The sequence below is a fragment of the Xyrauchen texanus genome, chromosome 41 (genome assembly GCF_025860055.1).
Source record: "Xyrauchen texanus isolate HMW12.3.18 chromosome 41, RBS_HiC_50CHRs, whole genome shotgun sequence".
NCBI classification, from domain to species: Eukaryota; Metazoa; Chordata; class Actinopteri; order Cypriniformes; family Catostomidae; genus Xyrauchen; species Xyrauchen texanus.
This window is the reverse complement of record NC_068316.1, coordinates 6,108,954-6,181,042: the sequence shown is the minus strand read 5'-3', so window position 1 is coordinate 6,181,042 and position 72,089 is coordinate 6,108,954. Positions and strand designations below refer to the sequence as shown.

At 35.4% G+C, this 72,089-nt stretch overlaps 4 protein-coding genes and 1 long non-coding RNA gene across 7 annotated transcripts in view; 1 reads left to right on the top strand and 4 right to left on the bottom strand.

Moving 5' to 3' along the window:
- The window catches only part of rmc1 (regulator of MON1-CCZ1), a 13,869-nt gene extending 11,722 nt beyond the window's left edge, over positions 1 to 2,147 (bottom strand). Inside the window, exons 1-8 of the mRNA XM_052113314.1 lie at positions 1,910 to 2,147; positions 1,174 to 1,250; positions 999 to 1,083; positions 835 to 891; positions 668 to 754; positions 416 to 556; positions 173 to 276; positions 1 to 63 (exon numbers count right to left, since the gene is read on the bottom strand). The exon at positions 1 to 63 is cut by the window's left edge and continues 27 nt beyond it. Of these exons, the coding sequence (XP_051969274.1) occupies positions 1 to 63; positions 173 to 276; positions 416 to 556; positions 668 to 754; positions 835 to 891; positions 999 to 1,083; positions 1,174 to 1,250; positions 1,910 to 2,008 (713 nt within the window). The 5' untranslated portion in view covers positions 2,009 to 2,147. The remainder of the gene's footprint in view (positions 64 to 172; positions 277 to 415; positions 557 to 667; positions 755 to 834; positions 892 to 998; positions 1,084 to 1,173; positions 1,251 to 1,909) is intronic.
- Positions 2,148 to 10,896: 8,749 nt separating this feature from the next.
- Positions 10,897 to 15,407, bottom strand: LOC127634556 (receptor-type tyrosine-protein phosphatase eta-like). The gene is made up of 6 exons (XM_052114164.1): positions 15,283 to 15,407; positions 14,634 to 14,889; positions 14,269 to 14,532; positions 13,806 to 13,832; positions 13,504 to 13,600; positions 10,897 to 13,232 (listed from the first exon to the last, which is right to left on the bottom strand). Exons 1-6 carry the CDS (start codon positions 15,328 to 15,330, stop codon positions 13,019 to 13,021), a joined length of 906 nt encoding a protein of 301 aa, XP_051970124.1. The 5' UTR covers positions 15,331 to 15,407; the 3' UTR covers positions 10,897 to 13,018.
- A 1,810-nt stretch (positions 15,408 to 17,217) lies between these two features.
- On the bottom strand, positions 17,218 to 21,558 carry LOC127634577 (uncharacterized). 3 transcript variants are annotated; one of them, XR_007969356.1, is made up of 6 exons: positions 21,475 to 21,558; positions 21,321 to 21,339; positions 20,786 to 20,950; positions 19,636 to 20,473; positions 18,377 to 19,481; positions 17,218 to 18,124 (listed from the first exon to the last, which is right to left on the bottom strand). It is a non-coding gene; the product is annotated as an uncharacterized LOC127634577 (long non-coding RNA). The 3 variants fall into 3 exon arrangements; XR_007969354.1 differs by lacking the exons at positions 21,321 to 21,339; positions 21,475 to 21,558 and having other exon boundaries at positions 20,786 to 21,080; XR_007969355.1 differs by lacking the exons at positions 21,321 to 21,339; positions 21,475 to 21,558 and having other exon boundaries at positions 20,290 to 20,473; positions 20,786 to 21,080.
- A 17,206-nt stretch (positions 21,559 to 38,764) lies between these two features.
- cdk5 (cyclin-dependent kinase 5) lies at positions 38,765 to 46,153 on the bottom strand. Its single transcript, XM_052113806.1, has 12 exons — positions 45,970 to 46,153; positions 44,584 to 44,672; positions 44,431 to 44,498; positions 43,961 to 44,021; positions 43,741 to 43,797; positions 43,515 to 43,610; positions 43,156 to 43,230; positions 42,980 to 43,076; positions 42,826 to 42,895; positions 41,064 to 41,124; positions 40,358 to 40,438; positions 38,765 to 40,148 (listed from the first exon to the last, which is right to left on the bottom strand). Exons 1-12 carry the CDS (start codon positions 46,004 to 46,006, stop codon positions 40,062 to 40,064), a joined length of 879 nt encoding a protein of 292 aa, XP_051969766.1. The 5' UTR covers positions 46,007 to 46,153; the 3' UTR covers positions 38,765 to 40,061.
- Positions 46,154 to 51,063: 4,910 nt separating this feature from the next.
- Positions 51,064 to 71,888, top strand: LOC127634554 (autophagy-related protein 9A-like). The gene is made up of 15 exons (XM_052114161.1): positions 51,064 to 51,131; positions 51,540 to 51,690; positions 51,930 to 51,975; positions 52,902 to 52,964; positions 53,087 to 53,239; positions 55,558 to 55,699; positions 57,010 to 57,758; positions 58,064 to 58,217; positions 63,304 to 63,483; positions 63,793 to 64,038; positions 66,599 to 66,837; positions 67,987 to 68,089; positions 68,224 to 68,302; positions 68,427 to 68,597; positions 69,702 to 71,888. The coding sequence occupies exons 2-14, from the start codon at positions 51,582 to 51,584 to the stop codon at positions 68,576 to 68,578; spliced, it is 2,415 nt and encodes an 804-aa protein (XP_051970121.1). The 5' UTR covers positions 51,064 to 51,131; positions 51,540 to 51,581; the 3' UTR covers positions 68,579 to 68,597; positions 69,702 to 71,888.
- Positions 71,889 to 72,089: the final 201 nt, after the last annotated feature.

Below are 72,089 nucleotides of genomic sequence, written 5' to 3'. Positions count from 1 at the left end.
GCTCCTGGGCTGTTAGTGGTTCTGGAATGATGCTTTAGATACATCACATACAGCTGATCATAGCTAAAAAAAAAAAAATAAACAAAAAGGGTAGAGAAGAGATTGAAATGGAATGGACATTTGCAGTACAATTAGGATACCTGTACACTCATGTGGTTCACAAATATCGTACATTGTTGCCACGGCGATGTCTCGTTCAGAAAGGCTAAGTTTGGCTGGTTTGGGCACCGCTGGCAGCTCAATCTCAAACTTGGACATCTTTGACATGGTTGCACTCTGTAGAAAATACATAAGGACAATTAGTATAGTAAGCAGACTCAGACATAATCTGCTTGCACAGAACTATAAAATGTCCACACGTTTTTATAATTTATGCATAAAAGTACCAGTACTCTCCCTCTCTGGATGAACACACCTTGAAAGCAAATGGCTGTAAAACATTGCCTTGTACAGTTGTGGAAAGGAGAAGCACAGCTGTCTCTGGGCAATACATGTACCAGTTCACGTTGATGTTCTGACTCTTTAAGAGCTTCACGGTCCGTTTATCAGGAAGTACCTTAATGGAGACGAAAAATGTATTAACATTGGTAATGAAAATGGCTTGTATTATTAAAAATAAATAAATCTGTTTATTAACAGATGTGATCATATAAAGGTGTAATCACACCTGATAGAATTCTATTCCCTGGTCGGTGATGAACACAATTTCATTCCAGTTGGTCCAACAAAACCCAAGAATACTGGCATTCTTCATCTGTGTTTTGTAAATTAAAAATGACAATTTAAAACGCTGATGTAAAGGGCATTGATGTTTATATTGGTTTGGGGACATACCTTGCACTCATGGGAGAATTCTATGTGCGGATAGTCAGGAATAAAGTTTATGAAATCCTGAAAAACAAAACAAAACAAATGTTTATTTTTTATTTTTTAAAAAGAACCTTTGTGCAATTGTTGCTACTGCGTCTATTGCAACAGCAATCACCAATGACACTTACAACTGATTTTAAAGTGCGCTGCACAGCTAAAATTTTGTTCCTCAAGGAGAATTTTATACACTTCACTTCACCTTTGTCATCCATTCTGTAAAGCAAAGCAGAATCACATTTGAGAATATTTGCATATGTCTGGATTCATAATAGAATATAAACACAAGAATACTAGTTGATTTACCTGAAAGCCACAGAGCTTTTGTCATCTGGTCCTTTAACCACAACGCCTGTGGCCCCACCAGATCGCACAGCAAACACCTTACATCAGAAAATAGGATTTATTCAATTAATATCATGACAGATGACAAGCATACAAAAAGGAGGGGATAATGTGAGTAATTCACAAAACAGATAAAGAGTGATATGTATTGCCCGAACAAAAAGTACCAAAATGTACCATGTTTTTTGGACATGTTCCATGGTAGTACCATGGTAAGTCCTTCCTGTACCATATAAATACCACTGCAAATTAACTTAACAATCATTCAGCATATAACAGAATTTAATTACAAATAACTAAGACATATGATAGATAATTAATGCACATAGTTAACATTAATGGATCTAGTTCTATGATTCAAGTTAATCTGTATGCACTTAATGAAACCATTGTTGACTGTAACACTAATGCAACAGTAATCATCTGTTGACGAGTTTTTTTTTTTGGGGGGGGGGGGGTATATTAATTCATATAATGACATTAAATATTCTACACCAGCGACATTGATTATGTAAAAAAAAAAAAATTCCTGTGAGCTGCCTAACTAGACAACATTTTCTGGTATCATATGCGTGAAAGGGATTCTATGATGCCCCAAAATGTTGTCTGGGTAGTGCAGATCACTTAGTTGAGAGGCAAGGTCCTCACATACATTTATATTATCATATCACAGTTCATGTTTCAAATGTGTCCTCACCTGCTTGTTCGCCTCGTCGAAAAACACATTATTAACACTCGACGCGTTCTCAAACTGAACGGGGTTATCGCTTAGCTCGAGATAATATTCGTCACTCATTTCGTTTCGTAAATAAATAAGAACTTTTATTTCGCAACTATTTTGTTTTTATTATAGATGGCGTTGCTACTTCCGTATCCGTCAACGTGAGACAGTCATGTGATACTCATTCGGTCGCGTGTTCTGACGTCATGCGACGCAATGATTTGAGCCAGATAAGACGGAAAATGAGGCTCCCAAGATGGCAGCGTTGTAGGAGGACGTGTGCTTGTCGCTTTGCGAGCAATTTCGAAGGGTTTATGATATTACTGCCATTTTTTTTTAAAATAATTTGATGGCAGAACCTTAAGAAGAAAAAAAAAAAAAAAAGACGTAGTAATTGTAGGCTACCACGAATGCCCAAGTCTAAAAAGGAAAAGAGGAACTCTGAAAGGTTAACGATTTCTCAACACGTGTCGCTAAACATGGAAGATAACCAGTCTCAAGAGTCGGTAGCCCAGAATCCTTTGAGTGGGGACGAAATGCGCTGGGATGAAGCCACCCCAGAGCCTTTGTCAGACACCGATTCATTTCCCATTTTGGCGGTGGAGACACCAGAGAAGCCTGCCAAGAAAAGGATTCGTGAATCTCAATCAGGTGGGCGAAGCTGGGAGACGGCTAATGCTGAACTCATGGAGGCGATACGAGCCATGACCAGCAAGCAGGATGAAACACTCCGGAGAGTCTCTGCTATAGGCATAACTACTGAAGCTACTTCCAAACGGGTTGAGGAGCTGACAACAACTGTCAAACAGCTGTCACTGGATGTTCAACAACACAAGCAAACACTGGAGAAAATGAAAGTTGCCAATACAAAGCTCCAAGAAGAAAATAAGCACTTGAGAGAAGCTGTTGCTGAGTGTCAACGCTACAGCAGAAGGTGGTCGCTTAAGATGCACGGCGTAAGGGAGTCAAGAGATGAAGACATCAGAGGCAAGATAATCGACATCCTTGGGAAAATGGCACCAAAGCTTCGTGAAGACTTGAAACAAGGCATTGACATCGTCCATCGCGTGGGGAAACTGAGAGATGACGGCGCTGCGAGATCAACTATAGTTTTGTTTGCCTTGCGTCGCCTTCGTGATGCCGTCTGGAAAGAAGCTAAAAACTCTCAGTATTTGCAAGAGAATCGTCTCAGGATTACCGAAGCTCTTTCTCCGGAGGACAGAGCGGCTCGGGAGAAGCTCTGGCCTTTGATCAAGAAGGCGCGTGATGAAGGGAAAAAGGCTTCATTCCGTGGTGCTTTGGCTGTCATCAATGGAAAAGTTATTAACTGTCCGGAATAGCCTCGTTGGCTGAGCTTTTTCTTTTACCAAAGGTATTAAAGTACACAAGCCCACTGTTCATGTGGCATTTTTGGAAAATAACTTAAATGGTCTATTTTGTTTTGGAGATTTAATACAATGTATGTAGCCAGGCTACCATGTCGTTTAGACTTGGATTAATCTTCCTTTTTGTTGTAGCCATAGGCAGGCATGAACACTTTGCCTGCGCTCATTACAGGTTGAGATGGTTGAGCACTTAATACTAATGCTACCGTAACAGATTTTACTTTGTTTATTTATTTTTTCATACAAATATATATGATCTCCTTGTTGGACTTTAAATGAGATCATGTTAGTTTCATTTACTATAAGTGCAGCCGTCTCGAACGTTCTTGATTCTAAGTTGACGGCTATGTGTAGGCTACAACAAGGTTCTTGCTATTTTAAGGCAGGTTATCATCACCTTCTTAGGTCCTTGCATACTTTTTGCGTTCAATAGCACTTTCAGGTAATTTCTGTTCTATATCCCTGTTCCTTTATGGACTTTTTGTTTAAACGTCTTAACGTCTTGTCTTTAAATGTGAGAGGTATTCGGGACTTAACAAAGAGGAAAGCATTATTTTTATTCTGTAAAAGGTCTGAAGCTGACTTGATTTTATTACAGGAAACGCACTCTTGTGACTCTGATACAGGGTTCTGGAAAGCTCAATGGGGTAATGTTGCTCACTTTAGTCATGGTTCTAACCATTCTGCTGGTGTCTCAATCCTTGTGCATGGTTTCAAGGGGATATTTTGGAAGTTGTGCCCTCTAGTGACGGAAGATGGATAACAATAATAGTCAAGCAGGACAATACAGTTTTCATAGTTTGCAATGTATATGGATTTAATTCACACTTTGACAACAAAAACTTATTTAATTCCATTACTGTCAAGCTAAGGGATTTAAAGGGAAAATACGTTAATGCCTTTATAATTCTTTCGGGGGATTTCAATGAATGTCCTGACGAAATAGAGGATAGATACCCACCTAGAGCGGCTCGCTCCTCCCAGGGAAGCGATTTAATCTCTTCTCTGTGCTCAGACCTATCCTTGACTGATGCTTGGCGGTTTTTTAACCCAGACATCCAAGATTTCACCTGGAGTAATAGAAGTCTGACTTTGAAGTCAAGAATTGATTTATTTTTAGTTTCTTCTTCTTCTCTTCAATTTATTAATGAGGTTAAACATGTTTATGCACCCTTTCGGACCACAAATTAATTATTTTGAAACTAGGCTCCATTGACCCGCAATCGGGCTTGAGAGGTTATTGGAAGTTTAACAATACTCTTTTGAGTGACGACTCCTTTAATGATTCTGTTAAGCTTCTAGCGAAAGAGATCTTCGAGATTGACATTAATAATGGACATAAGAAAACGTGGGAGTACTTCAAGTATAAAATTAGACAATTGGCTATAAAAAGATCTAAGGAAATAAAGAAAGAAAAATATAATTCAGAACATGTCTTGATGAATAAATTAACTCAATTAATGTCAAAAGGAAACATTAACCCTGAAGAAGAAATTGAGATAAAAGCCATCCAAATTCAAATAGACCAAATATATACAGAAATGGCAAAGGGGGCATTTATTAGATCAAGGGCTAAGTGGCTGGAAGAGGGCGAAAAGAACACCAATTATTTTTTTGCTTTAGAAAAAGGAATGCTAAAAGAAATTCTGTAACTGAACTTTACATTGATGGCACCCTTTCTAAGGATCTTACTCGCATTTCTAAATTTGTCAGCTCGTTTTATGGTAATTTATATCAGTCTAATTTTAACAGAGAAGAAAGTGTAAGTTTTTTTGAAATAATTCAGCACAGTATCCCTATTATTAGTGAAGATTATAAAGCTTCTTGTGACGCTGATCTCTCTTTAAATGAGGTTAAAAATGCTTTGTTTGCTATGAAGAAAGGAAAATCTCCGGGATAGATGGGCTAGGAGCGGAGTTCTATATTCATTTCTGGGAGCTTATTCAACTCCCTTTAATGCACATGTATAGGGAGTGTATTGATCAAGGGAAATGACCACAACAATGAAGCAAGGCATTATTTCCTTGATCCCGAAACCTGGTAAAGACCCTCACCTAATTGATAATTGGCGTCCAATCACATTATTAACTATAGATTATAAAATTCTGGCCTCTGTATATGCAAATAGATTAAAATCTGATTTAAATTCAATAATTGTAGAAACTCAAACGGGTTTCATGAAAAACCGCCACATTAGCAATAACATAAGACTCGTTTTAGACTTGCTTGACTATGCTGACAATATTGATTCTGACGCCTTCGTTTTGTTTCTTGATTTTTACAAAGCGTTCGACACAATCGAACACCCTTTTTTAATACAAGCCATCAAGGCATTTGGTTTTGGAAGCCCCTTCGTCGACACTGTCAGCATGTTCTACAAAGATATAAACAGTTCTGTTATAATTAATCAAAATACTTCTCCACGATTTCAGATTAATAGGGGGTCAGGCAGGGGTGCAACATTTCTCCCTTTTTATTTATCTTAGTAACCGAACTACTAGCTATACACTTAGTAAAGGAAGTACATTTTGGAGGAATAAAGATTTTTGGAAAAGAAATAAAGATCTCACAGCTGGCGGACGACACCACCATTTTTTTGAACAACAAGGAGCAGTTGAGCATTGTCTTTGAACTGGTGGAGAAATTCTCTTCTGCGTCTGGTTTAAGGCTTAATCGATCCAAGTGTGAGCTGTTGCCACTTCATTGTTGTAATGACTCTGCTATTGATAACATTCCAGTTAAACAGAATGTAAAATATTTAGGTATACATGTATGTAAAAATATTATAGTCAGACAGAACTTAAATTTTTCGAATAGGATACAGAAAACCAAATCAATATTCAATTGCTGGCTACAAAGAGACTTGTCCGTTTTAGGTAGAGTATTACTCTCCAAGGCAGAAGGCCTTTCTCGCTTTGTTTACCCTTCCTTGTCTCTTTTTGTAAAGGACTCAATAGCTAATCAAGTCAACAAGACTTTTTAGATTTCATTTGGAAGAACAAGTCTCATAGACTTAAAAAGAATGTTCTCTCTAACCCTAAAGAAAAGGGAGGTCTAGAGATTTTGGATTTTATAGATGTGGTCAACACATTCAAAATTAATTGGTTAAAAAGGTGCATTCAAAATCCTGATTCTATTTTTTTCTTTATTCCAAACTTTATTTTTAATAAACTGGGTGGGCTCTCGTTTCTTCTAAAGTGTAATTTTCTACCAAATAAATTACCTATCAAATTGTCCAACTTCCACCAACAGTCCCTCTTGGCCTGGAAATTATCCTTCAATCACAACTTCTCACCACACAAATCTCTCCTTTGGAGCAACAGCGACATTCTTATTAGGAATAAATCAGTATTCTTCCCTAAGTGGTTCGATAGAGGAATTAATCACGTACTCTGCTTATTTGATGATTCTGGCACCATGCTCTCTTATGAACAGTTTATGGTTGTTCATGATTTCCCAATACCTTTTAAAGAGTTTAAATCTATCACTGATGCCATCCCTATCGGAATCAGACAATTAATTAAAAGTCATCTGAGCTATGGAAACAAAGATATCAGACAGCTTTCACTTATGTTGGATGGTGTAGAACTGTCTGATAAAAAATGTAATAATAAGCATATTCACCGACATTTGCAAAAGAGTAACTCCATTGCTCCAAGGGGATGTTTTATTGGAATTCCCTAATAAGTGAAATAAATTGGAAAAAAACATGGTTGATTCCTCACAAATACTGTATCTCTAATAAAGCTAAAGAGGTCCACTTTAAACTTTTACATAACATTTACCCTACAAATTGGTTTGTTGCTAAGTTTCTAGATATTGACACATGCTGTAGCTTTTGTAAACAGGACACTGAAACCATTCCTCATTTATTTTTTAATTGTCCAGTTACCAAAAGGTTTTGGGAAGATTTGGGTACTCACTTTCTCCAATCTCAAAATATAACTCACTCATTCTCCCTGAAAGATATTATCTGTTACTTTTGTTTCCCACAAGATGGCACCCTGGAGTTTGTATTAAACTTTATAATCTTATATGCTAAGTTCTTTATACACAAGCAGAAATGTAATAAGTCTTCCTTATGTTTTAAACATTATATTTTGGAACTTAATATGCTTCTTAAATCACACAAGCTTGTAAAGAACAAGAAGAATGGAAAACTTTTGTGTCAATACTATGACCTATTCCCCAATTCCTCTTAATATTCTTATTTTTCCACCTTTATGTAGTATATATGTTTTTATTTTATGTTATTTATTTATTTATTTATTATTATTTTTATTTATTTGTATATTGATGGTTTTGCACGTTTGTACCCAATGTTGCCTTCAATAAAAAAAAAAAAAAAAAAAAAAAAAAAAAAGATAAGACGGAAAATTAAGGGATATTGTCTCCAGACCTGCTGTTATATCATTTTGGAATGGTTGTGCTGATAATCTGATATGGAATAAAATCTGGAAACTTCCTCATAAATATTTAGTCACAAACAAAATCAAAGAAATTTCCCTTAAACTAATTCATAAATATTACCCATGTAATCATTATGTTGTGAACAGATTTAATTGTGATATTGATACATCTTGTACATTTTGTGATTTACATTATGAAACATCTTATCATTTATTTTGGAGTTGTCCTCATTCAGTTTGTTTTTGGTCAGATTTCTGCTCCTTTATTAAGGCTCATATCATGCCCAGCTTTCAACTCTGCTTTAAAAATGTGTTATTTGGTTTTTTCCTTTATGACCAATCTTGTCATAAGGAATACTACTTAATTAATCTGCTTCTTCTGTTAGCTAAATTTAGTATTCATAAATGTAAATGTGGAGGAAACAAGCCTTTGTTTTTAATTTTGAGAGCAGAAATTCAACAATACCTAAAAACAATACTGGGTTTGAAAAATAAGAAAGCTGCAAAGTGCGTATCTATATGTAAGCATTTTCACATTTTTGTTTAACTTTTAAGTTTATCACTGCTTTGTTTGTCTTTTTATGTTTGTTTATTTAGTTTATTCATTGTACCCCTGACTGAAATTGTAATTCTTAAAAGTCAATAAAAAAAAAAAATTAAAAAAAAAAATAAGACGGAAAATTCTTATTGTGGTGAAAAAGAACCAGTAGAACATGTAATATATGATGAAGAAGGGAATTCATATTATGTATAAAAATATGTATATAAAGAAAATATATAGATTTGGGGTATTTATTGGGATGAGAGTTTAAAAGAGATCCAATAGGGTACATGATTCTTTAACAATATATAGTACAAGTTTGGATGTAATAATTTATATATAGATTGATAATGTTCTTCTCGTTCTGCTGGACCTTGGGGGGTCTGAATGATTGTTGTTTCAGGAGCTGAAAACACAGCGCCAGCTGACCCTGGTTGGGGCAGTGTCAGTTAGTTGAGTAGAGATGAATGTAGAAAAAAGGAGGAATCAAGTTAACGAAAATAACCTAAATAAACCATGATTGCACAACAGCCCAGTTGGTGGTGATATGCACATATAATGCAAAATATCTGTGTGAAACAGTGTGTAAGCCATCCGCCTTAAAAGAACGGAGTGGTGGTAGTGGCTAAAGCACATAACTGGTAATCAGAAGGTCGCTGGTTCGATCACCATGGCCACCACCATTGTGTCATTGAGCAAGGCACTTAACTCCAGGTTACTCCGGGGGGATTGTCCCTGAAATAAGTGCACTGTAAGTCGCTTTGGATAAAAGCGTCTGCCAAATGCATAAATGTAAATGTAAAATAATACTTGGCTGCACACCACCCTTTATATGAGAAATACACTTGCACCCGAAAGTTTAAAATAATGAACATGGAATAATTGAAAGAAAATGATTCTTCAAACTGAGATTTTTTGAAGAACAATTCAAAAAATCCTTACAATACAGTGAATGGTGGATAACACATTAAACCATAATGACAACAGAGTGTCATAATTCTAGTATAAATCTAGGCACTGCTTCTGTGTATGCAGTTGAAAAAAACTGCCTATGAAAAAACATACAAAATGTCTAATTTGATCAAAATGCCTAAATTATATTAAAAAAAAAACTAAAGTCAAAAGAATTTTAGTAATGTATGTAATTATCTAAAATAATTCTCTTTAAATAACTTTCATTACATTATTTTGTAAAATAATATAAATATATATATATATATATATATATATGTATATAAATATTTATTTCTCAAAAAGCACATAATTTGATACTGTACATTTTATGACTCTAATGAATCATAGTAGTAGTGCACCACAGCAACCCACATTGTTCAGTCTTGAAGATTAGCATCTTGGGATTTTGTTACAGGACCCATATTTTGCATTGGATATCAAGTGACTACCTAACATGGTGTCATACTGTTGTTTCATATTGTTTTTTGGTTTGTTGTTTTTTTCCCTGAACTAAGGGCTTCCTCTAGTTTTTGTATGTGAGCCTGTTTTACAAAATGAATGAGGAAGAAATTAATTACATATATGAATACACATCACAATGCTAGCTGTACTTTTGTCCTTAGTTTTTTTTTTGTAGTAATAAAAAGTGAAAACAAACGTCATTTGTAACTGAAGATAATGCATATTCACGTCTTGCCAGAAACATCATGCCATTCTAATAGGGACTGATAGACATGTATACACTGCTGACTGGTGGTTAGTAAGTGAAGGTGTATTCAGTTCCAGGAGAGAGAGATGAAACCGTGTGTGTCACCACGGTAGTTTGATTTCTGCTGAAATCATACAGTGACATCAAGCATGTGACATCAAATTAACATAGGGCAGAAGTAATACAAAAGCAATCAAATTAGATTTAAATACTTAATCCAAGAGATTATGTTACTGACAACAAATGTAGTAATGTAATTTTTAATCAGTACCAGATTACAATGCAGAAGTAATGTACCCAGTACTGTATATAACAAATATTATTATTATTAATTCAGATAATTCAAATACATTGCATCATAAACATATAAATATTATCGAAGCTGACAAGTAAATAATTTAGACAGAGTATTTTCACATTTAAGCCACTTTTTGTTTTGTTTTATTTACATAATCATTAAACATAACACTATTTATGGGTTCGCCAGCACATATAGTCCTGGAGTGAGCTAAGGTACTGTCCAAAGTGGAGGGGTAGGGGTGAAGGAAACAGCTGCTTATATATACTTGGGATATGATTGGTAGGACTAGATGAACAAGCTCCTCCCAAACTTACGTTTAGGACTTCATTTATTGCCAATTGAGGCATTAAAGTGACTCACCACTGCAGGAATCATAAATAAAAACAGTGTCTGCTGAAGTCTCCCCATTAATGTGTTGGTCTAACAAAATCTTTTCTTAACTATGTGCAAAAAAAATAAAAAAATGCAATTTTCTGAATCAAAGCAATTTTGGGGGAGAGTTAAAATGTCTGTGCAAACTTTCAAATATTTAATTTAAAACATACAGTGGTCTTGTTTAAAAAAATAAAATAAAAGCACGGAAAAATTTATAAAGTGTAGTATTATGTGGTATTGAATTGATCTGCAGGTAGACAAAGAAACAAAGAAGATATGTAGTTGACAAGTGAATTTGCTGTCTCACAAATTTTTATTTGTATTCTTTGGTAAAGACATTTGTATACATTTGCATAGACACCGAAACGTACAACGTATTAACAGCATCTAAAACTAATTTTACTTGTTCACAACTTTAGAGACATACACATGTTGTTTAGGTAACCTTTAGAATCCACGAATATTGCCTTAATTGAATTCATAGGTTGACTATAGAACTTTGAGCTTTTATTTTTAAATACAATGCAGGTGACAAGATCACAAGACCCTCAGATCACACTGCAAAAGAAAGAATAAAAACAATAAACCAAGAACTTCCAACACAGAGCTTGAGAGATGGCGAAATCGTACTATTTTATACATTTGACAAACCAATCACATATGCTTCCCTCAGTGTTTCCTGTTTTCCATGTTAGACAAAATGTGTAAACCTCAACTTAACAATAAAGGGTTACACCTTACCCAGACATTCAGTATCCACCATTGTAATTCATAAAGCTCTGTTTTGTATCATGGAAGAAAGAGAAACATCTGGGTTTCAAGTACTCCTTTCTATTTCAATGGAGAAAGACCGAAATCTCCAAATGGTTGGTCAAGATTCTGATCAAATCTCATGAAAAGTTGTTTGTATTCGTACGAGTTCACTAAATTGTATAAAATTAGTTGTTTTTTATGAATTTAACTTAATTCATGTATGAATTTAACTTGATTGAACATGCTTAAAAATGGTATACCCTCTAACTTTAGCCCAAACACTTTATCTAAGCCTAAACATAGAGTAGAGTCCCTAGGAATGAATTGAAGTGACAGTATGTTGTGTACAATGGAAGAAAGTAATTATCATGTTTTCGAAGGAGACAAGGGAAAGTCACCTGATTGGCTGATGTAAAAGTCGAACAAATTAGTCCTACCCAATTTGTATGATTACATAAAAATTTGCCAAATCATACAAATTCATTCGACTTCTCCATGAGAGCATGTTGATTTACATTTACATTTATGCATTTGGCAGACACTTTTATCCAAAGCGACTTACAGTGCTCTTATTACAGGGACAATCCCCCCAGAGCAACCTGGAGTTAAGTGTCTTGCTCAAGGACACAATGGTGGTGGCCGTGGGGATCAAACCAGCGACCTTCTGATTTACAGTTATGTGATATTACAGTTATGTGCTTTAGCCCACTACCACCACACCTGATTTCAAATCTGCAGTAAAATCAGACCTTAGCCCAGATCATGCCAAAAAATGCTCTCTCCTTTTTTGGGCTAGATGAGCAAAAGATTGATCTCACAGTGACTGGAAAGAGTTGAGTTTTCTTCAGCTAAAATCGGTCTGTGCTTACAGAAATTTAAAACACTGCCCCAGTGGCCAAAAGCGGTTATTGTTGTTGGGCATATGGGCGCATGTGAGCTATATTTTCTGGGCGAAAAGTCCACGGAGGTGTGCCAGAAACGAGTTGTGGACAACATTGAGGCGTAAAAAATTTACTACTATGAAGAGGATTGCAAAAATTGTATTCAGTTCACCCATCACTGCTTTTGCGGATATGATTACTTCCTGGTTTCAACAGGCGATGATGACCCGGGATCCAATTTCTCCAATTAATTTGAATACATATGCTCCATCCAGGGATAAATAGTCTGCCCCTAACCATAACAGTAAAGTATAAAAATGTAACCCAGACCCTAAACATAACCCTGATAGGATTGTTTTATAGCACGGAAAAAGGCATAATTAATATAATTTATTGTGCTTGATATCAATGATGTGCTTGTTAGTTTAAAAAAAAAAGTATTTGATACTTTTTTAGTATTTGATAATGTAGTTAATGTGTGTGTTTTATGATCTTTTTTTTTTTGTTATTGTATTAATATACAATGTTTTGTTATTTAGGGTGACTTTTTAACATTCTGCCATGGGTCTACAGATGAAAAATAGCCATTTGGCTAATTCTGGCAAATTTACAGTCATGTTCATTAATGTGCATTGCCCCTGTAAATCAATACAAATAAAATAAAATAAAAAATTACTGTAGATGATTTGATTTGCTCAACAGTGTTACTTGGCCTGGAAAGCTTGAGAATCACTGATTTAAACAATCATATTCTCATAAATATCCTCTATGGAAGTCCTAAACTAAGGACTGACTTAAACTCATATCAGCAGTGTTTACAGGCATTATTGGGATCTCATATTGATGGTTCTCCAAGTTATTTGTCTCTATTTCTTTACATTCTGATTGAAGACTTGAATTGTTACTTCCTTGTGTGTTGTGACTGCATGCATTCACATAGATCACCGTTGGCTGGTCATTACTTACTTTCCTCGGTTCTTCTGAAAAACTTCTGTAAAAAAAACAATACCAATTAAATAGCCCTCCAAAAATTGCAAGCTTCTTCTCTAAGCTACTATAAACCTTGTCATAAATGGCAATATTCTCTTTTATTACATAACCTGTCCCAAAACATTTATTTTCAGCAGAAAAAACTAAATACACCACCACCACCACCATAAAAAACAAAAAAAACTAAAATAACAACAGTACATTTCAATTAGACACTTATTTCTGTTGGACACTGGCAGTATTTTTAGAAAAAAAAGTCATACTAAACTAACCTTCTGAGGCCAAGTTTCATGAAATGGCAGAAAAAACCAAGACAAACAGACAGAAAGATTATAAACAGAGCACCCAACACGGATATTGCAATGACACCTGAGGAAAAAAGACAAGAAAAGGCTGATTTGCCGAGATTAGCTTTATAGAAAATCAACAGTGTACTTGAAGTTATTGTAATATCCATCCCTATATTATTCTTCTTGTCCAAGAGGCCTAACATTAAAACATCACTAGAATTGCTTGTATGTCAATTCTTTGATATGGGATATTTTACTTTAAATTGTGTGTGAAAAATACTTACAGTAAAGCCCAAATACACTTGATAGAGCTGGAAAAAAAAGTATATGCGCATAAATTGTTTGAATTTTATTCCTGAAATCTTAAATATTTTGGTTATTATGTGCTTTAGGAAAATACTTTATCATTGAAACTATTACAATAAACATTTTAAATTATTCTAGATTGTTATTGGAAATAATATATGTTTATAAAAAGAAAGAAATGCCATAACTCTAAATATATAATTTAGATAAAAAAAGTTTTTTTTTATCAATGTGAAGTGGCATTTGCAGCCCATTTTACTTCCAAATTTAACTTATTTCAGAGTGAAACAATAAGAAAATATTTAGGATGAAATGTATTTTTATACATTGGGAATTGATTTGATTGTTGGTAGAATGTGTAGACTCCTTTGTGTCGTTTTGAAATAAAACAAATATGTATAAAGTATTTTTTAAAGTTGTGACACATTTTTGAAGACTTACTTGTGGCTGAGAAATGGTATCCACTGCTTCTCACGTCTTCAAACACAGTGTAGAGAGTGAAGGTGTATGTCATTTCAGGGAAGAGTGATGAAACTGTATATATCAATAAAGGCCGTTGCTCATAATATCCACTGATGAAAGTCTCAATGTCTCCATATCGTAGAATATAATCATATTTTGGGTCATTATTTACATGGAACCAAAACAGAGCTATGCTTGTATCATCTCGATGTGATACAATTACTCTATCAACATTCAATGGAGCTGCAAAAAAAATAAAAAAAACATTGATGAAGAAATTACCACATGAAGCACATAGGTTTAAAGCTAAAAGAATTTAAAACATACAAAGAAAAGAACCTCACTGGTAACCGCAGAGAAACTGTATCCACTGCTCCTTACGTCTTCAAACACACTGTAGAGAGTGAAAGTGTATTTAGTTCCAGGAGAGAGAGATGAAACTGTGTGCCTAACAAGACCCTGATATGGATCAGAGATGTTGTTTTCTCTTCCATAACTGTCTCTCAGGATATAGAGATTACTGGATTTAGAAAACCATTGCAATGTTAACTCGGTCTCTGATCGTTCCACAACATCAACATTATGTACTTCTGTCAAATTCTGAAAAGAAAAGAAAAGAAAAGAGCGATAATTAGAGCAAGAACAATACGAGAATCATCTCCCCTTCTTGACTGAAAATAGATTCTGAAAATGAGACCAGGGGCTGGGTTCATGAAAATCTAGACAAAAATGTAAGAAAGTTCTTATAATTGAATAGAATATTCATAAGAATTCTTTTCAATAATACAAAATATACTTAACTTTATTTAAATTAGAAATTAAGAAGAAAATACTACTGAAGAAGGATTTTATTCCTAAAACTGTTTTGTGAAAACAGCCTCAGATTATAAATGCAAAGGTTAGCATGTCATGCTAATTGAGCAATTGATGTCTCAAATTGTATTGGCATTCATTTAGAAGTTACACTATTCATAAAGCATTACAGTAACTCACCCATATAGGAACCACAAATGCAAAAAGTATAAGCAGAACTCTCCACATGATCAGATCTAATGTGTTAACTACCTTCTGCTTTTATGAAGTACTGAGCAGAGGTCTGCATACACCTTCCACTTATATTACACCTGCTAAGTTTAACACACACAAACACACACACACAAACACACGCACGCACACATACGCACACACACACACACGCACGCACACTCACACACATGCAAGCACACCCTCACACACACACACACACACACACATGCACGCACACACACACACACACACACACACATGCACGCACACACACACTCACACACACACACACACACATGCACGCACACACACACACACATGAATAATTGCCTGGGAATTTCCTCTTACTATTTAATTTGACCAGCGGCAAGATATGTCAATAAAATGTAGCACTGATTTACAGTTTTACCATATTTTCAGGTTGTTTTGTAATACTTAAATGTACACACCCCAGGAAATAGTGAAATATTAACAGTCACAAGATTATACACCAAATCTTTTTTTTTTTTTTTAAATGAAGCAGAGCTATAATTTATGCATGCAGAAAACTGTTAAATGCAAGTAGTATCCATTGTATTAGAGTATAAGCAAATATATCAGAGATAAGAGATATCACATTATCAGGATTGTTTTGTAAATAGCGTATCCGCATTTATCGCATAAGATGGGACAAAATGAGACAAACTAGAAAGATTATTCTCATAAATGCTTGCTTATTGTACTCTATTTAACTGTGGTCAAACTACTAGATTGAAAATCAATCAGTTCATCACCATCACTACATTTGGGTAGATAAACTTAAAGTATGTAAAACTAAATAGATAAAAAAATAAATTAATAAAAATCCACAATTTAGTCTTTTTTTGTTAACAATTACAAATTTTACAAGTTTTCAGAACTAAAGCCATTTTTGCGGGGGTCACAAGTTACAATGTCTCTGGCAAATTTTGGATTGTTTCAATTTAAACCAATTAATTACTTCATAATTTTAATCTTAGTCTTATTTTTTTTAAAGTGTTGAATAATTTAATATCATATAATGTTGAAATTAATAGCTCAGAGTATTCCGTTGACACAGAAATGCATAAGAAGTATTCTGGGTTTCCCCTTCATATTTCAGTTATTGTATGAACAGTCTAGTTTCCTAGTTGGATTACCCTGACTGAGGTCAGATTATCATTACCAAGAGTTAACATGAACACTATTTCTTTTCATTTATTTAATCATTACAATTACATATTTATATAGACTTTATATGAACAGGATTAAATCCCAAGGATGTAATAAATAATATTAATAGCTACAGACAACTATATTACTGCAGCGCCTATACCTATGTCATGTATAAATGCCACACTTGAGAAAAAAACAGCATAATAGGATCTCTATTGAAGGCTATCGGCAGGTACCCTTGAAGGAAGTAAATTGCTTTCAGAACATCGCAGGGCTTCGTGATGTTTGCATTTCCAACAAAAATGGGCAAGGTCAAATTCCAGTACCTGAAACAGGCCCACAATAAAATCTGTGTAGCTACATTTAGCATAAACCTACAAATGTTTGACCAGGCAAGACATGAGACTTGTTACCTTGTTTGCCAGCTGACGAGGGAAATTTGTTTTAACAAGATATTCCACAGCTTTTATTAAACATATTCAATATTTTTAATGCAATCTCATATCAAACTCATAATAATTTGAGTTAACCCTTTAACAAAATTGTAAGATATGATATTGTTGTGTTGCACAAAACATAGAATTTTATGTACCTAATTGAATTTAATGTAAAAATATTCAAATACAATATAAAGTTTCGGGAGAGAGATGGAACTTAATTTCATACCATAATGAAACAGCAGAATTGTATTCTTTTTTTTAATAAATCTAAGCACATTGTTGTTATACAAGTACAGTTTTGGACCCATTTACAAAAGCAGTTGAACAAAGATACAAAAAACATATTTGACATTGCAGAAAAATCTCTATCGTTGAAAAATTATTCTAAGAAACCAAAGAGGAATTTTTAGTACTGTGTGTTTCACATTGTTTCATTGTTGCTGTATTTTTATGCTTAATGAACACATTGTTCAGTGTCAAAAATTAGCATAGTTTTAAATGATGTGATACGAACAGAGATTAATAAAAACATGTAATGTAAAGTAAATTATTATAAGAATATATAACAGAAATATTTCAATGAACATGCAAAATTCATTATATTTTGAAAAGTTAACTCTACTTAAAATATTAGGGAGTAGGCCCCTACTTAATAAATAAATAAGTACAAAATTATAAGTAATAATCCCTGTTTGCTTTAAACCATAAAAGTATTATATTATTGTTATAAAGAGCATTTTACATAAAAAGGAAATTAATATTTTCTGGTGGGGATGGGAACAACACACTGTCATCTTAAATTAGCTGGTTACATAGAAAAACATGAATAGCACATACAAAAATGAAATGTTTTTTTTTCCACATGATTAGTGAAATTAAAACATTCATTTGTAAATGTAAAACATTCAAGTGAGTCATTAGTGAATGTACTGCAATTACTACCCATTAATCGAAGAAATTACAGTCGAAACATTATGTATATTTTTGCTTAATTGCGGACTCAATAGGGACTAACTGAGAACTAAATGTTAACACGTGTTGTCATATCTGGGACCTCATAAGTATTGTTTTCCTCACATTTTACATCTTTAAACTGTGATTCAAGACATTCCAAATTCAGATTTTCTTGCATCTTGAGAGCAGAAGTGTTTACATAAGCCTGGTCCATTTCCTGGTTATCAGCATTCCCCAGTTTTCTGTGAAAACAATATGAAAACAATGGCCCTCCAATTAAAAAATGCACTTGATGCACTTGAATGCATAGTTTAAACCCATCAACACCATCTTGCTACTTCCACTATACATGTCCATAAATATGTATACATGAAGAAAACAAACGTATATACAAAATACAACTGGTTCCACCCGCAGAACTGACCAGTGAATTATCAGTGAAAACATTTCCTGTTGGCCACCTAAGAAAAAAAAAAAGAATAAACAAAACTTACCTCCTGTGACAAGATATTCTGCACTTCCACACAACTCCAATACACACAGATAGAAGCATTACACAAACAATGGCCAACACAGATTCTGTAATGAAACCTAGGGGAAAAAAAAAAATATATATATACATATTTTTATTAACCCATCGATAGCTGACAGTATTGTAAATAATTTTTAGCATTAATAGTATTGCAATTGCTGTGACATTTGATTATTTTTGATTCTGATGCCAAACCTTAGCACATCACTGGTATTTCTTGTGTAAGTTGCTTGTAGTGCCATAATTGCAATGTGATATTTTATTATTGTCAAGTCACTTTAACGATAATGTCCCTGTCATAGAAATGTATTTCTAATTAAGTCTTTTAATTTTAAGTGTTATTTAATCAGTACAACATGTTGTTGTGTAGCTACTTATACTTTAAAATACATTTACATTACATTTACATTACATTTATGCATTTGGCAGACGCTTTTATCCAAAGTGACTTACAGTGCACTTATTACAGGGACAATCCCCCCGGAGCAACCTGGAGTTAAGTGCCTTGCTCAAGAACACAATGGTGTTGGCTGTGGGGCTCGAACCAGCATCCTTCTGATTACCAGATTACCAGTTATGTGCTTAGACCACTATGCCATCACCACTCCATAATCTCAAAAGTAGTTCCCCAACATGTAACATGGTGTCACCTACAGTAACTGTAACTATCATGGTCCAGGCAGTCAGTGCATTGATGCAGGTGAATAAAACTGTGCTTTTTTAATAAATAATCATTTTAAGATTGTGTGGTTGGACCTCAATTTTGTAAAACAGTGATAATTGATGGAACTCTATTGATTCAGTCTTACCGATGAGGTTGGCTGTACACCTGGTTGAGACTGGGTTACTTCTCATGTCTCCAAAGAGTGATGTAATAGTGATGTCATACTGCTCAATTGATGGCAGATAATCAAGCTGAAGCCTTGATTTATTTATGTATTTCTGAATTTCTCCATTTACCTGCACCTCATATTCAAATTGCATACCATATGAAGAATCCCAAACCACACCCAGAGCCCTGCCCGACCATGAATTCACACAACGAAGACCAGTGACAATGGATGGAGCTGTAAAATAATAATAACAATATATATATGCTGTGTAAGTTTATATATATATATATATATATATATATATATATATATATATATATATATATATATATATATATATATATATATATATATATATATATACATAGTGTGTACTTGTAACGGTTACCCTGTCTTGTCTCACTGTTGCCCTTTGTTTGTGATTTTGTCACTTTTGGTATTCCTTAGTTTTCACTTTTGTCACGCTTGTACCTCCATAGTCTTGTGTTCACTGTTCATTGTTTTCACCTGCTCTTGTTAATTTGCCTTTGGTTTCTGTTAATCACCTTGTTATCTTGTTTGAGTTCTGTTCTTTCATTGGCCCCTTTTCCCATGTTTGTGTATTTATACCCTGTGTCTTTGTTCAGTCTTCGTTGATCGTTGTTTTGATGTTGTCCTGGCGTGTGCGTCTCTCCCTAGTGCCATGTTCGTGTCTACCTTGGTCAGCTTACTCAGTTTATGTTTCTTTTCCCCATCGTGGGTTGTTCATTTTGTGTTTTGTTGTTCAATAAAATTCAAAACTGCGTTTGGATCCGAATCTCCTCGTCTGCCTCATTAATCATTCATGACAGTACTGTGCAACGTTTTTAGACACTTGTAAAAAATGTGCATTCTTCAAAATAATGCCATAAAACGTTTTCATTTCTCAATTAACGTCATACTAAATCCAATAAACTCAAAGAAGCTAAATCAAAGAATATCCTTTATGCGATTTTGAAATAGAAAAGTGAACACATACTCTATATATTAATTTATGAATATTGATACATATCTCAAGACTTACTGGTCTCAACTCAGAGAGAGTGATGAGACTGTGTGTGTCATCACTCCACCTGGATTTGAAATCTGATGCTGTAGTCCATTACTGACTGTCAGGATAAAGCTGTAGGTACTGTTGTCATTGTACCATTCCAGAGTCAATTCAGACTCTAAGCGTGCCACCACTGAAACATTCTGTACAGATGGCACTATGAGAGAATAAACAACACAAAAATATATGGAAGACAACTGCAAATCAGTAGCATAAAATTATGATGAATTATGCTGGTTACATGGTGTCAAACCACATATTTAACCCTATTTTTAAGATTTATGCATTTCAATTTCATAACAAATTTTCAACCAATTGATTTGTGTAATCTTCAACAAAATTAAATTAATAAAACATAAAATATTTATTGTATTTAAAATATTTTATAAATTTTTAGTTTTATTCATTTATTTTGTTGGTAACACTTTGTTGAAATTGGTTTATGAAACTAAGGCTCTGGGTTACTGACCGATAAGGTTGGAGGTTCAAGCCCCAGAACTGCCACAATACCACTGTTGGGCCCTTGAGCAAGGCCGTTGCCCCTATCTGCTCCAGGGGTGCTGTTTCATGGCTGACCCTGTGCTATGACCCCAGCTTAGTTGGGATATGTGAAAACAACTGCATTTCATTGGTTCTGCACAATGACATTAAAGTTGAATCTTAATTTACAGCATGTATTAATCTGTTATTTATAATGTTATTTAATAAAAAAAAATAGTTCATTGTTATTTCATGTACATTCATAGTTTATTAACTAATGTTAACAAATACAACTTTAGATTTTAAAAATGTATTACTATTTGTTGAAATTAACAAGATTAATAAATGCTTTAACAATGTTAATGTTAACTACTATGGTTAACTAATGGAACCTTATTGTAAAGTGTTACCATTTCGTAAAAGATTACTCAATTCCATTTGATGGAAATTTATCTCAAAAGTCTTTTGAGTATTTTAGACCAAAAACAGTCAAGCAATTGTAATAAAGAAGCCTTTGATTTTACCTGCCATATTTGTTACATTCTAGATGTATAGAAAGAAAGAGTTGTTAGGCATTTATTAAAATGTAAAGATACAACTTTTGATTTTATAAATGAAATTAAATAAGCATTCATCCAGTTGTTGTGAACTAGAAACCAGAAGCATAGGGTGACTCACCCATGCAGGAACCACAAATAAAAACTCTCCCCATGATCGCATCAGCACAAACAGACCTAATGTATAAACAAACCTCTATCTGATGATGTACCTGTGCAGAATACTGCATACACCTCCCTTTTATAAATAATACTTAAGTACTCTCAGATGTGCCCCCACCCCTTCATTGCTGGCTAAAACATGTACAATATTCAACATATTCAAGCTAAATCTACACCCTTGTGCTCAACACCTTAAACCTTGATACATACATGTTACTAATTTATAATGATTCATTCATCCATTTGACTAATTTGTAATAATTTACAACTCAGTCAATGTTCTTTTACACATTCTACCCGTTTCTTCTAATTTGCAAGTAACTGATGTGGCTCTTTCATGATTTCCTCTTTCAAGACAGTAGTACATTGAATTAGCTTGTTTATTTATGACCTTTTTAAAAACCTATATTTGACCTGCAAGGGTGAAGTGATGAAGAAATACAAATACTCAATACTTCAGCAATCGAAAAAAGACTCTGGGTCTCTATGTTCATTATTAATGATCTAACACTTACGTTTTCCACTGTTCTAACAAAAAAACAATGTTTCTTGAATCCTCAATGCAAAAAACATTAGAATAATGAATTTTATTATGTGATTATGTGACACATTATTTTCAAATAGACTGAAGCATTGAATGCTGATAATGAGGCTGACATCACAAGTAAAATTTGAATTTTAAAATAAAGAAGAAAGAAAAGTTAATTTGTAATAATGATGTGCAGCTTTTCTCATTTTTGAACAATGTTCTAATTAAAACAAACACCAAAACTGGAGTACAGAAAACAGTAAATAAACTAGTATCAGTTTTATAAGAGTATAAATATACTAAATTGAGAGACCATATAATCAAAATAATTTGAATAATTTGCAAATAGCTCAGTATATAAATAATCCAGGCATGCTCTGTGGGCGTCATGGGCAGAGAGCACAACATTTCTATTCTTACAACTGGGAAAACAAATTCTGTTTCTGCGATAATATGTTACACATTTTGCATAAGATGTAGTAAAATGGAAAATAATAAAATAAATAGATTGACAGAGCACATGTTCACATGCTGATGTTAATTTTTCCTAATTTGTTGGTGATTGTTGAAAAGTTATTGTCATAAACTGGAACCATTGTTATTATTATTATTGCTTTATCACTCTTTCATCTTACAACCCCAATTCTGAAAAAGCTGGGACAGTATGCAAAATGTCAATAAAAACAAAAAGGAGTGATTTGTAAATTCTATTCACCCTGTGCTATATTGAAAGCACTACAACAACACATTATATGATGATTTACCTTGATAATTTCAAATCACATGACTGCAACACACTCAAAAAAGTTAGCACAGATAATCGAGTTCTTACCACTGTGTAGCATCACCATTTCATCTAATAACACTTAGTAAGTGTTTGGGCTCTGAAGACATAAGTTTTGTTATGTTTAGTAAGCAGGATTTTTGAAAACCATTAATTAATAATTAATTAAAACAAATGCTGATACAGCCAAAATACTGTCTAAAAAGTCATGATTGAGAACTCATTTATCATTAATGACCACCATTGAACTTTATAAAAGCTGTTTATTTCCAAAAACATTGCCTCATGAAAGAAAAAACTGTGGGATGCATAGATAAAAAAGAGAAATACAAAATATCACATGTAAATACTTATATCTACTCTTTTTTTTTTTATTGTTGTAATTAACACATGAATTTGCAGAAATAATGCAGTAATTAATCATGTATTAATGCATATTAGTGCACCCATATTGGGTAGAAGTTCAAATACATGGCTTCAGCTCATTGTGGTAATTAACACATTAATTAACATTATCAGTTCATATAATAAGTTGCTATGGAATTAATCCACGATTACAAATTATTTTACACATTACACATATAATTATTAGCAATTCATATATGACTTAATATATTAATCAAACAGACACTTTATTAGTTGCTGATGTGGTAATCATTAATTAATGGCTTAGTTAATCATGAGTCAGAGATTAACTCAATATTATCTGTGCATTAGTTAAGCATGAATTAATGCTTATTAATGCACCCGTATTGTGAAAATTAATTAATGCCCTGAAAAGGGGATTTGTGAAATTGTATCCACTGCTACTCATGTCTTCAAACACAATGTATAGAGTGAAGGTGTATTTAGTTCCAGAAGAGAGAGATGAAACTGTAATACTGATAAAAGAACTGTCCCATGATCCACTCATATTTGATGCTAAAGGTGTCCACCAGAAAGAATGTCAAAGTCATAATATTTATTGTTGAATCATTGTAAAGTGATCTCAGTTTTGGATCGAGCCATCACAGAAACATCAACAAATGCTGTTAAAATAATAAGGTTAATAATATTAATAATAACATTAAATTTAAAACCATCTTGAAATAGAAGAATGTAATTATTTTAGAATATACAACAGTTAGTTCGGTCCTCACTTTATACAGGTACGGTTTTTGGATTAATTTACACAGTCAAACGTACAGAAAACAGCCAATGTTTAAATGACAGTGCAGAATATTTGCAACAAGTTTATTTTAAACAAAACCACAAAAAGAAACAAAACAAAATATAGTTTCAATTGTGTCATGGAAAATATTCTTTGTGCCCTGCGAATCAGTCTGAACCTGATCAACCTATATTGATATGGTTTATATAATAATAATAATAATAATTCATCCTTGTCTATTACTTTTAACCTATTTACTTATCTGAAATAAATGACAGCCAGGCCTGGTTCTCTTTTCTCTTGTAAATTATTTTATTCTTCAATGCAGCAAGAGGAGTAACTCAGCAGAGTAAGCAGAAGAGCTCCAGAGTCATAACTTTGACAAATTGTATATCTCTCAGTTACCCACACCATCCTTTACAGCCCTATAAGATAGCAAATCCTTAAACTTTAATACATATTTGAATTTAATAAAAAGTACAAGAACAATGAGAGTGTGTGTTTTCTATCTCCACCATTCTTCCTGCCCCTTCTGTACCTGTTGGCGCTGCAGGGAGAACCTTGGATTTATCAGCACCAAGAAACACAGCTTGTGCACACTGTCCTGGCACTGACCCACACGTGCATCTCAGTCTTGAAGCAGAGTCAGCAGAGTGAGAAAACACACATTCCCATTCATGAGCATAAGCACAAAATTATATTTGCTCAAACATTTCTCCATTCTTATAAGCATATTAAAAAATAAAATGATACTATTGAATCTGAAAGTTAACATTCTTGTTATTCTACTCACTACAGTTGTACAGAGTGGTTATCTGAGTTACTGAAGCCTTTCTGTCAGCTTGAACCAGTCCGTCCATTCTCAGTTGACCTCTCTCATCAACAAGGCGTTTCTGTCCGCTGAACTGCCGCTCACTGGATGTTTTTTGGCACCATTCTGAGTAAACTCTAGAGACTGTTGTGCGTGAAAATCCCAGAGATCAGCAGTTACAGAAATACTCAAACCAGCCCGTCTGGCACTAACAATCATGCCACGGACAAAATCACTGAGATCACATTTTCTCCCCATTCTGATGGTTAATGTAAACATTAAGTGAAGCCTCTGACCCGTATCTGAATGATTTTATGCACTGCACTGCTGCAACATGAATGGCTGATTAAAGAATCGCATGAATAAGTAGGTGTATTAATAAAGTCTTCAGTGACTGTACAGTATATCAACACGTGTCTGTTAATGCAGGTGTTCCCAAATTTACTTGAAGTACCCCGATATAAGTAATCATCTGAAAATATTACAAATATTTTATATACAATTTTTTATGAGCAGTGTAATTTTTTTTACACAATCTAATGAACCTCCCTTTCGGAAACCTTGCATTAACATGTTGAAAAAATTATTTTAGTGCATGATGTCTCTTAATAAAAGCAAGAAAAATGAATAAGAAGGATCCTTATGAAAAGCAACATGACATTTTGGTGTAAGTCTAATTCACAGTCTCATAAATGTCCTCCCAGGACTCACCAGTCTCACTGACACCGTGAGACTGGTGAGATTCAGTATTTACACATGTTATGATATCTGGAGCCTCATAAAGATTGTCATCCTCAGTCTTGATGTCTTTAAGGCTTGAATTCTGATATTGTTGAATCTTGGGAGTAAAAGTGTTTGTGTAGGTCTGGCCATTTGACTGGTCTTCAGTGTCAAGCTCATTCCCAAGTTCTCCTGAAGAACTTTTGTGGAAAATGTTGCATGAGGAAAACAACATGGCATTAGAAAAATCAATTTGAAGTCGTAATATGAAAGTCATAGTTTGATATTTACTTTTGTTCCAGCAATGGAGTTACAAAGATACTGACTATATGAAATATCTGATTTGTGTCTAAAGTGATCCTTCATACAAAACAAACCTTGTTAAGCCAGACCTTCTGAGCTTGTAAACTCCAAGAGCAAAAAGGAAAATAATAAATAAGATGAACAGAGAGGCCATCACAGATCCTGCAATGACAATTGTTTTATCTTTGGAAAAACAAAGATAAAACAGACATTATTTGAATTAGCTTGAAATAAAAGTAGGAAAAGAGATGATTTGCTGAGATCGCCTTTACACATTAAGTCAATCACATGTGGAGATGTCTCAATAACTGATATATGTATTATTTAAACTTGTAAACCTTTGGACCAGGTAAAATGTAAAACTATTCAAATGGTCAAACTATTGATTTAGTCTTACCTGATTGGTTGGTCCACTTGATTGTGACTGGACCACTTCTCATGTTTCCAGAGATTGTTGTAACAATGATGTCGTAATGCTCAGCTGATGGGAGATCGTCAATCAGTCACCTTGTTTCGTTCATGTATTTATGAGTTTCTACATTCACCTGCACCTCAAATTCAGACCACAAACCAAATGGGGCATCCCAAAGTTGTTGGCCCAACACGAATACTCATAACATTGTCTAGTGACATTTGATGGAGCAGGAAAGAAAATGTGTGCTTAAAAATGTCTGATCTTTTCTTGAAAGTTGCATCCGTCTGATTATAATAAGTCTTCAAGTATGATCATAGGTAGCGCTAGTGTCGGATGGATGTGTATGTGTGTGTGTTTGTTTCGACGGTGGACAGGGGTCATCATGGGCACTCTGTCTGGTCTGCAGCTATGCAGTCCCATACGTAGCAGGGTGCAATGCACTGTGTGTTGTGACACATTCCACCTGTAACATCACAAAAACTTCTGTGACTTGTGCCACAATAGACATTCTGTTGGTTCGGACCAGACGGGATAGCCTTCGTTGCCCTCGCACATTGATGAGCCTTGTGCACCAACACCCTGTTGCCGTTTTGTGGTTTGTCCCTCCTCGGACCACTGCCAGTAGGTACTCACTAATGCTAACCGGAGCACACTACAAGCCTTGCCATTTGACCCAGTCATCTGGCCATACAAATTTGGCTATTGATTCTAACCCCTAATCCTAAACCTAACCCTCACAAAAAAACTTTCTATATTTTTAAATTTTTCATTTTTTATGCGATTTGAATTATGGGGACACAAGAAATGTCCTCATAAACCAAATTTATAGCATAATATCCTTGTAATCACCAGTTTGTAATCTAAAAAAAAATTCCTCATTAACCCAACACACCACACACACACACACACATAAGAAAACATAAGTGATAAAGGAAGCTTACCAGTGACTGTGGTGAAGTTGTATCCACTGCTCCTCACATCTTCAAACACAGTGTAAAGAGTGAAGGTGTATGTAGTGCCAGGAGAGAGAGATGAAACTGTATGTTTGACTACAGAATCTCTGTCAGATCCATTGATGGGATCCTCAGTGTTTCCATATTTCACAACATAATCATATTTGGAATCATTATTTACTTTGTACCACTGTAGTATGATGTTTGAATCTTCTCGATGTGTTACAATTACTGTGTCCACATTCAATGGAGCTGAAAAAAGAAAAATAGTAGTGTGGTGTAGATGACAATTCATAATTGAATAAAAAAGAAATACAAATGAGAAATTAGGACCAAGTCTGAATAAGATCCTTTTAATTAACTAAAAAGTTGCTTAATATTTTATTACACATATTAAGAGACATGAAGAGCAATAGCAAAATACATTAATAAACTGCCCATAAAAGGTTTCTTCACTTCTCTGATATACTGTAATAATGAGGCTCAGGTCAGGCAGAGCGAAGTTGTAGATCCAAAAGTGCTTTAGTTTGAAAAAAGAACTTTAAAAAATAAACAGGACACGAGGAGGACCAAGAACAATATTGTACATTCACTTTTAACTATTTAAAGACCATATCTATATCTATAAATATGCACATCGAAAAAGTTCTATAGAGTGAAGTTGTATTTAGTTCCAGGATAGAGAGATGAAACGTGTCGGTTACGGTCATAACCACCGTTCCCTGATGAAAGGAACGAGATGTTGTGTCGACGTAGTGACACTAGGGGTCGATCTTGAGAGCCCGATCACCTCTGGTCTTTGAGAAAAGGCCAATAAAAATTGGCAAGTGAAATTGCATGCCACCACCCCTTTTACTTGAAATAAAAGTAGGAAAAGAGATGATTTGCTGAGATCGCCTTTACACATTAAGTCAATCACATGTGGAAATGTCTCAATAACTGATATATTTATTATTTTAACTTGTAAACCTGTGGACCAGGTAAAATGTAAAACTATTCAAATGGTCAAACTATTGATTTAGTCTTACCTGATTGGTTGGTCCACTTGACTGTGACTGGACCACTTCTCATGTTTCCAGAGATTGTTGTAACAATGATGTCGTAATGCTCAGCTGATGGGAGATCGTCAATCAGTCACCTTGTTTTGTTCATGTATTTATGAGTTTCTACATTCACCTGCACCTCAAATTCAGACCACAAACCAAATGGGGCATCCCAAAGTTGTTGGCCCAACACGAATACTCATAACATTGTCTAGTGACATTTGATGGAGCAGGAAAAAAATGTGTGCTTAAAAATGTCTGATCTTTTCTTGAAAGTTGCATCCGTCTGATTATAATAAGTCTTCAAGTATGATCATAGGTAGCGCTAGTGTCGGATGGATGTGTATGTGTGTGTTTGTTTCGACGGTGGACAGGGGTCATCATGGGCACTCTGTCTGGTCTGCAGCTATGCAGTCCCATACGCAGCAGGGTGCAATGCACTGTGTGTTGTGACACATTCCACCTGTAACATCACAAAAACTTCTGTGACTTGTGCCACAATAGACATTCTGTTGGTTCGGACCAGACGGGATAGCCTTCGTTGCCCTCGCACATTGATGAGCCTTGTGCGCCAACACCCTGTTGCCGTTTTGTGGTTTGTCCCTCCTCGGACCACTGCCAGTAGGTACTCACTAATGCTAACCGGGAGCACACTACAAGCCTTGCCATTTGACCCAGTCATCTGGCCATACAAATTTGGCTATTGATTCTATCCCCTAATCCTAAACCTAACCCTCACAAAAAAACTTTCTATATTTTTAAATTTTTCATTTTTTTATGCGATTTGAATTATGGGGACACAAGAAATGTCCTCATAAACCAAATTTATAGCATAATATCCTTGTAATCACCAGTTTGTAATCTAAAAATAAAATCCTCATTAACCCAACACACCACACACACACACACACATAAGAAAACATAAGTGATAAAGGAAGCTTACCAGTGACTGTGGTGAAGTTGTATCCACTGCTCCTCACATCTTCAAACACAGTGTAAAGAGTGAAGGTGTATGTAGTGCCAGGAGAGAGAGATGAAACTGTATGTTTGACTACAGAATCTCTGTCAGATCCATTGATGGGATCCTCAGTGTTTCCATATTTCACAACATAATCATATTTGGAATCATTATTTACTTTGTACCACTGTAGTATGATGTTTGAATCTTCTCGATGTGTTACAATTACTGTGTCCACATTCAATGGAGCTGAAAAAGAAAAATAGTAGTGTGGTGTAGATGACAATTCATAATTGAATAAAAAGAAATACAAATGAGAAATTAGGACCAAGTCTGAATAAGATCCTTTTAATTAACTAAAAAGTTGCTTAATATTTTATTACACATATTAAGAGACATGAAGAGCAATAGCAAAATACATTAATAAACTGCCCATAAAAGGTTTCTTCACTTCTCTGATATACTGTAATAATGAGGCTCAGGTCAGGCAGAGCGAAGTTGTAGATCCAAAAGTGCTTTAGTTTGAAAAAAGAACTTTAAAAAATAAACAGGACACGAGGAGGACCAAGAACAATATTGTACATTCACTTTTAACTATTTAAAGACCATATCTATATCTATAAATATGCACATCGAAAAAGTTCTATAGAGTGAAGTTGTATTTAGTTTCAGGATAGAGAGATGAAACGTGTCGGTTACGGTCATAACCTCCGTTCCCTGATGAAAGGAACGAGATGTTGTGTCGACGTAGTGACACTAGGGGTCGATCTTGAGAGCCCGATCACCTCTGGTCTTTGAGAAAAGGCCAATAAAAATTGGCAAGTGAAATTGCATTACTTGAAATAAAAGTAGGAAAAGAGATGATTTGCTGAGATCGCCTTTACACATTAAGTCAATCACATGTGGAGATGTCTCAATAACTGATATATTTATTATTTTAACTTGTAAACCTGTGGACCCCCCCCCCCCGTGGTATGTCGCTCCGAAAGGGAGGGGGGCGGGTCTCTACAAACACAGAGACTGGGGGCAGAGAGAGCTCTGCCCATGGGAGACACGGGTCCGCTGACAGGGAGACCGTACCACGGAATATACATCACGATCCAGTGGGCAAGCCTCTGTTTGGAGACGGCGTTCCCTTTCCGCTGTCCACCAAAGCTGACAAAGAGCTGCTAATAGCGTCTAAAGCTCTGTGTGTGATCCAAGTAGGTGCACAAAGCATGCACCAAACACAGCAACAACAGGCCCCAGGTGGCCCCAGGTTGTGCGTCCTGTGGCCATATGTGCATCGCAACTGCCTGGAGTGGCTTTCCCCCCCTTTGAAGAAGGAAAGCAGAGACCGCAACTTTACCATGGTCATATTCTCGCAATGAGAACATGAGCCATCCACAAACGCTGCCTCAGTGTGATCACTTCCAGACACGTGAGGCACCTCCTGTGTCCGTCGGAAGCAGAGAGATAACGATCGCACCCATGAATCACTCAAGGACAGAGTATTCCAGCTACCTTTTATACCCGTATGTCCGGGGAGTGACATGCAATATCCACTCTGCAATTTTCATTGGCCTTTTCGCAAAGATCTGAGGTAATTGGGGCTCTCAAGATTGACACCTAGTGTCACTACATCGACACAACGTCGAGTGAGTGACAGAAGGGGAACTGTACATTTCACTCTAGAGTCTTTCTCATATCCACTGATGAAAGTCAAATTTTTTCCATATTTCAGAACATTATTTAATTTGCTCCACCACAGTATCAAAAATGCATGCTCTCGATTAACTGAAATCTCATTGTCAATATTCAAAAGTACAACTAAAATCAAGAAGATGACTAGATAATTTTTAAATCCTCTGTTTCCATTTTTTTAAACTGTTTCTTAGTGTAAGTGTGTGGCATGGGGGCGTGGTCATGTGTCGGTCTGCGGGAGAGAGAGAGCGGTAAGGCTTGTCACCTGGTTTGTAATTACCTCTAACACCTGTGTCTTGTTATAGTGATACGGAGAGAGACATTTAAGGGACGCCAAATGTCGAGAGCAAGAGAGAGAGTGTGTCCGTCAAGCGCGACAGCCAGAGTGGCAACCTGTGCCCTGTACGGGAAATATAAATAATTGTAACGACGGTTACCGTCGTGTGTGAAGTGTGAAAATGAAAAGTGCTAACCTTGAACCTGCCTCATTGTCTCCTGACTCCTCCATCACCCCAACCAAACCAGTCTACAAAGTGGTATTAGCTTAACATTCACTTTTTTCAAACTTAGCTTAACATAAGAAAAAACAATGGCACCTCCCAGTTGGCAATTGGAACCTAAGGGTCGTAGGCAAGGATGGATTAAAAACTGAGAGGCCCATGGGCCGGTACACTGTGGAGGCCCCTCATGACGTGTCACGTGACTACGTTCACCTTTATGCACTACAGGACACTTGCCAGATTTGGTTTGATTTTTCAAATTGATGGAAAAAAATATGGAGCAATGTCTTACAAGGCCAGTTATATGTACTTTTTAATTATGAACCAATACAGAATCATGCATTATTAATAGGAATGTGCATGGTATTCAAATACCAAAATCACTATTCAGTTATTCTGCATGTGTTTAGTGGTCCTCAACATGATCTGCATCCGACGGTACCTGACAGACCTACAGGTTTTGGACAATTTTAGGTCAGTTTTTCAAGTAGGCTATAGGGCGAGTTATAGAGTTATAAAGGCACTGGACAGGCGTCTTTGATTGTTGTACCACAACTCACTTTTTCCAGTTTACTGCGCAGGACCATTGTATTATTTTAGACACTGTTAAATTTAAAAGAACTTTAATATTTATAAAAGCATCTCAAGACACCTGCATTCTGTTTTACAATTCGTTGTGCAGGACCATTACATTTTTTTAGATGCTGTTAACTTAAAAAGAATTTCAATATTTATTAACGCATAAAGAGACACCTGTGTTCTGTTTCATCATTTGTTGCGCAGCATCAATGTTTTTTTTTAGCTCAGGTGTTACAAATCAACATTCTGATTAAGTTCAGGTTGCAAAGAGGACATATCTTTGTGTTTCGAAGTGTTTTGTAAATCAGATGCTGTTCTCTGTAGTCCTTCAAAAAAACACGCTGCACCTTTGAGACCTTTGAGATTTCACAAAAGGCTGACATTTATGTAGATTTATAATATATATCTCAATATAAACAAATAATTGATTTAGAGCTTGGGGCCCTTTGGGTTTAGAGGTCCCTGGGCAACGGCCCAATCGGCCCGGTGGTTAATCCATCCCTGGCCATAGGGCTTGTTGGTAGCACTAGCCCCAAAGCACGGCTATTTGTACCCAAACCAGATAAAACTTTGACAAAATGTCAGAGAGTTTACCTGGATGTACAAAAAAAGAAGAAACCTTACTAGTAACAGCAGAGAAGTTGTATCCACAGCTTCTCATATTAGATGCTGAAGTATATAGGGTGAAAATGTATTTTGTCCCAGGAGAGAGAAATGAGACTTTGTATGTCACCACAGCAGCTTGATTTGAATCAGGGATGTCTCTCTCATCTCCATTATTGATCACCAGATTATAATTGTATAAAGTGCCGTAGTTGAGCTTGTACAAGAAGCTGTTGTCATTTCTCCATTCAAAGGTTAATTCAGTCTCTGAGCGTGCCACGACTTCAACATTCTGTACGTTTGGCACTATGAGAGAATAAACAATACACACATGGAAGGCAAAACCAGACAACAAAGAAGCATAGATAAATTAAAAGTTCAAATTTTCCATATTTTGCCTTTTAAACATTTATGGAATTGTGAATTGGTAGATTTCTTCCTTTTACCTGATATAATCGAAATAGTCTAGAAGAAGAGAAAGAAATATAAGTAAGCACCTTTCCTGTCCATTCGATTGAAAATACTAGGTTACAAGTTACACATTTATCTACTTGTTACAGTTTTGGATTACAGTAACTCACCCATGCAGGAACCACAAACACAAACAGCATCTGCACAAATCTCGCCATGATGACAAACGTCTGCTTCGATCTTATAATGTACCTGTTCAGAATAATGCATACACTTTCCTCTAATATACTGCTTCCTCAGGTAAACACACACACACACGCACACACACACACACACACACACATAAAGAATGGCACGTATTTACAGTTTTACCATATTTACATGATGTAATGTTATAATTAATATTTTCCAAGAAATAGTCAAATTTTATGAGATATCATCTCCTCATTTATGGAAATAAAGCAGAATTATACAGTACTTTACATATGGAGGAAACAGAAGTTAAATAATTCAGTTTTATCTTAGTAAATGAATACAAGCAGAGACCACAAAATCAAGATTATTTTCCAAAATAGCTGTTAATAATCCAAGCATGTTGTGCTCAGCATGTGCTGAAAGACACAGCCATTCAATTCATTCAACAGGAAAAGTTCTGTTTCAGGTGTTCACCACATTTCAAAGATATCACATTTAACACTCAAGATGAGTAATCACATCCTCAGTGAGTAATATGAGTTCGATAGTTATGTGGCTTGAAGTATTGCATCATGATCAAATGAAATATTAATTCACTCTCAATGGAAATAACTAAACAATGTCAACATTAGAAAAGACTGGAAAGACTGGAGGAGATTTTGTTTAAATGTACGTTTTTTTATGTATATTAAATAATAAATCCATTTATGTTGGGAAATGTACAGAATGTACCTAAGAAATAATCCACACCATATTTTGTGTTATAACAACAACACACTCCTTTAAGTCTGCCTTTAGTTAGTCTTCATCTTCGTCTTGTTATTTTACATCATTTAATGTGGAAATAAATGTGTCCTGGTTCACAAAGAGTATGTAGTTACAAGGACACAAATAAGGAAAAGTCCAGGGTTTTCCCCTACACAAGTTATAAAGCAATATCTAGTTTTCTGGTTAGATCACCCTGACTTGATGGTCTTACTGTCAAACATAGACATGAACATGCTTTTCAGATATTTATTATTAAACAATATGTAGATAACTTTATTCCATTTTAGCAATATAATAATTTGTATCAGTAGTTAATACATAATAGTAAATTTGCTTTTACATTTGTGCTTAACCTAATAAAGGAGTAAGGGTAAAGATATAAAAGCATTGATGGTACCCACGGTGGCATGAAACTTGGAGGTGTGAAGGCAACATTGCCAGGTGTGCCAGAGTCATTTGAGTGACTAAAAGACAACCTTCAACTTTGCTGAAGTCTCAATCCTCTACGCCAGAGAACTACATTTCAGCAGCATACAGTAACATTCCCTTGAAACATCCTACCGGGTAGCCAGGGTTGGGGATGCATGTAATGGGATTACATATTTAAAATACAAAATATAAGTAACTGTATTCCACTAATTAGAAATCAGTTCATTCAAAAAGTATTTTGATTACTGAAGAGATTACTTTGCATTTTATTGTCATTTGTTTCATTTAATATTTAGTCCTTTCATAAGGAAAACATTTATACATATAAATGATGTGATCCAAAGTGCATTTGAACAGCGGTGAAACACTTTCTTATGATGTGTTACATTCATACGAACAGACAGAGAAGTACGTTTGAAGTAAGTTTGGAGCAGAAGAAATAGAAATAAACCTTGTGTAAATTGTCAGATTTGCACTAATATAAAATGCTATTTCTAGCCATTTTACATGCACATGTTACCAGACACTATCATATTGTTTTATCAAGAAAATTCACGTTGGATCATAATTTCTTTTTTCCTAGTAAGATCTTTGATATCAGGGGAAAAATCATATTCAGTGGAATACTCCACTGGCCACTTCCTGAAACTTGGACTTGAGATGGACTCCACTTGAAATTATTGTGAACTGTGATGCACCTCATTGACCTCTGCCTGCATTACCTTGATCCAGGGCTGGATTGGTAATCTGGCATACTGGACAATTTCCTGGTGAGCCGACGCACTTTGGGGATGATCAGGGGCAGATTGGCAATCGGGAGAAACGGGCGGGCTGGTGGGCCAGCCGCGAAATGGGCTGAATGGGCTGCGATTAGCTGAAATGAGCCACCACGTTATGCAGAACAGGCCACAATACGTTGCCACGATATTCCGAAGGGGGCAGCAATATGCAGAAAAGGAGAGTGGCTTAAAGCGCTTTAAACCATGACTTGTACTACACATAATTAACTAATTATGCCATTATATTCATGCTTCATTTGCTCACTGGGGGTCTAAATACAAATATAATTTATTTATTTGTTTGTTTTTTAGCATTTAAGTCCTTTTCTCCATTTTCAGATGTGAAAGTGAAAGTGGAGATTTAGAGTCGTGTGATGTGGTAGAGATTAAAAGGATAACACAGAAAAACGTTTATTACACTAAAACACCCATAAGTGCTGTTTTTGATTGAAAAAAAAAAAGTCTTCTTCTACTCTATCAAAAATAATACCTTAGAACTGCAAAGTAAAAAAAAAAGTGAAAGAAAAAAGAGGGAAGAGACAGAAATAGAAAGGGGGGAAATTATTTCAAATATTCTGTTACTTTTTGTTTTGCTTTATATTTTATATTTTCTTACAAACTTCTAACCTGTCCATAATATGGCATACACCTCCCTTTTATATTACCCCTGCTCAAGTACACACACCACACGCACGCACACATGCCAGGGAATTGCCACTTATACTGAAACACAAAATATGCAGATAAAGATAAAAACTGTATTAATTTACAGTTTTAACACATTAACATGATGACTTGGTATGAAATACTGTATATGCCACAGGAAATAATGTGATACAACATCAGATTCTCTTTTGAAAAATGTATTTTAGAATTTCTAGTTGGATTATCCAAAACAACATCATGCATATACATGAACACATGCACATCCACCTAGTTCGTTGCACAGATTTACTATTTGAAATGATATAGATAACTTTCTTCCATTTTAAGCAAGATATCTGTAATGAATGCAGGAGGAGGCAGACGAGGAGTGGGGATCTACACACGGGTTTATTAATCAAAAGTGAAAACAAGACAAACAGGAACAAAGGAAACAACCACAATGGGAAAACTGAAACAAAAACATCCAGAGAGCACGAACAGGGTAGAACATACTTTCTGACATCTACAAACATCAAAACAGTGGGAACAACGAACGACAATGGAATGGAAAACAAACAGGGTTTAAATACACAAGGTAATTTAACTAAAAGACAAACAGGTGAAAACAATGAGTGATTGCTGGCAGAGATGAGGGCAGGGAACCATGGGAAATGTAGTGCATAACAGGTGACAGGTGAAACACGGGGCAGACAACAAGGGAATCGTGACAATATCCATTACTGGTTAATCCATTAAAAGTTTGTTCATTTTAGTTGATAAATAATACGAAGCACAAACTTCAAACCTTGAAAACAAGTGTTATGTTCTAATGTATCATCCAAACTGGCTGGGTCAAGAACAAAAACTAAACCTACCACATCAATCTAATAAAGAAGTTATACAATCATTGATGGTATGCAAAGTGAAAGATGACAGTGATGTGGCGTGTAACTTGGACGTAAGGTGGCAACATGGCCAGGTGACCAGAGGTTGACCATCCAAATTCTCCAGTCATTTGTGATTACTGTCTGATTTAAGATTTCATTCACTTCCATGACTTTACCTGGATCGGAAATCAAATGTTTTAAATTCCCTGATATTACCACTGTGGAAACCCTGCCAAAATTATCCCAAAGAATGCAGGTTCCCAATGCATTTACATTTACTAATTTGGCAGACAATGTTATCCAAAGTGATTTACAAATGAAAATAGACCACGCCGACACAAATGATCTCAGAAAGAAATCAAGTAGTGCTACTAAGCAAATATCCAGAAGTACCAGAGTAGTACAATGCTAGAGTAGATGCCTTGTACACTGAATTAAATATCTTTAGATCCTAAAGTAACTTTAGTTTCATTTCGAAATACTTCTGCTTTGATCATCTGTAGTTACTACATCAGGTCATCCAGGGCCTCAATTAAATCTATGAAGCCAGCTATGCACTAAGACTACAAATATACATACAATATATAATAAGGTATACCTTGTTGGCAAGTTGGGACAGTGCAAAATCTAAGCTGGACAAGTGAAAGCAATCTAAATAGCCCAAGATCAAAAAGCAATCCAGACCTTTTTTTGGGACTAGTTGGGTTAGTTTGCATTTATTGTGCCCCATATCTCACCACCACGTACCAGCCTAAATTTCAGAATAGACAGATGCCAATGAAACAGACTTTGCAACCATGAAAACTAACCAGTGTTATTCCTCAGGGCAGTAGAGTCCTGATTTCAATTTATGGTTCCTGGTGCAAGTGGATGTCGACCCCTTTCCTGTTTATTTGAGCTGTTCATCAAGTGGTCTTTGAACAGCATCCAATCCTCTGTCATGAGCAAGTACCGATTAGAGTAATAGTCCTCCCAAAAATACATTGATGGGATAACCTGGTCATTCAGTACATTCAGGTTGTCAGCTGACTTAATTTTATTGCCGCATAATGTTACTGAGCCTAGATCTGACCAATTAAAGCAACCCCAGATCACAACACTGCCTCCAGATGCTTGTACAGTGGGCACTATACATGACGAGTGCATCGCTTCATGCACTTCCCTTACTCTGACGCACGCCATCGCTTTGGAATAGGGTAAATCTGGACTCATCAGACCACATGACCTTTTTCCATTGCTCCACAGTCCAATCTCTATGCTCCCTAGCAAATTGATGTTTTTTTTCCCGATCAGCCTCACTAACAAGTGACTTTCTTGTGGCCACACAGCTGTTTAGTCCCAATCCTGTAAGTGCTCGTTGCATTTTGCATGTGGAAATAATCATCCTTTCACTATTAAACATGGCCGTGAGTTCTTCTGTCGATTCTTTACGATGTGACTTCAGAAAGCGTTTTAATGATCTGTGATCATGATCATTCAAGATTTTTACGACCACATTTCTTTCAAAAAGCTGACGATTCACGACTATCCTTCCAGGTTTTAATAATGCATTGGACAGTTCTTAACCCAATTCCAGTGATTTCAGCAATCTCTTTAGTTGTTTACATGGCTTGATGTAGGCCAAAAATTTGCCCCTTCTGAAACACAGTAACATCTTTTCCACGACCACAGAATATGTCTTCAGACATGGGTAAGAAATGAGAAGCTACACACTGCATCAGTGAGGGTTAAAAGAATTGTTGCCGGCTGAAACATATTAATTACTGCAATAATGATCCAATCATAGACTCTTTGAAGTATCTGCTTATTTAAATCCAAACAGTGACTTTTGTTTGGCCAGTCAGTTTAATCAGTAATGCCTTGATTTATGGTTGCAAACAGAGTTTTACTACATTCATGGTAGCTTTCAATGATCCATAATAAGTAATAAGGTTGATTTCACAATCTGTTGCCAATTTGAATATGTTTTATGAACTGGCTAATCTGTTAACCATTTACCAACTTAAATGTGTCTATATGACAAACTAATTATGTTTATTTGTTCACATAAAAACAAATACAACATCTCAGTATTTAAACAGAACGTTAGATTTATTATGTCAGATTTTTCTAAATATGCCAGGAATGGTCACTTACCTAGCAAGTCAACATATGTACAGGAATATTGATAATAAATAAAAGTAATTTCAAACCGTGTAAAAGAAACTGAAAAATGCAGCCACTCACTCTCTCAAATGAAATGTAATAATTTTTCTAATAAATATAATACCTTTTCAAACCAATAATGGATTCAATCGCTATGAAAGGCTGGTATGATGTGAAATGGATTATCTTCTCTAAGAATGTTTATCTACTGAAGCTGAAGAGAAAAGCAAATCTATCAAGAGAGCAAATTTGTCTATTTAAGTCTTATCTCAAATTTGACAGAATTCAGGGCGATCTTAAATTATCCAATAGCATGACTCTTCAATAAGGTACACACGTGCAACATCACATACGATTGTTTATATACAATTACAATACTGGCATACATTTGTATGCAATCTCAATGGAATTTGAATGTTTCATATGATGCATTACAAGAACATTCTATTTACTAGTGTTCTTACAGCTATTGCTCTGATGGTTAAAGGCAATTCTCATGGTACACTATGCAAAACAAATCTTCTTAACACCTGAAACTATCAAAACAGTTTACGTAATAATAATAATAAAAGCTACATTAGATTCACTGATATTATAAAAAATTAACAAAATGATAGAATGGTTTAAAATGACTCAATAAACGCTACAATCTCATTCATAGAAAATGGCAAAAGGACAGTCGTACAGTAACGACAAAAGAATAACAATATTTTCCTTAGCCTTCTAGAACTTATACCAGATACACACTACACACACACACACAAATGGAAAATTAACTATTTTTAAATACTATGTATGTACGTAACCTAAATCATGTACTGTATGTGCACTGTACCTTATTAAATTATATTGTTCATTTGATCTTTGACAAAAAAACAAATACTGCCTTTAAGTCTTCATGGCAGTATTTTGTAAACCATTAAAGACCCATGAAGCACATTTGGCAATCAACTAAATTATTTGTGCAGGGCCAGGATATATGAAATTTGGCTGATGATCATTATCTTCTAAACTATCCCATAAATGCAAAAGTAACAATTTCTTGTTTATGGATTGTAATAGCACCACACTCTGCATTACAATATGTCACTATACAATCACAAATCAGTGCATGTGACTGACACAAACTAACTAATGAAGAAGTGTTGAAAGGTCCTTCTAGAAGAACTCTAGCTGAAAGCTGGAGGAATTGATGGAGTTGCACAAGGTAAGACTGGCCCATTATATTTCTAAATGATGCTTAGTGGATCTGAAATTTAGGGTGGGCAGAAATCAGCAAAGTAAGGGTGTTGTAGGGCTTCCTCTGCTGAAATTCGCTGTACTGGATTGCATTTCAGAAGATTCTGCGGAGAACCAAAGAAGAATAGTCTTAGATAAAAAAAACTGAAAATAACTTAAAAACAGTAAATGCATGCAGCTAATAGTAAAAAATACACCACAAACCAATGAAAGAAATGCATTAACATTTCTGCAATACATTGACAAACAGAAAAATTACTAAAAATGATTACATGGACATCAACAAACAACTATCACAATGAGAATATTGTACCTGTAGTAAGTCTCTGCCACTGCTACTGAGTTTCGGGACAACATTCACAAGTGATGTAGTAGCTGGGTACATTGGATACGGCTTTTAAAAAAAACATTGGGAAAGAATGAAATGCAATGCAACAGATTGTGGTATTTAAAAAAAATGTCACACCTTTGTTATAACAAGGTTTGTATTATTTTCTCATATATGGGTAACTTGATTCCTTTAAAGGGATTACTTCACCCAAAAATGAAAATTCGCTCTTTATTTACCCACCCTCATGCCATCCAGGAAGCGATTTTGTTGAACACAAATGAAGATTTTTAGTAGAATACAATGGTCCATACAATGCAAGCGAACATGTCTTCAGAAGTGATATGATGTGCATCATGCACCATGGTGTGGGTGACTTAAAGGACTTAAATATTGATCTGTTTCTCACCCACACCTATCATATTGCTTCAGAAGACACGTATTTAACCACTGGAGTGTCATGGATTACTTTTATGCTGCCTTTATGTGCTTTTTGGACCTTAAAAATTCTGGTCACAATTCACTTGCATTGTATGGACCGACAGAGCTGAGATGTTCTTCTAAAATATTTGTTTGTGTCCAGCAGGAGGAGGAAAGTCACCACTTCTGGGATTGCAAATGTAAATGATGAAAGAATTTGTATTTTTTGGGTGAACTATCACATTTAGAGCCAAAATTATAAATGGAGTACCTTATAATCTGGAAGTTTGTTCATAGTCTGCCACTGTTCTTCTGTTGGTGTCCCCAGCAATGTGCCAAAATGTTAAAGAATACCAACAGCTCCTCGGGTCAGTCCATCTCAAGTGGTCCAATAATTGTAAAGTTGGCTTCTTGACCATTTTTAATTTTCCTATTTTATTTTGAGTGTTTACCTCTATATATTGGTCCTGCAAAATCACCAGTTTTTCATTTTTATTTTATTTTCTTTAACAATGACAGCCATCTTTGTGTCATGGCACACGACAAATTTTGGTTATACAGCTGTTTATGGAAACCTCTTGTCTCAAGATGGTCCTAGCACCTTGGAGCAAAAACTGATCTCTACAGCACATTACAAGGCACATGCACATATATAAACATTTTAAACATACTTGAGTCCTAATGGAATGTTCAAGATTGCTCAAAGTTCCACTTTAGGGTCAATTTATAATGGGAAGGGTTCGAGTCTCAGTCTTACCTAGGTACCTCCTTAAAAATTTTTAAGTATAATGTGCATGCAGAACATTTCAGGTTTGAGACTTTTCTTATTTATTTTTTATGAGGCGAGAAAGTGCTATTTTTTTAATTCCCCTCACTTTGAGGTGGTGGGGGACCAGATAGTAACCTGACATTTTCACAGAAATCTGCTGTAAATAAAATTGAGTTTGAGATTCCACTGGTTACAGAGCTAGGGCTAGTAGAAATCTGGGGAAAACCCTACTTTATTCATGCATTTTGAGAAATGAACAGATGTAATATAGACATCACAAATAATACAAATTAACAGTATCATCTGTTACATCTGAACATCTGTTCATTTCTCAAAATGTCAAACTAAATTTTTTACAGCAGATTGCACTATAGAGGACTTATTGAAAATTAAGTGAAAATGTCAGGTTACTATCTGGGAGATATTCAACCCAAAAGTGAGGGGAATTTAAAATGGGCACTTTCTTGTCCCCATAAAAAATAAAAAACAAATAGATAGATTGTCTCAAACCTGAAATGTTCTGCATGCACATTATACTTACCTAGGCACCCCGTAAAAAAATGTAAGACTGAGACTCGAACCCTTCCCGTTATAAATTGACCCTAAAGTGGAACTTTGAGCAATCTTGAGCATTCCATTAGGACTCAAGTATGTTTAAAATATTTATATATGTGCATGTGCCTTGTAATGTGCTCTAGAGATCAGTTTTTGCTCCAAGGAGCTAGGACCATTCTGAGCCGAAATATTGAGGTTTCCATAAACAGCTGTAAAACCAAAATTTGTTGTGTGCCATGACACAAAGATGGCCGTCATTGTTAAAGCAAGTAAAATACAAAACTAGAGGTTTTGCAATACCAATACATAGAAGAAAACACTCATCAACAACAACAAAAAATAATAATAATAATAATAATAATAATAATAGGAAAATTAAAAATGGTCAAGCAACCTGTACTGGACCACTTGAGATGGACCCATACATACATTACATTGTGTTATACATTTAGTACAAACATTTGAAATATATACAGTGGCCCCAAACATTTGTTAAGATCCTTATGCCACACTAAATATGTTTTGTTATCTAATGCAATGACGTTTATAGATTTTAGCATCAAAATGCATTTGCATTAATACAAATACTTCAGCCACTGTATACATCACATTACAAATGCACAATGTACAAACCAACTACTGGGATCTGCTTTGTTAAATTCTTAAAATCAGAGAAAGTTGAAATAGAAAAACTGAACGTAAAGGATATCTAAAGATCCTCTTTAACTGGTCGTCCACATCATTACCAGGAAATAATGGCCGTCCAGCATTGGCTAGTTCTAAAAGCAAAAGAGAGAGAAAAAAGGAGGGACTAAGTCTACAACTGAGGTTTCTGGTTTATATTACGCTTTTTCTTTTCCTACCTGCAAATATACACCCGGCAGACCACATGTCGATAGAGGTAGAATATAGCTTAGCACCAAACAGTACGTCTGGAGGTCTGTACCACAATGTCACCACCTGAAACAAATCAACATGAACTGAGGAAACTCCTCAAGCCTCACTAAACAATGCCTTGAACTGAAGCTGCATCGCTTACCTCAGCAGAGTAGCATCGTACGGGAATCCCAAAAGCTCTGGCCAAGCCAAAGTCAGCTAATTTCAGTTCACCATTCTAATAGCAAAACATAATAATCCAGATTTTATAAAGACATTTGATAGAGAACAGCCTAAATTTGGCTATAATTATGTGAACTACAAATTCAAAATACAAAAGGGCAAGTGCATATTCAAGAACAAATTGTCCCCTATAGGAAAAAGATTACTACAATGTGGGCTAAAAAAATATTTAAAACCGATAAACCAAATGACAAAGCCATGTGAAACTGTTCCTGACACAAAATGCGATCAGTGGAGATAATGCTCGAAATATTCACTTTCGGACAGTCATTTACTTACTCTGTTAATTAGCAGATTTTGTGGTTTAAGGTCCCGGTGAAGAACATTTCGACTGTGGCAGAAGGCAAGTCCCTTCAATAACTGGTACATGAAGGACTGCAAAGAGAAAGGTATTAAAATGGTTTGCATTATTTGACAACTAAAACATCAAATGGCATCAAAAAGGTGTTCTTTGTCCTCAGGTCTTCATACAGATTTGAAAGGTTATGACAAAAGAAAATCAAACCTTAACAATCTCTGGATCCAAGTCACCATTGCAGCTGTCGAAGTATTTCTTCAAATCCTGTTTGTATGGAAATCACATGACATTTTATTAAATACAGCATCTATCATATTAGTCTAATGAGACTAGTCAAAACTACAGGACTACTCGATTTAACAAAGCAACCATACAGATATCCATGAGACAATCAACATGAAATGTATACACCATTACTTGCCCTTACCTGGTCACAGTACTCAAAAACTAATGTTAGCTTCTTATCACTGTGAAGGACATCATGCAGCCTACAAGACAAGAGATTGTTGATAATAATGTTATTTTATTTCTCAGATTTTATTTATTTAAAAAAAAAAATACAAACAATATATATATATAAATAAAAATCACATTAAACACATACAAAACATAACATATACTGGGAAACATACAAATCACAATAAACAACAAAAATTACTTGCATTCTGAATAATGAAACATGGAAAATTCAATTAAAAAAAGGAATAAAAAAAAGAGGATTTACTGATAATTACTTGCAACTAACTAAATGTATACTTAAATGTCAATTGGATAGATGGTGAAATACTGAAAATACTGAAATTGTAAAGTAAAAAAAATTAATATATAAAATAATAAATTAATTATATTGTATCCTGAAATGCTAAACATCAAATTAATAAATACAAATAAACATACCTTACAATGTTTTTATGCTTAAGTTCTTTCAGGAGGCAAATTTCTCGTAATGCTGAACTTGGTACCCCCTGTAACAGTTTTGAATTAATGTGTAAATTTGGCTTTTATTTTGACAGAATTCTGTCTTTCAAAAGCAGTCTTGACTTTTCTTACCTCATCATCATCATCCAATCTCACTCTTTTGAGGGCCACAATCTCATGCGTCTCCCTGTTCTTAGCCTTAAAAACAGTCCCATATGTGCCTGATGACAAAGTACAAAAACATCAAAGCAAATTAACAAATTAATATTGTCATGTGGAACCTGTTACTTTTCTCAGCGCTGTTTAAAATGGACCAATCACAGTCTAGGAGTCTTGTTTACGATTACAATTAGTGCATGAGGCACTTAGAAAATCATTTTATAGGAGTTTAATCTATAAAACGATTCTAACAAAAATACCTTTTTGTGTAAAAAATGTCTTAAAGGTGCATGCAGTAAATTGTTTCTACATTTAAAAAGATTTACTTAAGAAATGAATAGTAATTTTAAAACGTATTTATTAAATGATGACCACTCATGTGAGAAGAAGAGTTTAGTCATTTCATTAACCTTATAAAAGCTGTTTATTTTCTACATGGAGCAGGGGTGCCTCGTGGGGGCAGCCATGTTAATATCACATGACAATCTGAATCCTACTGGCTTAATCTCAGGAACTTCCCTGTTATTGGACACTTTGTTTCATACAATTAATCCTGATTTACTGTGTGTAGTGAATTTCTGAGTGCACCTTTAATGCTGCCTTCATGTGCTATTGGAATAATCGTAAATACAAGTTTCACATAAATGACCCCTCAAGTCGTAATTATGACTGGGAAACTCGGCGAGTATGGTTTCTGTAGTGAATTACGGGTTTTATTCATTTTTCTAAATACAGCTAATCATTTTGGTCATATTAATTTATGTATATCAGCAACATTTTTACACCTTAAAAATAGCTTGAATTTGACCAAAATCCCATTATCGTCAGCAAGCGTAATAATATTTATGGTGTCAAAATAAAAGTTCCTCATAAAATACACACGAATGAATTGGTTTTTTTTTACAACAAAGCACTTGAATGTGACATACTCATAATTACCACTTCAGAAGTGGGAAGCAGGATAATTCCGATAATACATGATGGCAGCATAAATAAGACAACGTTTTTCCTGACATTTCAATGCGGCTCAAAAGGACTTTCGCTTTAAGAGCCCCCATGCGCCTCCTGTAGGAATCATAAATGTGTCTCATAGGTAAAAGTTAACATTTGTCGCACAATGAAAATCATATTTTAATAACATTGGTCGCCCAATGCAAATGCTGTTATTGTGTTTTTAACGCCAGGTGCATCATATCACTAGCTCATATCAGTATGTCAGCTCTGAACCAAGTCTGATCTATACTAGACATTAATCTTGCATACTTAATAAAATGCACAGCAGGCTCCCAAACGCGTTTAGTTCCACTGCGGCACCAGCTGCATACACAGCCATTCAGGCCAGGCAATCCCCTTACTCACCCTCTCCTATCTTCTCCAACTTCTCATACTTTTGCATGGTTTCAGCCAGTTACATCAGCTTCTAAATAAAGCGTCCTGTCTGCTTATGCAACTACCTATTAAAATAAAGGTTTTAATTTTAAAGCTGATTACTGTTATTGTTGGTTTTTTATCAACAAGCGGCGTAGTACGCCACATGAAGAGAGCTTCAAGATGGCGATTCACATGATACATTTCAAAATAAAAGTAAATCTTCAAATCTTCAAAATAAAACCAATCTTATATATATATATATATTAGTATTTTAACATTAATTAAAATGTAATACTATTAAAAAAAATAAAAACAAGCATGACAAAATATATTAGTGGTATATCTAAAACACTTGTATAATTTTTTTTTTCAAATTAATATAAACATACAACAAATAGAATAATAATGGTATTGCCATAAGAAAGCATATTAATATATATATATATATATATATATATATATATATATATATATATATATATATATATATATATATATATAAATTATACATTTTAAATGTTCAAGGATTTCCTGGTGAATATTTACAGGCATGATCCTAAAATGTAAAATCCACCAATCAGAGAATTGTGGCAAACAAACTGCAGCAAAAGAGCCCAGCAGCAATCAACAATGAAAATTAATACTTATGAATACTTACTTATTTCAAGCCAAATAAATAATTAGAACTTTTCAAAATCAAAACAATGACACGTCTGCTTGCTATTAAATAGCTTGTTGTTAAAACACCTAAATCACCCTACCTAAGAAATAACCAGCTTGAAAGAGGATTTAAACTCCTGGATGTCTGATGTGAGGCGATTAACCAGCTGCCCTGTCTAATTAGCATAAAAAAGGCAACATGCATTATAAAATGCAGTTATATTATAAACATGCAGTTGATTAATGCTTAGATTATTAGAGGTCAACTGATATATAGATTTACCGATTATCGGTGCAGATGTTTTTGTGTGAGCTGGAAGAAAAGATATTTGAAAATAAGAGTCCCATGTGTATTTTGGGCTTGTTTGTAATTAAAATAAGTATGCATCAAATCTTATTTTTTATGCTTATTGTTGGGATTTTGGTTGCACAACAAACAAGCATCTGGGATTTTACTCATTTTGAAACCTTGCATCCTCTCTGCCTGTGCCTGTCACAGTACGGATGACTAAAAACACTTTTTAACATTCAAAAAAATCAATGTTAAAAGCTATCAGCTGATTAATATGGTTATCTGCCTTTTCCACCATCTTAGTTATTGGTATCGGCAAAATCCATCAATTTATCGGTAAAGCACACAATTAACTCTAAAGAAGCAATTCAAATGTTTTATTTTGTCCATATCTGGAAAAATGACCACGCCCATAGAAATCTTCTAATATAATGCTTCTCTTTGCCATCTTGGTCAGCTCTACAGATATTGTCTGATAGTGTGAAAGTAATAAAAACAGAGGCAAATTAAATGTTGTTAATATAGCATCAAAATGTTGCTTAAATATGTTCTATAAATGTCTTGCCTGTAAACCATACAGTCCGAGCAGCTTGATAGCAGCTGCTCGGATGTCTTTCATGCAATGACCAGCTTGATCTCGCAAATGGTGAGCAACAACATTGACCAGATTTCCAGCATCAGTGGAATCTGAATATTAAGGGCCGCTGCTGCAAATGCAAGCTGTAGGATAAGATAATTCATTATCAACTTTTAAAAACACTAAATGAGTTAACCAAAACTATCTATAACACAGTGGGATCTAAAAGTCTGAGGCCAAATTTTAAATGTGTGATTTTTACAATATAATCCTTAAACAAAAAATTATTTTGAAAAATGTATGAATGTACACGTTTTAAATTTGACTTTTCACCCAAACTGTTATGCTGAAATTATATATACAATGGCAGCCAAAAGTTTGGAATAATGTATAGAGTTTGCTGTTTCAGAAGGAAATTAGTACTTTAATTCACCAAAGTGGCATTTAACTGATCACAAAGTATAGTCAGACATTACTAATGTAATAAACAGCACCATCACTATTTGAAAAAAGTCATTTTTGATCAAATCTAGACAGCAACTATCACTCCAACACCTTATCCTTGAGCAATCAAGCTAAATTGTTCATTTGGTACTAGAAAATAATTTGCCATTATATCAAACACTGCTGAAAGCTATTTGGTTTATTAAATGAAGTTTAACATTGTCTTTATATTTGTTTTGAGCTGCCACAATGTGCAATAGACTGGGATGTCTTGAGGTCAATATTAGGTAAAAAATGGCCAAAAAGAAAATGCTTTCTCTAGAAACTCATCAGTCAATCATTGTTTTGAGGAATAAAGGCTATACAATGCTTGAAATGGCCAAAAACAGAAAATTTCATTCAAAGGTGTAACTACAGTCTTCAAAGCAAAGCACAACTGGCTCTAACAAGGACAGAAAGAGATGTGGAAGACCAGATGTGCAACTAAACAAGAGGATAAGTACATTAGAGTCTCTAGTTTGAGAAATAGACACCTCACACGTCCTCCGCTGACAGCTTCATTGAATTCTACCCGCTCAACATCAGTTTCATGTACAACAGTAAAGAGAAGACTCAGGGGTGCAGGCCTTATGAGAAGAATTTGTACATACATAATTTGTTCTACTTTGTTCATTTTTTTATTTTTTCATGCTCATATAAATGCTTTGGAAATACAATGTACAATTTGTCATGCCATTAAAGCTAATTTGAATTTGAGAGAGAGAGAGAGAGAGAGAGAGAGCGAGAGAGAGAGAGAGAGAGAGAGAGAGAGAGAGAGAGAGAGAGAGACACTTTCTCCTTCACTGTGAGAAATTTACAGAGGTGAGAGAGAAATTCTTTGACAAACTCTCAAACCTCATGCCACAGTTTTCCAGTTCATCATCAGACAATCATGCATCAGTTGCAGCAAAATTCATTTTTGAAATGCACACCCTCAGAAACCAATTACTGCCTTACTGTACTTGTCAAAGTATTTTATATATATATATATATATATATATATATATATATATATATATATATATATATATATATATATATACAGTGAGGAAAATAAGTATTTGAACACCCTGCTATTTTGCAAGTTCTCCCACTAGGAAATCATGGAGGGTCTGAAATTGTCATCATAGGTGCATGTCCACTGTGAGAGACATAATCTAAAAAAAAATCCAGAAATCACAATATATGATTTTTTAACTATTTATTTGTATGATACAGCTGCAAATAAGTATTTGAACACCTGTCTATCAGCTAGAATTCTGACCCTCAAAGACCTGTTAGTCTGCCTTTAAAATGTCCACCTCCACTCCATTTATTATCCTAAATTAGATGCACCTGTTTGAGGTCGTTAGCTGCATAAAGACACCTGTCCACCCCATACAATCAGTAAGAATCCAACTACTAACATGGCCAAGACCAAAGAGCTGTCCAAAGACACTAGAGACAAAATTGTGCACCTCCACAAGGCTGGAAAGGGCTACGGGAAATTGCCAAGCAGCTTGGTGAAAAAAGGTCCACTGTTGGAGCAATCATTAGAAAATGGAAGAAGCTAAACATGACTGTCAATCTCCCTCGGACTGTGGCTCCATGCAAGATCTCACCTCGTGGGGTCTCAATGATCCTAAGAAAGGTGAGAAATCAGCCCAGAACTACACGGGAGGAGCTGGTCAATGACCTGAAAAGAGCTGGGACCACCGTTTCCAAGGTTACTGTTGGTAACACACTAAGACGTCATGGTTTGAAATCATGCATGGCACGGAAGGTTCCCCTGCTTAAACCAGCACATGTCAAGGCCCGTCTTAAGTTTGCCAATGACCATTTGGATGATCCAGAGGAGTCATGGGAGAAAGTCATGTGGTCAGATGAGACCAAAATAGAACTTTTTGGTCATAATTCCACTAACCGTGTTTGGAAGAAGAAGAATGATGAGTACCATCCCAAGAACACCATCCCTACTGTGAAGCATGGGGGTGGTAGCATCATGCTTTGGGAGTGTTTTTCTGCACATGGGACAGGGCGACTGCACTGTATTAAGGAGAGGATGACCAGGGCCATGTATTGCGAGATTTTGGGGAACAACCTCCTTCCCTTAGTTAGAGCATTGAAGATGGGTCGAGGCTGGGTCTTCCAACATGACAATGACCCGAAGCACACAGCCAGGATAACCAAGGAGTGGCTCTGTAAGAAGCATATCAAGGTTCTGGCGTGGCCTAGCCAGTCTCCAGACCTAAACCCAATAGAGAATCTTTGGAGGGAGCTCAAACTCCATGTTTCTCAGCGACAGCCCAGAAACCTGACTGATCTAGAGAAGATCTGTGTGGAGGAGTGGGCCAAAATCCCTCTTGCAGTGTGTGCAAACCTGGTGAAAAACTACAGGAAACGTTTGACCTCTGTAATTGCAAACAAAGGCTACTGTACCAAATATTAACATTGATTTTCTCAGGTGTTCAAATACTTATTTGCAGCTGTATCATACAAATAAATAGTTATAAAAATCATACATTGTGATTTCTGGATTTTTTTTTTTAGATTATGTCTCTCACAGTGGACATGCACCTACGATGACAATTTCAGACTCCTCCATGATTTCTAAGTGGGAGAACTTGCAAAATAGCAGGGTGTTCAAATACTTATTTTCCTCACTGTATATATATATATTATGTTCATAATGTCTTGTTAAATGCTTATTTTATATTGTATTGTGCATATTGTTATTATAGTTTTCTTTTTATTTTATTAATTACCTGGCACCTTATTTTAGTTCTATTTTTATTGTTATTGTTACTGTTTTATTATTATTTTTTGTCTTGTCATTATCTGTTTTGTGCATTAATGCTTTGGCAATATTGTATGTAAACACGATCATGCTAATAAAGTACTTTAAAATTGGAATTGAGAGAGAGAGAGAGAGAGAGAGAGAGAGAACAACATATATTTTCTGTCTCCAAGCCATTTTTTTCTATTTATAAAAATTATTTTAAACAATACTTAAGTGAAAAACATAAAAGCATTCATAGAAACAGTCGAAAGTCCTCCCGGAAGTGACGCTACTTGAAAACAAAGTGACGTCAGGCGATGTTTGTTATCATATCTGTTTTTGTTGTGAAGAGCAAGGCGAGGATCATCGTTACTCGGATGGTAAGATTCTTTTAGCGATCTTTGTATCCGTATAGCTTTCGTTTAATGTACATTTTTTCAAAAGTGACAACACAAACAATTAATGAGCAGTTTTGTCTGGCTGGGGTTGATGTTTGATGGTCTTCTGTTCACTGCTATCTGTGAAACACGCTCCTGTTATGAGGCACTCAAAAACTGTTATTTGATTTAATAATGGTTTATTCTATTATTAATTATGCTTTGATTTGCATGACATTATGATGTGTGGTGTTAAAATGTCACTATTTAATATTTCAATAGAATCTGTCCTTGACACAGCTGTCTCCAAACTGGCCATGTGATTGTAAATTCATTTCTATACTTTATATGATCTGCTTACAGTATGCTTGTAATCCCACTGAAAAGCTTTTTGTTGTATCTGTTGTCCAGGACCTATGGTGAACATTATAGGGAGGTAGAATGTAAAACACGATGGCTGATTTTGAAATGTATCAGGAGTATCAGCGTATAGAAGAATATGATGAAGACTCACCCCCAGGAGAGGAAGACTTACTCGTTCATGTGCCAGAGGGCAGAGGAGGTCATTATTATACATTTTTACTTCACACAACAATACACAAATTAATAGTAGGTGTCTTATTTAATAGCCCATTTTTTGACACAATTTGAATTTCATTATTGGCATTTTACTCCCCTGTGTAATGGGTAGTACTTTAAATTGGCCTATATGGTAACATATTGAAATATAATGTCAGACAAGACTGTATACACTTCTTTCTTTATCAATTGACTTCCAAAACATTTCTCTTTTCATTGCAGACCCATGGCATCATATAAAGAACCTTGACAATTTCTTCACAAGAATATCCTTTTTAAATCAGTGCATTAGGCATGGCTCAATAAGACAAGACACTGTTTAACTCTTCATTTATGTGGTTGGGCTCATTCTAAAACAGTGGTTCTCAACTAGTTTTGCTTTAGGGACCATTTTTACATTAGACATGAAGTGGCGACCCAACGCTGTATCAAAAAAGTTTATTGTATTAAAGTAATCAAAAATGTCAAACATTGAGTTGATAAGCCTATTTATTTTGCAGTCCTATATATGCACGTTATATGGTTAATTGAATTGTATTATTTGCATTTATCCAGAGTTTATTAAAAGGAATGGGAGAAATTGGAATGCCCATTATGGCGGATGTAGTAAAGGAAGACCTGATTTACAGCTAAAAGAGCCATTCACCTTGTAGACACAGACGTTGCCTCTCAGTTAACTGGAGAATGTGCATTGTTGTCAGATTTACTGCTGATTTAAAATATGTAGTCTTGACCATCTGTTTTGGAGATTTCATTTTTTCTCCATTCAAGTAGATAGGAACTGTAATTTCATGCCACTTGGATCCATAAAAAAATTTGCTGCCCGGGAGCGTTCTAAAGTGGACAGACTTGCTTTCAAAGGGGCTTTGATTTAGCATTGTTTTTTCCATGCTATCTGTGATTGAATCAAAAAAAGACCTGTGGCCCACCAGTCGAGAACCACTGTTAAAATATATTATTTTCATCCAAAAGTAGGCAGCCATGCAATAACTATGAAATACAGTACCAGTACTGTTCCACTAGGTTACAATTTTCTCAGAATTGGTTTATAATTGGTCTTTATCACAAGAACACTGTGTATTGATAATAAGCTATTAATATGATGTTACACCAATGACAAAACAATGCTGTACTTCTTTAAAGCCATTTTAACTATCATTGAAATGTTGATGTTCTTAATCAATGTTTCCACATCTATCATTTCCATCAGAAGAATGGATTTGCCTGCATGGTTTTGTCAGAGTTTTTTGAACTTGTGTAAGTCATATGTATTTTTTTGCCTGAAGTGTGAATAATTTTTCAGATTGATAGACTGTGCAGGTTTGGAAACATATCACACGATACATTGACCTGTTCTCTTTTTGCATCCCTGTATTCAGGCAGTTCCTGTTTGTGGTTATGTTTACAACTTTCCTTTTCAATTGTGTGGAATATGATGTTCTCTTTGCCAACCGAGCAGTCAACCACACGGGCCAGAGCCATAAGGTCACCATTCCTGATGCTATTTTACCCAACGAGCAGTGCATTGAGAGGTCAGTGTGTTCACTTTAAAAAGGCACATAAAACTGAGAAAACCTGGTTGCTCTTATATTGTGGTATGAAATTGACTTTTGCTTGTAGAATAGCTTTGGTTACATTGAAAATGTTTAATTTAACAAACAAATGTGTCATCCTTGGCCAAAATTTTTTTAAATAGTGAAAATCTCTTTCAACTCAGTGAATAATATCTTATTTTCAACATGGTTCCCATGGTCATGGAGGTCAGAATTAGTCTTAAGAAAATGCAATTTATTCTATCTTAGGAAGTCATGGAGGTTTATATAGTGAATATAAAGTTTAGTTATTGTCCAAAATATCCCATAGACATCTATAGTAGACTCATGAACAGAGATGTTAACCAGTTCCAGTGATTCCTAAAAGTTTTTAGTTGTCACTCTAGGGATCTTTTTAACCTAATTGAGCATTCTGTGTTGTGCCCTTTGAGTCATCTTGGCTGGACAGCCACTTCTAGGGAGAGTAGCTACAGTACTAAATTGTCGTCATTTGTAGACAGTTTGTCTAATTGTGGACAGATGAATATTTAAGCTCTTTTAGGTATCATTGTAACCCTTTCCAGCTTTATGCAAAGCAACAATTCTTGATCGTAGGTCTTTTGAGATCTCTTTTTTTTTTTTTGCAAGGCATGGTCCACGTCACCATATGTTTCTTGTGAATAGCAAACTCAAAATTTGAGTGCTTTTTCAATCTCGTTTCCTTAATTGGATGTCAGGTTTGCCAACTTTTCACGCTAATTAGCTCCCGTCGTCATTAGCCTTTGGGGTTCACATACTTTTTCCAACCGACACTGTGAAATTTTGAATGATGTATTCAGTATTTACAAGAACAAAACAATCATTTGTGTGGTATTAGTTAAAACAGATTTTGTTTGTTCAATAATATAACTTTGATGAACATCAAACCAAATTTTAAGACAAATTTACACATAAATGACGATAATTCCAAAGGGGTTCACATCATTTTTATTGCCACTGTAAATAATGACTAACTGGCTGTGTCATATGTAACATTTGTCACACATGTTGTATTCAGCTTTCAAATGTTGTTAAGATTTGTTTTTGGTTTCTGCCTGTTTTGTCAGGCTCAATTTCTGTAGTTGCCTGGAAAGCAAAATTACCCTGAAGCACTAGGTGTTTATGTATGTGATATATTGCAACACACTGGGACTAAATTCAGTGTCACAATGAAGTTCACTTGAAGTGAAGTTAGCTGGAAATGAACTCGAGATGACTCCTCGAGCTGGTTAGATTGTGGTTAATTTCCTACTTCTCCGATTGTAGCTCAGAATAAGCAGGCTGTAAGCAAGCACCTGTTGGCACATCAAGATGTTCTGCTCCCAGACTCTGGTTTTCTATTTCTTTTTCCATAGATGAGACTGAAACCGTGTGTTACATAGAGCTCAAGAGTTTTAAATAGATTTAGAGTGTTTGCTTTCTAAGTCCATTTGACATCGGATATCTCATTTTTAGTATCTGCACATTTTCCTCACCACCTCTTGAACTATGCGTATTTTCAAGCTTTACCCTGCTGATATTAAATATTGTAAACCAGCCTAAGCTGGTTTAAGCTGGTCTAGCTGGTCTCCCAATGTGCCCAAACACCAATATGTTCTCTCTAAAACCATTAAACCTGACTAGCTAGAGCAGGCATGGAAACCATTTATAGTGAGATACTCAGAAGAAGTATATATCTTGTAGTAGTGTGTTCCTGTTGTTGATTTGCGCAACAACACATACATATTAATATCATAGCTGACTCACTGCAAGAATGAGCTACATCCAAGAACAGCCTGTGCTTTCATCAAGTAATTAAGACTTGGGAATGTTGTAAACATTCTAACTCCTAACTTCTTCTAAAGCCACCTTATTGAACTTCATATCATTTGTATTATATGTTATAATATAAGCCCTACATTATGTTCAATTTATCAGATGAAACTAGTCTTTATTTTTGGGAGTGGACTAGTGGTTAAAAGAGCAGGGAGTCAGTAAGTACCAGGTTCAACCTCTCAAAATGAGATTTATGAGCATTGTTTCCTTGAGCGAGAAACTAACCCCAGGTTACTCCAAGGGGTTTTCAAGTCATTTTGGCCAACAACAACAACAACAACAAAAAAGTCAGCTAAGTGACTAACTGCATATGTAGCTGTTTGTCAAGTGTAGGTTGTTGTTTCACATGATGTTTTTGCAAGTGCAATCATTGTGTTATGAGTGATTTCATTGTTATTATTTCATTCATGTACCATGAGCAATGCTCTAATCACCTTAGATTGTAATCTTTCTCAACCATTCAGGATTGAAGGCAACAGCTGTATCATCTTTCTCTTGATAATGGCAGCCATTTTTTGGGTCTATCGGCTCGTGAAGGTGATCTGTAATGTCCTCAGCTACTGGGAGATCCGGCAGTTTTATATTAAAGCACTCAAAATACGGATGGTAAGAGATGCATGCATCGTAGACATGTTATATTGAAAATCTGGAATTCAAATTTAAACTTGAAAACAAAGTTTGGGGACTTTTATATAATTAAAACAAATAAACTATGATGTTAAATGAATAAGAAACATCAAAGATGATGTTTAGGTCATTAATCAAATAATTTATTTTGCGCTCAAATTGTTGTACTGAAAAAAATATGAGCAACATTAACAGACAATTAAACACTTAAAGGGATAGTTCACCCAAAAATGAAAATTCACTCATCATTTACTCACCCTCATGCCTTCCCAGATGTGTGTGACGTTCTTTCTTCTGCTGAACACAAAGATTTTTAGAAGAGTATTTCAGCTCTGTAGGTCCTTACAATGCAAGTGAATGGTGACCACAATTTTGAAGGTCCAAAAAGCTAATAAAGACAGTATTAAAGTAATCCATACTATTTCAGAGGGTAAATCTATATCTTCAGAAGTGATATGATAGGTGTGAGTGAGAAACAGATCAAGATTTAAGTCCTTTTTTTACTATAAATTCTCCTCTCTGCCCAGTAGGTGTAGATATGCATGAAGAATGCAAATCACCAAAAACAAAAAAAAAAAGAATGTGAAAGTGGAGATTGAAGTCAAAAAGTACTTCAGTCTTGATATGTTTCTCACCCATGCTTAACATATTGCTTTAGAAGACATGGATTTAACCACTGGAGTCTTACGCCCTGTCCACACCGGTGCGGCTGTTGACCCGGTGCAACGGCTTGAGGCTGTCTACAACGTGCGCGTCCCTTGATGCGACGCAATGGATTGATGCTGTCTACACTGGACGCATCAACATGAACATTCTAAACCATTTATTTATATTGTTGGAAGTAGAAGCGTCAGCACATGCAGGGCAAAATAGAATGGGACACCTGGTTACTGTCGGCATGATGCACAGCGCCACAACGGATGCTTCCAGTGTAGAGAGCATCATCGGTAATAGTGGGTTCAATTGCTTCTGACGTGATGCTCTGCTCACGTCCGGTGTAGACAGGGTGGTATGGGTTATGTTTACGCTGGCTTTATGTGCTTTTGGAGCACATAAGTTTTGGTACCCATTCAATTGAAATTCTTCCAAAAAATGTTGTTTGTTTTCTGCAAAATCTAGGATGGCATGTGGGTGAGTAAATGATGAGAGAATTTTCATTTTAGGGTGAACTATCCCTTTAAATACACACTACAATTTACAGACATTAAATGCTTACTTAAACATTTAAAGCGCTATTTATCTAAAGCACTCTATGTATTGTATATGTTTTTTTTATTTTTTTATACCAGGACGATTTGTGCAACTTCTCCTGGCAAGAAGTTCAAGTCCGTTTGATTCACTTGCAGCGTGAGCAGCCTATGTGCGTCCAGAAGAGGGAACTCTCTGAACTGGACATCTACCACCGCATCCTACGCTTTAAAAACTACACTGTGGCCATGATCAATAAATCACTGCTGCCTGTCAGACTGCGTGTGCCATTCTTCGGTGACATGATTTTCCTCACCCAGGGCCTAAAGTACAACTTTGAACTTCTTCTTTTTTGGGGCCCCCTCTCGCTTTTTCAGAACAAATGGAGTCTGCATCCCAAGTACAAACGGGCTGCGAACCGCCAGGAGCTTGCGAAACAGCTCAGTCGTGTAATACTGCTAACTGGCATGGTCAATCTTCTACTTTGCCCATTCGTGGTGGTGTGGCAGGTGTTGTATGCATTTTTTAGCTATGCCGAAGTCATCAAACGGGAGCCGGGTAGCTTGGGGGCACGGCGTTGGTCACTGTACGGCCGTCTATACCTGCGACATTTTAACGAGCTGGATCATGAGTTGCACGGCAGGCTGGGTCGCGGATACAAGCCGGCCGCTACATACATGAACGCCTTTGTTTCTCCCCTGTTGTCGGTGCTGGCGAAGAACGTGGCTTTCTTTTCTGGCTCAGTGCTGGCTGTGCTGATTGCGTTGACAGTGTACGATGAGGACGTATTGACGGTGCAACACATCCTGACGGCCATTACAGTGCTGGGTGTGGTCATCACGGTCACCAGGTATGTACCTGCTCACAAGTCCGAATATGTATAATTTTTCTACCTATATTATGCTAAGAAGCAGGATTCCAGTTTAGTAGGGTGTCTGAATCCACAGTATTCATCATAAATGAGAAGGCAAGAAATACCCGGATGACCTACTCTTTCCAGATGGCCCCAGGTCACATAATAAGTGCTGTTTGATGTTTTTAAGATGAACTCATTTCCTCCAAACCTTTTAATATGACACAATGTACACTAAGTACCGTACTCTCAGCACCTGCTAGACTGACCTGGACTATTAATGTTGTCTCATTCTCTCACAGATCATTTATTCCAGATGAACATATGGTGTGGTGTCCTGAACAGCTGCTACAATGTGTCCTGGCCCATATTCACTACATGCCAGATCACTGGAAGGGAAACGCCAACAAGAGCGAGACCCGTGATGAAGTGGCACAGCTTTTCCAGTACAAAGCGGTTAGTATTTCACTACAATGACAGAGCAATGCATTACTGTAAAACGATCACCAGGAGCTACTTTCTGTTGTCTGAATCTTATACTATGTAGATTTTTACATTTTCTGAAGAAAATGTGAGTGGTGCTTGCTCATGCAAAATTTCTTGCCACGAGTGTTCTTGGTGGTTACAAGGTGGTGGCTTACTGCCCAAGTCCCTAGATAAGGCTCATGTCCCTCCTCAAATGTAAGTCTATGGGGTTTTTGGTAATTTCACAATTATGTTCCATTTGTTAATATGAACAAATAATGAACAATACTTTTATAGCATTTATTAATCCTGATTAATTTTAAAGCTGAAATATGTAGCCTGACTTTTTCTGTGTTGAAATACTTTCTCCTATTCCAGCTTAATATGCAGAGACAACTACTGTATTAATAAACCATTCATAGGTTAATTTCTCGAAAACTGTAAACACTGTGTTTCTATTGTGCAATGAAAATTGCTCTGTTCGTTTTGAGCGACCCACGTAGACATGCCCCAACAACGTTACTCAAATGGGGTGAGTTGGGGGTGGGACTATCTCATTGTTTGACCAATGCAGATGGGGACATATCCAAAAGCTGTTTTGAAAACAAAGTCTATTTTTGCAGTTCCGTTTGGTGGTGCTTGTGGTGCAGAATTTACTTCAGCATATAGTAACACATACAAACGTCTATATGTTAACATTATTTAATGCACTATGAACTAACATGAACTAACAATGAACAGTTGTATTTTTATCAACTAGCATTTAAATAGATTACAAAATTTTGTTAAAAAGATCATAGGTGGGTAGAGTAGCCAAAAACTGTACTTAAGTAAAAGTACTAAGTCTTTTAAAAATGAAATACTCAAGTAGAAGGAAAAGTACTTATGTTAATAATTACTTGAGTAAGCGTAAAAGAGTATCGAATTAAAAGATTTAGGGCGGCATCTAACAATTATTTTGATAATCGATTAATCTTTGATTATTTCTTCGATTAATTAGATACAAATAAATTTATTTCCTGTATTTTTTTTTAACAGAAATGATAAAGGGCGTAAGGATTTTGTTCGATTTACATTACTGAATTTATGATTCTACACTCTCACAAAACTTTGAACAAAGCCTGAATCATGAAAAGTTACGTTTTAATTTATTATTATTACTAATATGCAAAACAGTTCCTTTCATTACTTGTAAAACTTTGTACAACAAAAAGTACTGTTCGTTTAAAGAGTTCAATGATTCATCAGGGATGCACTGGGACTCAACATCAGCCCAGCAGAGGGCAATGTTGACACGAGAATAGAAATATTAATAATTCTGCCTAGCTGAAAATGTCATAATTATTTTAGATTGATATGCTTGTTCACTGTCACTGATTACATACATTTTAAATATTTCAAAATTAATATTGTATGTTTTAAATAGTATTGTCACTGATAAAATTTTTCTAAACTATTCTTTTAAAAATATGTTTGTTTATCAAATAAAATAATGTTTGCCATAGTATAAATTTACTATTAAAATCAGACATTACATATGGCATATCAGGACGATCAAATATCAGGACCCTTAGCATTATCATACATTATATTCAGGATTAAATACAGTTTAATATAGTACAATCATCTGTAAACACAGTGCAGATTCACTCTTGTGCTGAAAAGTCTCATCCCTGTGCTCTTTGTGTTACATGCGCTCACATGATGAGAGACGATCTAAAACACTTTAAACTGCACACATTGACCTCTGAGACATCACTGTGACATCAGTGAAAGCTACACAATTGATTATATTGAAAGTGAAAGTGTGGTATGATGTTGCACGAGTTTAATCAAAGTGATTGCGCTCCTTTCTCCATTGCGATTGGTTTGATTGACATGGATGCACGTGCTCGCTTGTTCGATGAATTTTAACGGAGACTCACATGTGGTTTTGTGAAATACACAGAAGTACATGCTTGATTTTGCATTCATTACATGTATACATAATAAAACAGAAAATAGCATTGAAATGTAAGTCATGTGCTGGAGAGAAACAACTCTTTAAGTGCATTAAACAGCACAATCACTCTTTCAATGCACCTGATGCAGCAACCGATCCACATTAAACTGTATTATGATCTTCTTTGGCTCAGGTGGTAGAGCGGTTCAGCCACTAATCGCAGGGTTGGTGGTTTGATTCCCGGCCCACAGGACATGGCTAAGTGTCCTTGGGCAAGACACTGAACCCCAAGTTGCTCCCAATGGCAGGCTAGCACCTTGCATGGCAGCTCTTCCATCATTGGTGTGTGAATGTGTGTGTGAATGGGTGAATGAGTCACAGTGTAAAGCACTTTGAATACCGCTAAGATTGAAAAAGCATTATATAAGTGCAGACCATTTAACATTTAAAGTGCTCTTGTGCGCTGGACAACTTGGGTCGTGTTTTGTCCCACTTCAGCTTGTCTCCATTGTTTTAAAACGAGTTTCATCATTCAACACATTTTCTACCGGGCTGTAAAGTGACGTCATTGATGGAGCTTCTCTGTGCTCACGGCATACATCAAACTAATCGACAATGAAATTCGTTGTCGATGATTTCCATTATCAATAATAATAGATTTTTATAATTTTATTGATTAGTTGTTGCAACCCTAAAAAGATTACTGAAATGAATTACATTGCAAAGATCTGATTATTAATTTTAACACCTTACATGCATGAATCCTTTATGCCCACTATTACAGTGATAGATAAAAAATTAAAATTATGCTATATTTTTTTTAATGTCATGTTCTAAACCAGTATGACTTCGACACAATGAACACAATTAAGGAGATGTTTGAAAGAATTTTAGCCTCAGTCACCATTCACTTCCATTTGTTTGTCATTTTTGAAAGTGAATGGTGACTGAGGGTGTCAGTCACTTGTAGACAGTTTGTAACCTTGATTAATATGCATAGATGTTTTGCAGCACTGATATAAGAAAATGTATCATTTAAAACTGAGGTCAAAAGAGCCTGTTGGTACAGAATCACACTAAAACTGACCATTACCATAACAAACCAGCCCGCATCATCATTATCACCAGAACGTTATCTTAGCTGAATCCGTATTTCTGTATGCTGAAATTCCCACTTGTTTTGGTGTTGAATAAAGGCATGTTAACTAATGTAACCTTATTGTAAAATGTTAATAGATGTTACGGTTTTTCCACCATTTTATCATCTGCCAGTTGAAAATCACAAGTCTGATTGGTTAGAAAAATCTCAACAAGTGGCACGTTTTGAGCTATTATTCATGTCCATAGCACAAACAGTGCGTGGCAAGTTACTCGACAAACCCGAAGTGTGAGCAATAGTACTGGATATTCAAAGGGACACAAAATACACAGTTTGACAATTTACAATGAGCTGGGTGGTTGTTTTTCACTAAGTTTAAGTCTAGAAAGTGTTAAAATAGTGTTATTTGAAGTATGAAATAACACCTTGCTGATCTGCACCTGTTCTCAGCTAATTGTTTTGCTTTAGTACACATGTTCTTTAAAGGTGTGTAAGATTCAGAAACCCTTGTTATTAATGACACCTGTTATTAGTATAGGCCTTTAAGTGAAATGCAGCCAGCTACCTGGTTATACACTATAATCCATAGGGATGCGAGCGAGCATCAGCCAAAACAATGACATAACGTACAGAGACTGAACGTGATCCACCGGAATCGATTTCCCTGGCAAAAGTGACCTGTTCCCTTTGGATGAAAATCAGTCTACAGGCTTTAATAGGCAACCTAAGAAGTCTTTGAAGGGCTCATTTTTTAAGTTGCATTACAAAACGTTCATACATAAGCAAAAAAAGGCAAATATTACATGAAAATTGTTACATATTGCACCTTTTAAAATATTTCACACTTGCACACAGTTTTTTGGTGTTTATCTCACTATGTGTACTACTTCTCTTGGACTATATCTGGAACAGAAGCCGTCCTGCTGCCTAGTTAGTCAGTGTTTAAGGGGCCTTTCAGAGTCAAACTGAATGTGTTATTGCACTAAAAATGCTAGATTCAGAACGCAGGTGTCTTAAAAGTTAGCGTTGTTTTTAACCTGAACAAAAATTCTAAATTCAGAAATTATTGTGGCGCTCCTGTGTGAGATGGACGCATTCTTTTAGCGCATGTTTACAAGGAAAACAATTGAAAAACCACATTCAGTGTGAATGGCCCCTAACAGGTTTAATTTTTGTGTGAAAGAGTCTCTTAAAGTTAAGCTCAGTTGACAGCATTTATGGAATAATGTTGATTACCATAAAACAATTTTTTGACTAGTCCTTCCTTTTCTTTAAAAGAAAGCAAAAATCAAGGTTACAGGGAGGCACTTACAATGGAAGTGAATGGGGACAGTTTTTGGAGTGTTTAAAGGCAGAAATGTGAAGCTTATCATTTTTATAAAAGCACTTTAATTCTTCTTTTAAAACTATATTTTGAGCTGTAAAGTTGTTTAAATCATAATTTTTACAGTCATTGTAGGCTTTTAGGGTTTTTAGATATCACATCATCATGGCAACGGAGTTGTAAAATTGGCTATAACATTACACAGAAAAGGTTATTAAGCTATTTTAAACCATATTAACAATCATATTTACATTTTGTGACTATACTTTTGAAATATTTTGAATATTGTAACTTTGAGTATTGAGTATTGTCCCCCATTCACTTTCATTGTAAATGCCTCACTGTAACCCAGATCTTTTATTGTATTATTTATTTATTTTTAAAGAACAAGAAGGGTAAGTCCAATTAATTTTTTCTGGTTATCAATATTATGCCACAAATGCTGTATTGAACCTGGAATAATAGTATAATAATAGACATAGTATAGAAATAGAAAGGCGAGAAAAATAGTAAGGAGACCTGATGGAGGCATCTTAGTAAACTGAGTGTAATGCACATTGGTGGACATGTGTTTATGCCTTCCTACCTCTGGAAACTGCCTAATAAATCATCCTAGGACTTATTTTTTTTAACCTGTTCACCAGGCAATCCTTTCACACCCGTACACATGTTTTCAAGGAGTTTCTCATATTTTTGCGCACCTGTTTTCTAGGTCTTTATTTTGGAGGAGCTCCTCAGCCCCATAATTACCCCGTTCATCCTCATCTTCCCCCTGCGGAGCAAGTCTCTAGAAATCATCGACTTCTTCCGTAACTTCACAGTAGACGTGGCAGGAGTGGGCGACATATGTTCGTTTGCTCAAATGGACATCAGACGCCATGGCAACCCACAGGTATACACTTCAGCTTAAATAAAAAGAGATGTTTGGCAGAATGTTAGCCTCAGTTACCATTCACTTTCATTGTAGGGGATTCTATAGAAGTGAATGGTGACTGAGGCTAACATTCTGCTTAACATCTCCTTTTGTGTTCCAGGGAAGAAATAAACTCTTAATATGAGAGTGAGTAATTGATGACATAATTTTCATTTTGGATGAACTATTCCTTTAAATGCAGCCTACCGGGGTATTTTAGGAGACCATCATAGCGTAAATGGTCAAGCCAATCCAAAAGACTCAAAGTTTGCTTTTCTTCTCTCTCAGTGGATGTCTGAGGGTCAGACGGAAGCTTCGGTGTACCAACAGGCTGAGAACGGCAAGACAGAGCTGTCTCTCATGCATTTCACCATCAAAAACCCTCACTGGCAGCCACCGCAGGAGAGCTCCGTGTTCATCAGTCACCTGAAGGAGAAGGTTCAACAGGATGCTCAGACAGGACCATCTCCTCAGCTGCTGATGTCTGAAGCTCCTCTTTGTACCTCATTGCTGTCTAATGAGTCTGCCACTGGTGTAAGTCACAGTTGATCATTTTAGCCATTGTTTTGAGGGAAAGTTTCCAGTAGAATGAATCTTTTTAGCTTTTTGCAAGGTAGCTTCAGCATTTAAAATGTTATTAATTTCCATAACGTGAAAGGCGGGACTTCATTAGGATATGCATTAGGACTTGATTGCATCATGGATGTTAGGCTATGATATTATTGACTGATGCCAATTATGGGTGAATGTCATGAAAACACATCCAGGTCACATTTCATTGCAAAATTAAAAATGTAATATTATTTTGCCTGTTTTTAGGACCTTTAATATGGTTTGCATTGTGACATTATTGACATGAAATTAAGCACATTTAACCACATATTCTCCTTGCTATTATGCCAAAATATGATCTACTGTTGTAATTCCTATTATTCTCAATGACTAATGAAACAGTCATTAGTTTCTCATTACTGTAATAGTATTTTTGTAATGCATTACAGTGAATAATTAGTGTAAAACAATGATTTTAAAGATTAAAACAGCAGAAATGAATCGCAGTACAACAAATACTGCCATGGTATAAACTTTTAAATGTATTTAATCCATCCATCCATCTTCAACCGCTTATCCGAAGTCGGGTCGCGGGGGCAGCTGCTCCAGCAGGGGGCCCCAAACTTCCCTATCCCGAGCCACATTAACCAGCTCTGACTGGGGACCCCGAGGCATTCCCAGGCATATATATATATATATAATAATAAAAAAAAATATATATATATATATATATATATATATATATATATATATATATATATATATATATATAATATATATATATATATATATATATATATATATATATATTTATTTATTTTTTTATTATTTATTTATTTATATATTTTTCAGAATAATGAGAATTTACAGTTATGCAAAAAATCATAATGGTGCTACAAAAGGGCTTTGTTTTCTTTAAGGCCATTTTTTTATTTCCCATTTTATCTTCGGCTGAAATATAAACTGGGCATTTTCTTGCTAGGTTTCATGAGATTCAGCAAAATAGTATTTTTTTTTTTATCCACCAGTGTAGCTTTGGTTACCTCAGCAGAATAGAAAAGTCATTTCAGAGCTGGAAGATTTATGAGAGATTTATTACATTTTAATGAAAGATTTATGTGTATTGAGATCAGGGACATTTATTAAGAAAGCTTAATTTAGTTTTCAATTTTTATGTTATCTTAAAGGAATATTCCATGTTCAATACAAGTTAAGCTCAATTGACAGCATTTGTGGCTTAATATTGATTGACAAAAGTTCATTTTTACTCGTCCCTCTTTTCTTTTAAAAAGCAAGAATCAAGGTTCCAGTGAGGCACTTACAATGGAAGTGAATGGGGCCAATTTTTAGGGGATTTAAAGGCAGAAATGTGAAGCATATAATTTTATTAAAGCACTTGCATTAAATCTTCTGTTAAAACTCATGTATTATTTGAGCTGTAAAGTTGTTTAAATGGTCATTTTTACAGGCGTTAGGGTTTGTAGACATTACATCATCAGGGCAACGAAGTTGTAAAATTGGCTATAACTTTAAACAGAAAAGGTTAGTAAGTGATTTTATCACACAACAATCATGTTAACATGGATATTGTTTACGTTTTGTCCTTCTAATTTTGAAACGGTGAGTATATTTAATGTTTACGCCCATTGGCTTCCATTGGAACACAGATTTTTGCACTTTTTATAGAAAAGGAGGAACTAGTCAAAATAAATATCTGTGGTAATCAATATTATGCCACAAATGCTGTCGATTGAGCTTAACTTGTATTAAACACAGACTAATCCTTTAATACAGGTTTTTAATACAGTTTATAACAGTATTGTCTTAATGCACATAATACATCAATACAAATTTTACACTTACATTCTTGTGTTGCTTTACTGGTTTGCTCATTTATTTCACATGTCTATGGAGTGTAATTCTAACTGTTTTAATGAATGCATGCTTTATATTTTATACTATAGTTGCAGTAGTTCAGTGGTTGAACCTATACAGATGAAATCTTGAGTTTATTTATTAAGTGCAACATTTGTAGAAACACTTCATTTCTAAGGGAAATGAAAAATCCCTTCCTGTGGCATACAAGATATTAAAGATCTGCCAGAATACAGGAAATATTGACATTCCATTTAATGCCACTGCATTGTTTCGATGCCTGCTGCCAGATTGCTTATTTCACAGCTCATAATCCTGAACACAGTTCTCAAGCGCTCTAACTTCCACTGTCTGCTTTGTTACATTGGCAACTCATTTTTCACCTCCCTAATTCAGGCACATTCAGTGAGGTCCAAATATTTGAGACTACATTGAGAGTCTGGGATTTATATCTTAAATTGAATCCTGAAAATTTAAGAAATTTAAAAAACTTTTCACTCAGTTTGTTGTGCTGATAATAATACAATTTGTGTGTGTGTGTGTGTGTGTGTGTGTGTGTGTGTATATATATATATATATATATATATATATGAATATAAACCTAAAATTAGGAAAACTGCTTTTGAACCCCACTGTATGTTTTTGTATTTTTTTTATTCCCTTTTAGCCTGATAACCTGTTAGCCAGCGTGTTGGCTCACCCCATACTAACTGCGTCCGGACTGCCCGGATGGAATCGCCGTTTTACAACGCAGAACAGCGCAGCCTCTGCAGCGGCCAGCGTCCTGGTGTCCCTCTCTTCCTCCCAGCAGCCCCACAATGGGCGTTCTCGTTCACACACTCTCCTTCCCTCCAGACAGCATTATGATGTTTCCATGTACTGCAGTGAGCACACTGTGGGAGACAGGTAAATATTAAAACAGGCACTCCAAAACTGGCAAAACTCGCAATGCCAACACATTTGTAACAAGTAGCCAGTCTAAATGAAATCGCCCACACAGATAATGGTTACCTTGTGAATCATTTACAAATGACTGGATTCCGTCAGTATTCTGTCAAGTGTTTTGTTTTCCAAAGAAGAGAAAAAAATATCAGAATCTCCCCTCTGACCTGTCTAACAGAAATAAGCTCTGTTCCAACACCTAGTGAGCTTCCTTATTGTTTACCGACTACATAGGTAGCTTCCTTTCTAAGGCAGAGTCCTGACTGAAATAGTTAACAAGCTAAAGACGTGATGCTCTAATAAGCACATTTTGGATAAAATAGTGTATTTTATATTCAATCTTTTTCTTCATTAATATTTATTAGGGCTGTCATTTTTGTCATTGTCATTAATTTTTTATCAAATTAATTACATGAGGTGCCGATATATTAAAGGGATAGTTCACCCAAAAATGAAAGTTCTCTCATCATTTACTCACCCTCATGCCATCCTAGATGTGTCTGACTTTCTTCCTTCTGATGAACACAAACAAAGATTTTTAGAGGAATATCTCAGCTCTGTAGGTCCATACAATGCAAGTTAATGGTGCCCTGAACTTTAAAGCTCCAAGAAAGGCATATTAAGGGAATCCATACGACTCCAGTGGTTAAATCTATATCTTCAGAAGAGATATGATAGGTGTGGGTGAGAAACAGGAAAATGATGAGAGAAATGTCTTTTTTGGCTGAACTATCCCTTTAATTGAATTATTCGCAACTGTGACACACAAAAATATGAAGGTGGTACTTCTAGCTTGAATTACTCTGATAGAAGGAAAATAACTTTGCCTATGAGGACTTAAAATACTGTCTAGACGCTGTAGGCAGCTAACTTGGTTTTAGATTAGAGCTATAGTCTCCAAATGTGTTCAACATACTAGGTTAGGCATAAACAAAAAGTAGATATTAAGTAGACATTGAAAAAAGTTGCAAATACAATATTGTTTTTCTGATCAAATGCATTGGTAGCTTCATTGTTGTTATGGAAATCTGCCATACATCTATGTATTCAATGATATTTTTGATTAAGTTTCAGATCTGTATAAAATTGACAATTAATTTTCCCCTTTCTTAGCATGTCTGCAAGTGACTCTAAGATGCTCAGCCAGTCTAAATCAGCCCTAGCATCAGAGTTTGCATCCACTGAGATGAGCCTGCATGCTATATACATGCATGAGGTGAGCGTTCATTACCACTGGGAGACAATTGACCCTTTGAACTGAAATATTAAATACAAGCACATCAAACACAAACAAAAGCTACACAATCCTGCATAGTTTTCCATAGGCTTTAACTGTGGTCATTTCCTCAGTTGCATCAGCAGAAGACCCAGCATACATCTGGACTACTTCAGGCCCCTGTACCAATGAGGGATTTAAGTACTAACAGTGGTGAGCATTCGAGTGCATATGTAGTTAAACTGATGTGCCATTTAGGATGTGCTGCAGTGTTTCAGATATTTTTAAGTCAAACCGTAGGATTCAAACCTGCTCTTCTTCTCTCTTTTTGTTCAAGGTCCTCAGATACAGTCTTCACAGACAGTCAGTCTTGTGCCACCTACTTCTGGTCGTTTGGGTGGCTGGGCTGAAGAGGAGGAAGAGGAGGGTGATGAAGAGGAGGTAAACACTAGCCCTGTGCCAGATCAGACCAGCAGAGGGAGCAGCTGAAGTGCCTTCGACCAGTATGGTGAGTTTTATGCCACATCACTTACTCCAAACACCTGGATTTGGTTCACTTCAGATATAAATCAGGAACACAAGTATTTACTTGAACAACAGGGATGTGTTTGGCAAGCCCTTTTAACTTGTAATCACGTGCAGAATATAAATGATACATATCTACAATGACATTTTCACTTGTTAAAATGCTAATTCTTGATATCAGCAATAAAATAACTACTATTGTGAAAATGCAAATTCTTCATTCCTGTAAATACATTTGCACTAGTAAAAACGATAGTTCCTAAAGGGATAGTTCACCCAAAAATGAAAATTCTCTCATGATTTACCCTCATGCTGTCCAAGATGTGTATGCATTTCTTTCTTCTGCAGAACACAAATAAAGATTTTTAAAAGAATATTTCAACTCTGTAGGTCCATACAATACAAGTGAATGGGTGCCAACATTTTGACGCTCCCATAAGCACTTAAAGGCAATATAAAATGAGTCCATATGCCTCCAGTAGTTAAATCCATGTCTTCAGAAGTGTTAGGATAGGTGTGGGTGAGAAACGGATCAATATTTTGTTAGAAACTCTTCTCCCTGCCCATAACAGCTTCCCTAAAATATAACAACATATATTAATTCTGAGTTTCTTCTTTCAAAAGATACTACAACTGTGTCCATACTCCAAAGGGTCCAGTAAATACAACTATTTAAGTTCAGATATGTCATTTTCATGGTTTGTGCACAAAAAGGGGGTGCACGTCAACAGGTTACTTAATTTAGAGAAATGTCTAATTCATTGAGAAACAAATAGGCAAATGTTTAATCAAAGTTTATTTAATTAATCATAGTTAATTTTTTGTTATCTATGTTTGTCTCTAAATGTGGTCAATTTAACAATATATATGTGTGGCGAGCAGGACAGGGCCGAGTAGCGTCTGGGCAGAGTGAAGCCCTGCCCTGCTCGCTGTGTGTGTGTGTGTGTGTGTGTGTGTGTGTGTGTGTAGAGCTGCAAATCTACAAAGAATTTATTATTAGTGTATTATGCAAAATAATTGCATTTTCTGTGTTGTCATTTTACTCTTAATGCCTAATACATAAATCTGTCTTCATCCTGTTTTGCAGTCTTTGCATTCGTGTGTGGGAGGAATGGCGTGGCCTTACTTTGGTTAGAATCCTTTTGATAAAGCATGTTGGACATCACACTAAGCATGCAGTTCATGGAGCAGATCAGTTCTCGGGACACACTGTCTTCCAGTCCAGAACTGTGGCGTGATGGACTGCAAGAGTGTCTGCCACCTCCTCTCCCTCTTTACATGTCAAATATAAATTCAAGACTGTTGTGTGTGTTGGAGTGTATGTTAGTTCCAGACCAGGCTGTAGATTTGTGTTCGTGTATGGCACAAGATGACATCACTGATGCTGAAAGCACCGAGCAAGTGTCGAGTCGGGACGTGTACATGGCACTTGCTTTACACAGTATTTTATTCCCATTTCATTTTCTCTCATGCAGTGTTTGTTTCATATGGCTAAGAGCAAGTTCAATTTTGCGCTTCTGTGATTCAATAGACAGGAGTGTTTTATGGGCAGTATTTGTTTTGAAGCTCTGCCTTGGTTTGGGGCGATAAAGACGTATCCAGTCGTTGTAATATTGTCAGTTTCAGTTTTGCTTTCGAGCTCCAGCGAACACAGAAATATATCAGTAAATGAATGTAAAATGATGACAATGACCTCATTAGAAAAATAAAATTTTAAATTACCAGTTTCTCCTGAAGAGATATAATATATAAAATGTATGCAAAATTTTGCCTAAGCACAAATTTGATTTATGGAGCAAAATGAATTTGCATTTGCAAAGGTTTTGACAAATCTTAACTTATTAACCTCAAATAAAAATGTTATTCAAATTTAAAAAGATAGTATATCTGATTCCAAGAGAACACACTAAAGTTCTACAAAGCAGGTCTGTTATGAAAGTATTTAAACTATACCGGCAAATATGTCAACTTTGTGTTACATTTGCTTAAAAATAGTTGAAAACATCCATCTTTTTGCTTGGAAACAGTTCAACTGTACCATTCTTAGACCAATTTTAAGACTGATCTAACAATCATATCACTGCATACATCTATAAAGAAAGATTATTTAACTTTAAAGCTAAAACATGTTTTGAGTTAATGTGGAAAAAAACAATTATTAGTAAATTTGTGTTTTAAAAATCTCTTCCTAATCAAACTGTGACAAAAAGTTGCATTGCAAAATTCAGACACATCAAAATATTATTTTTAGATGATATGTGTTTCCAACTTATTCAGCTACTGCCAACTATGAATTGCAGATGCACAATATTAAACCACTTAACCAGTTAAAATAGTGATTTTTGAAAACTATTCAAGTTTAAAGTTTCTTGCTTTCATGGCTGCCTATAAAAGCATCTCTGAATGAAGGTATTAATTGTATCGTGTTGGGTTTTTAAGGTTGGTCATGGATGTTTTATACTGTGTTCCCAGCCATTAACAGTCTCTGAACAAGTCTAACATGATCTTTCAGTCTGTATCCCAGAAGTGATCAGTTATGCAGTTTAACATCTTGTGTCCAAGTCCAGACCCAAAACTGTAGGGGAAAGTATTTGTGTGGTGCTTGCTGTAATACCAAGAGTTAAATCTGTTTTTCAACTAGAATCTGGTGTTGCAGAACAAAATAATATTTGTAGAGTTCATTAATCATTTCTTTCTAAAAGTCTATACAGGTTAGCCTGTCTAATATATCATGATCAAGACAGCCAAAGGGCTTTTTGTCAGTTTACACAAGGTATATGATTTACTGACTTTGCAGAGTCCTCCATATGCTCACTATGTTCAGTGTGTTCATGCAGAACTTCCTGTGGCCAGAGCGTGTTCAGGAATCGCCTACTTGAAATAATGCACAGTAAACGGACATCTTAGAGCAAACAGCTTGAAGTGTCATCTATGTCAATCATATGTTTTGTTAAGATATAAATAAGATAATGAGGGTAACAGCAACAATTTCATACCCAGACCGATATACCTCCGAATGTACCTTAAAACAGTATATGCACACTTACAGTATTTATTTGTGTGGCTGTGAGGTTGTTTTACAGGAGGGTATGGAATGAACAAGATCACATTTTGCAATGTTATGACCTTAAAGGGGTTTTCCACACAATGTAAACAAAGATAAAGATTTAAGTGCTAAAGTGAAACATGTTGTTTTACAGCGGTTATGTTAATATTCTCGTAAACAGTCTGGGGTTGGACTGTGCCGGGTGCTCATATGTATGTATATATATATATATATATATATATATATATATATATATATATATATATATATATATATATATATATATATATATATACATATACTTCATTTGTTTCAATATTTATATATTTCTGTTTTTGTTGAATTTTGACTTTTTTTGTCTGATTGAAATAACAAAATAAACTATACCAAACCCACATTAAAAGTTTTGATGATTTTTGTGTCTATCCA

What these genes read in the sequence shown, in the direction of transcription:
- LOC127634556 (XM_052114164.1), bottom strand. Translation starts at nt 15,330, where the DNA reads ATGTGGAGAGTTCTGCTTATACTTTTTGCATTTGTGGTTCCTATATGG. An exon ending in CAGTTTCTCTGCGGTTACCA is followed by an intron (nt 14,533 to 14,633) that starts GTGAGGTTCTTT and finishes TTTTTTTTGCAG; the next exon opens with CTCCATTGAATGTTGATAGA. An exon ending in ATGAAACTTGGCCTCAGAAG is followed by an intron (nt 13,233 to 13,503) that starts GTTAGTTTAGTA and finishes TTTTTTTTACAG; the next exon opens with AAGTTTTTCAGAAGAACCGA.
- cdk5 (XM_052113806.1), bottom strand. Translation starts at nt 46,006, where the DNA reads ATGCAAAAGTATGAGAAGTTGGAGAAGATAGGAGAGG. An exon ending in GATTGGATGATGATGATGAG is followed by an intron (nt 44,499 to 44,583) that starts GTAAGAAAAGTC and finishes AAACTGTTACAG; the next exon opens with GGGGTACCAAGTTCAGCATT. An exon ending in TACGATGCTACTCTGCTGAG is followed by an intron (nt 43,077 to 43,155) that starts GTAAGCGATGCA and finishes GATTTGTTTCAG; the next exon opens with GTGGTGACATTGTGGTACAG.
- LOC127634554 (XM_052114161.1), top strand. Translation starts at nt 51,582, where the DNA reads ATGGCTGATTTTGAAATGTATCAGGAGTATCAGCGTATAGAAGAATAT. An exon ending in AACGAGCAGTGCATTGAGAG is followed by an intron (nt 53,240 to 55,557) that starts GTCAGTGTGTTC and finishes TCAACCATTCAG; the next exon opens with GATTGAAGGCAACAGCTGTA. An exon ending in GTGGTCATCACGGTCACCAG is followed by an intron (nt 57,759 to 58,063) that starts GTATGTACCTGC and finishes ATTCTCTCACAG; the next exon opens with ATCATTTATTCCAGATGAAC.